Raw genomic sequence first — 72089 nt, 5'->3', positions numbered from 1 at the left:
ATCTGTCTTTATCAAGGAAGAAGATGCTGTGAAGGTCATGGTGAAAGAGGAGGTAGTTCAGACACTTTAAGGATTTAAAATTGATAAGGAGGAGATACTGGATAAGATACCAGGACCAGATGAGATGCATCCAAGGACACTGAGGGAAGTGACTGCCCCTTACCTTAAATCAGAGGCACTGGCCATAATTTTCCAGTCTTCCTTAGATTCAGGGATGGTGTTAGAGGACTGGAGAATTGCAAGTGTTATACCCTTATTCAAAAAAGGCTTAAATATAAGCCTCGCAACTACAGGCCAGTCAGTTTAACATCGGTGGTGGAGAAAATTCTAGAAGCCATAATTTTGGACAAAATTATTAGTCACATGGACAATTGGGAGTTAACTAAGGAAAGCCGGTATGGATTTGTTAAGAGCAAACCATGTTTATCTAACTTGCTTGAGTTTTTCTACTTGAGATAACAGAGAGAGTTGATGAGAGTAATGATGTTGATGTGGTGTACATGGACTTCCAAAAAGGTATTTGATACAGTGCCACACAACAGACTTGTTAGAGCAAAGTTAGAGTTTGTGGAATAAATGGGACAGTAGCAATATGGATATGTAATTGGCTGAGTGACAGGAAAAAGACTGGAGAAAGGTTAGTATTGGAGTGCCCCAAGGGTCAGTGATAGGACCCTTGCTTTCCCTAGTATAGGCCTAGACCTTGCTGTACAGGGCATAATTTCAAAATTTGTGGACGATACAAAACTGGGAAGCATTATGAACTGTGAAGGGGATAGTATGGAACTTCAAAAAGGCATGGACAGGTTGGTGGAATGGGTGGACAATTGAAATAAAATTAAATTTAATGAAATTTAATGCAGAAGAGTGTGGAGTGATTCATTTTGGTAGAAAGAACATGATAGACAACATGAAATAAAGGGTACAATTCTAAAGGGGGTGCAGGAGCAGAGGGGCCTGGGTGTCTATGTGCATAAGTCATTGAAGGTGGCAGGACAGGTTGTGAACACAGTTAATAAAACATACAGCATCCTTGGCTTTATTAACAGCAGCACAGAGTACAAAAGCAAGTAATTATGTTAAATTTGTATAAAACACTGGTTCGGCCTCTATTGGAATATTGAGTCCAGTTTTGGGTGCCACACTTAAGGAAGGATGTGAAGGCATTAGAGAAGGGTGCAGAAAAAAGTGACGAGAATGTTTCCAGGGATGGGGAACTTTAGTTACGTGAATAAATTGGAGAAGTTGGGACTGTTTTCCTTGGAGAAGAGAAGGTTGAGAGGAGATTTGACAGAGGTGTTCAAAATCACGAGGGCTCTGGACAGAGGAGCCTAGGGAGAAACTGTTCCCATTGGAGGAAGGATTGAGAACCAGAGGGCACTGATTTAAGGTAATTGGCAAAAGATGCAATGGAGACGTGAGGAGAAACGTTTTCACGTAGCGAGTGGTTAGGACCTGGAATGCGCTGCCTGAGAGTGTGGTGGAGGCAGATTCAATTGAGGCTTTCAAGGCAGAATTGGATTATTATCTGAAAAGGAAGAATGTGCAGGGTTACAGGGAGAAGGCGGGGGAATGGCACTAGGTGAATTGATCCTTCAGAGAGCCAGCACAGACACTATGGGCTGAATGACCTCCTTACACGCTGTTACAATTCTGTGATTCCTTGAAATCGGGACTGCTTCTTTAGAAGTGGCTGTGGTAATTAGAAAATTCCATCGATGGTACTTTGGAGAGTTGCTATCCTGCGAGGGAGTCGACAGCAGAGGTTACTCGTGTGGCTGTTCCTTTCCTGAAGCATTGGAGAGGTTGACACTGCGACTCTGTGAACAACGTGTCACCGTGTACGTGCTCCGAGGGTTTTATATTTAATTATTCATGACTTGCTGTCATGACCATAATATCAATGGGAATCTCAGTTTCAAATCTCTTGTGGAGCAGAAATGAGACCCATGTACATCTGTTCCTCCCCCCACCTCGACTGGTTGGGACGACAACAACAACTTTTATTTATACAGCACCTTTAATGAAGCAAAATGTCCCATGATGCTTCACGGGCATGTCAATCAGGCAAAATTTGATACTGAGCCACATAAGGAGATATTAGGGCAGGTTTTTTTTTTATTCTTTCACGGGATGTGGGCGTCGCTGGCTAGACCAACATTTATTGCCCATCCCTAATTGCCCTTGAGAAGGTGGTGGTGAGCTGCCTTCTTGAACCGCTGCAGTCCATGTGGTGTAGGTACACCCACAGTGCTGTTAGGGAAGGAGTTCCAGGATTTTGACCCAGTGACAGTGAAGGAACGGCCGATATATTTCCAAGTCAGGATGGTGAGTGACTTGGAGGGGTACTTGCAGGTGGTGGTGTTCCCATGTGTCTGCTGCCCTTGTCCAAAGGGTTTTAAGGAGCATCTTAAAGGAGAAGAGGGAGAGAAGTGGCGAGGTGGAGAGGGTTAGGGAGGGAATTCCAGAGCTCAGGAATTTGACAGTCGAAGGCACAGCCGCAAATGGTGGAACGATTAAAATGGGAGATGCTGAAGAGGTCAGAATTGGATGAGCGCAGAGAACGTTGGGGGAGGGGTTGTGGGGGAGATTACAGAGATAGGGAGAGGTGAAACCATAGAGGGATCTGAAACAAGAATAAGAATTTTAAGATCGTGGCTGTGCCCAGCCTGGTAAATGGTGAAAGGGTAGAGCAAGGAGGGTCGGAGTGGCTAGAATAAAACTGCCCTCTAAAATACCACTTCTCATAAAAAATACTTTCAAAAAGAAAGCTGCAAATTAGAAACAGAAAGTGCTAAACAGACCAAACAGCAACTGAAAAAACAGCAAAGGTGGGAAACGTTTTGGATACGAGAGTCTCCAACTTGAAATGTTAACTTGGTTACTTAGAAACAGGTAGATTTTACAGCACAGAAACAGGCCATTTGGCCCTACTGATCTATGCTAGTGCTTATGTGCCACGTGAGCCTCTTCTTCGATGAATTCTTCTAATTCTGATTCTGTGTGACCCCATACGTCAACACAAATACACAAGTTAATTCCCTCGCCTAATAAAGGAGGTGGTGAGAATGAAAAAGGAGCCCTTGAAAACCAAAAAGGAGCCCCCAAAATTCAAAAAAATAGCCCTCGAGAAAATCTCAAGAGCCCTCGAAAAGAATATGATCTTGACCCCTCTTTCCCATCCTATTTGATTTCACCCTGTCAGCATAACCTGCTGAGGTTTTTATACTTTCATTTATCATGATCCCTTATTACATCAACGTTCTGCAGCTAATTTCGGGGTTCAACCAGATATGTGTAGAAGAAAGTGGGAGTTGCTTTGCAGTTAGACCAGCGACCACTTAATCTCGTCTTTCTCTGGTTCTATTGCTAACGGATCCATTATGTATTTCCAGCTTTTACCGTATATTTTGAAGTTGCTTAATCTTCAGGCAAATTGACTGTAGTGTTACTAAAGGCTGTAATTACATCGTGACAGGTTTACATAGTTTCCATTATAAATCTGGACTCAGGGATTTATAATGGGAATATATAAAAAACATAAGGGCAGAATTTCCGTCTTTAAAATGGAGATTGAATTATCTTTGTGCACCCCCGATTCAATTACCCTCAGGCCTCTAACCCCTTTCCGGCAGAAGATTGTTTTTGGATTTGGCTCCCTCTGTGGACCACCAGAGGGAGAGAGGAACAGGAGGAGGCCATTCAGTCCCTCCAGCCTGTTCCGCCATTCAATTAGATCATGGCTGATCAGTATGATAACCCTATTTAACCATCTCGCCCTAAATCTTAATACCCTTGCCCAACAAAAAACAATCAATTTCAGTTTTGAAAGTGTCCATTGAGCCCCTGCCTCAACGGCTATTTGGCAGAGAAAGTTCCAGATTTCCATTACCCTTTGCTTTAACATTACCACTGAATAGCCTGGCTCTGATTTGAAGATAATTCCCCCTCTTTCCGGATACCCTACAATGGAGGAAATATTCCTCTTGACTTACCTCATCGAGAAGAAAGGTTAAGCAGGTTGGGCCGATACTCACTGGAGTTTAGAAGAACAAGAGGTGATATTATTGAAACATAGAGGATTCTGAGGGGGGGCTTGACAGGGTAGATGCTGAGAGGATGTTTCCCCTCGTGGGGGAATCTAGAACCAGGGGGGGCACAGTTTCAAAATAATGGGTCGCCCACTTAAGACAGAGATCAGGAGGAATTTCTGCTCTCAGAGGGTCGCTGGTATTTGGAATTCAGCGAGCAGCAGAGGCTGGGCCATTGAATACATTCAGGGCCGAGTTAGACAGATTTTTGATTGACAAGGGGGTCAAGGGTTGTAGGGGGCAGGGCAGGAAAGTGGAGTTAAGGCCACAATCCGATCAGACATGATCTTATAGAATGGAGAAGCAGGCTCGATGGGCCAAAAGGCCCTACTCCTGCTCCGATTTCCTACGATCTTATAATCAATGCCTTTAATCACCTCGATTAGATCACCCCTTTAAATCAGAGTGTAAAAGCTCTCCCAACCTTGGCCAGAATCTTCTGCGGCTGGTAAGCTAAAGATTTACTGACAGCTCAATATTAATATCTGATGAAAACTGGCTTGTCGTTTTCCGGCTGTATTAGGCAGGTACCTAGATTCTCTTTAACACAGTCAGGCAGCCTTTAACATCCACCCAAAGGAGGAAAAATCATCGGGGTTATTCCAGGGCCAACTGAGCTCAGTCTCTGAGGAACTGAGGCTGTAAGCAGGGATGTCAGCCAACTCAAGTCCCAATAACGCTGGGGTTTGTAACGCACCCATGATACACAGTGAAGTAAATCATTTAGGATTGTATAACGAGAATTATTTTTTGAATTAAAATGTATTTTGTTCTGCAACATTCTGCCTCTCCCCCGTCCCTCTCCAAAAGGATGCAGCGTTTGTTTCCTACTTTGTACAGATTTTCCCCTTACCAGCTCAAGGAACTCTCTCATTCTTATGCATGCTTCTATAATACTGATGAAGGTACAGTAATCTCCCAGGACATCACAGTTAAGGAAGAAAGAAGATTTGCCTTTATAAAGTCCCCTTGGGATGTCTCAAAGTGCTTTACAGCTAATTATGGTACTTTTTTTTTTGCAGTGTAATTGCTGTTGTAATGTAATAATTGTGCAGCCAATTTGCACACAGCAAGCTCCCACAAACAGCAATACGATAATGAGCAGATAATCTGTTTTAGTGACGTTGATTGAGGGATAAGTGTGAGTCAGGACACTGGGGAGAACTCCCCTCCTTTTCTTCTTCGAAATAATGGCCATGGGACCTTTTACATCGGCCTGACAGAGCCTCAGGTTAACAACGCGTCCAAAAGACGGCACCTCCCACAGGGCAGCACTCCCACTGCACTGGAAGCATCAGCCTGGATTTTGAAGTCACAGGAGTGGGGCGTCAACCCACAATCTTCTGACTAGGATGCAGGAGTGTTGCCCACGGAGCCACAGCTGACAAAGCACGATGGCAGCAGAACCTTGAACGCAAGGTCTCCCTCCGCTCATTGGGACTCAGTGGCTAAGTCGAGGGGGCAGCTGAAGTAGACAGAACGTAAGGGGCTGCCCTGAGGTAACAGAGCACCACCTAGTGGATAAACTGAACATTGACAAAAATCACTGCACTGGAAAATTAATTACTTTGGTGTCCAGATGTACAGACAGCTGGGTGTACATTGGTGCTCATAGTTTTCAGAATGCATTAAGCAGCGTATAAACAGGAAACTTTATCCTCCCACCCACATTTCACCACCAGCCCCCCCACCCCGCTTTCTCTCCTGGAGGCAATGCCTGTGCCAGGAATCCGCTTCCACCGTCCATGGGTACCTCACGCGAGGGGTGCTCTTCGTGCTTGACATTATACACTCAATCTGGGCAGGTCCCTCGATCGTGAGGGGTATCACAGTCCAATGTGATCCCAACTGCTCCCATTGGGAGACAATGGTGTCATGGTAATGTGACTGGACTTGTAGTCCAGAGGCCCAGGCTAATGGGAATTTAAATTCAACTAATCAAATCTAGAATTGAAAGCTAGTCTCAGTGATGGTGACCATGAAACTATCATCGATTGTTGAAAAGACCCATTGGTTCACCAATGCTCTTCAGGGAAGGAAAACTGCCGTCCTTACCCAGTCTGGCCTACATGTAACTCCAGACCTCACAGCAATGTGGTTGACTCTTAACTGCTCTCTGGAATGACTTAGAAAGACACTCAGTTGAACCAAGCTGTTACTTCTTGTGTACCTGGACAGGAACGGTTCAAGAACACAGTTCATCATCACCCTCTTTTTTTATCTCATTTATGGGATGTGGGCATCGCTAATTAGGCCAACATTTATTGTTCATCCCTAATTGCCCTTGAGAAGGTGGTGGTGAGCCGCCTTCTTGAGCCGCTGCAGTCCATGTGGTGTAGGTACACCCACAGTGCTGTTAGAGAGGGAATTCCAGGATTTTGACCCAGTGACAGTGAAGGAACGGCGATATATTTCCAAGTCAGGATGGTGAGTGACTTGGAGGGGAACTTCTAGGTGGTGCTGTTCCCATCTACCTGCTGTCCTTGTCCTTCTAGATGGTAGTGGTCGTGGGTTTGGATTGTGCTGCCAAAGGAGCCTTGTTGAATTCCTGCAGTGCACCTTGTAGATGGTACACACACTGCTGCTACTGTGCGTCGGTGGTGGAGGGAGTGAATGTTTGTGGATGTGGTGCCAATCAAGCGGGGCTGTTTTGCCCTGGACGGTGTCAAGCTTCTTGAGTGTTGTGGGAGCTGCACTCATCCAGGCAAGTGTCGAGTATTCCATCACACTCCTGACTTGTGCCTTGTAAATGCTGGACCAGCTTTGGGGTGTCAGGAGGTGAGTTACTTGTCACAGGATTCTTAGCCCCTGACCTGCTGTTGCAGCCACAGTATTTATATGGCTAGTCCAGTTCAGTTTCTGGTCAATGGTAACCCCCAGGATGTTGATAGTGGGGGATTCAGTGATCGTAATGCCATTGAATGTCAAGGGGTGATGGTTAGATTCTCTCTTGTTGGAGATGGTCATTGCCTGTCACTTGTGTGGCGCAACTGTTATTTGCCACTTATCAGTCCAAGCTTGGATATTGTCCAGGTCTTGCTTCATTTGGACATGGACTGCTTCAGTATCTGAGGAGTCGCGAATGGTGCTGAACATTGTGCAATCATCAGCGAACATCCCCACTTCTGACCTTATGATGGAAGGAAGGTCATTGATGAAGCAGCTGAAGGTGATTGGGCCGAGGACACTACCCTGAGGAACTCCTGCAGTGATGTCCTGGAACTGAGATGATTGACCTCCAACAACCACAACCATCTTCCTTTGTGCTAGGTATGACTCCAACCAGTGGAGAGATTTCACCCCGATTCCCATCGACTCCAGTTTTGCTAGGGCTCCTTGATGCCACATTCGGTCAAATGCTGCCTTGATGTCAAGGGCAGTCACTCACTCTTAAGAGCAGTTAGCGATGGGCAACAAATGCTAGCCTAGCCAGTGATGCTCATATCCCAGGAAAGAATATTTTAAAAAAACAAAATCCCAACTGAGTTTGCAGATGATCAGGACATGCACTTTCCAGCCAGGATTGGGGGACCGATATCTCACCCGACACTTGCACTGGCATCTTCTGATCTTTGTGACCGGGCCGTGGGTTTGCTTACTAAGTCACACAGACATTACAGGCAGTAATCTGTCAGGACAAGTGTTAACAGGTAGTTTATAGGTATATTTTATGTATTATTATTGACAGGTAATCAACATTCTGGCATTCCAGAGAGAACTTGAACAAATAATATCGGAATGTCAGGTTTAGATTACAATTGTGGATCACCAGCGACAACAACTTGCATTTATATAGCACCTTTAACATAGCGAACTGTCCTAAGGCATTTCACAAGAGCATTGTCAGTGAGCCACATAAGGAGGTGTTTGGATAGGTGACCAAAAGCTTAGTCAAAGCGGTAGGTTTTAAGGAAAGAGAGGTGGAGTGATTTAGGGAGGGAATTCCAGAGCTTAGGGCTCAGGCAACCGCCAGTGGGAGAGCAAATAAAATCGGTGATGGGCAAGAGGCTGGAATTAGAGGAGCGCAGATATCTCAGAGTGTTGCAGGGTTGGAGAAGGTTACAGGAGTTGGTGGGGGGGTTGGGGGGGGCAAGGCCGTGGAACATATGCCTTAACAAGAGACCCACAGTGTTGACCATGTGTGTGCAGGAGCAAAGCATTACCCATCTTACCCAAGTGCATGGGTGCATCCTCTTGTGTGGTCGCACTGGGTCATTGGAGACGATCGCCTCAAGGTGGGGTTTCCATGCCCCTTGTTCACATGGCTGCGGAAAGTAGCGTTCAGGCCAGTATCTAAATTGGAACAGAAAACCTGGGATGATTATTGTGTCTCTCCCTCCTTCCATTTTTTTTCTTCCCTCCATCTCCATTTAGCCCCTCTAACCCCCCACATCCTCCCACTGGAGACAATACCAGCTTCAGTCACGACCTTTGCTGGTTCAGCTTTCTAGCTCAAGCTTATAGGGTTTGTGACAGTGGCATCCTAGAGAGGGATCTAGCCGTGCTCTTGTCAGGGGGAGTTGGTGGTGAAGTGGTAATGTCACTGGCCTAGTAATCCAGAGGCCTGGCCAAATGCTTTGGGGACATGGGTTCAAGTCCAATTGCAGCAATTAATAAAATCTAGCCCCAGCGATGGGGACCATAAAGCTATCATTGATTGTTGTAAAATGTGTGCCTCATCAAGTTACTGATGATAATAGAGATGGTTTGGTTTGTGGTGGCTGTTTACTAAGGTACGGCTCCAGATTTATCTAAGTAATTATGTCTCATGTATGAGCATGTGGCAGGCTGATATCTGACTTTAGCAGCCAAGCCTGATCTCACCCTCACCTGATACCTGCCTTCCTTCCTACTCAGGAACCGGGAACTTTGCACTTCCTGGCACAGGGCAGTGTTAGGATCTCACCCAGCACAGGGATGCCTGTAACTCGGACCTTCTCTTGCTCACTTAGCTATTGAAAATGCCTTTCTCTACTTCCCCAAAAGTCAGCTGTTTAAAAATTCATTCGCAGGATGTGGGCATCTCTGACTAGATTGGTATTTATTGCCCATCCCTTGTTGCACTGATCTAGTAGTTTGCTTGGCTACTTTAGAGGGCAGTTAAGTGTGAACCATGTTGATAGGAGCTTGGACTCACATACAGGCCAGATGGGCTAAGAACACTAGGATTCCTTCCCTGAAGGACATTAGTGAACCAGTTAGGCTTTCACATCAATCTGACAGCTTTACTGATACCAACTATTCATTTTTTAATTCGCAAAAAAATGACTGGTGATTTTTAAAAATTAATTCTTTCTTAGGATGTGGGCATCGTCGACAAGCCCAACATTTATTGCCCATCCCTAACTGCCCTTGAGAAGGTGGTGGTGAGCTGCCTTCTTCTTGAACCGCTGCAGTCCATGTGTTGTAGGTACACCCACAGTGCTGTTAGGGAGGGAGTTCCAGGATTTTGACCCAGTGACAGTGAAGGAACGGCCGATATATTTCCAGGTCAGGATGGTGAGTGACTTGGAGGGGAACTTGCAGGTGGTGATGTTCCCGTGTATCCGATGCCCTTGTCCTTCTAGATGGTAGAGGATACAAGTTTGGAAGGTGCTGTCAAAGAAGGCGTGATTAGTTGCTGCAATGCATCGTGTAGATGGTACACACTGTTGCCACTGTGTGCTGGTAGTGGAGGGAGTGAATATTTAAGATTGTGGATGAGGTGCCAATCAACCGGGCTCCTTTGTCCTGGATGGTGTTGAGCTTCTTGAGTGTTGTTGGAGCTGCACTCAGCCAGGCAAGTGGAGAATATTCCATTATATTCCTGACTTGGTGCCTTGTAGATTGTGGACAGGCTTTGGGGAGTCAGGAGGTGAGTTACTCACCGCAGAATTCCCAGTTTCTGACCTGCTCTTGTAGCCACAGTATTTATATGGCTAGTTCAATTAAGTTTCTGGTCATTGTAACCCCCAGGATATTGATGGTGAGGCTGCAGCAATGGTAATGCCATTGAACCATTGATGGTAAAGCCATTTGCACTCACATTCTAACTGGATGACTAATCCAGGTGGTTGAGATTACTACATTAGTTACTGTATCGGCTGTGGCTCAGTGGGTAGCACTATCACTGCAGAGTTAGGAGGTTGTGGGTTCAAGTCCCACTCCAGAGAATGTGAGTGTAAAATCCTGACTGACACTCCCAGTGTAATGTTGAGGGAGTGCTGCACTGTCAGAGATGCTGCCTTTCAGGTGAGACATTAACCAGAGGCCCCACCTACCCTCTCAGGAAGACTCCATAGCACTATTCTGAAGAGCAGGGAAGTTCTCCCCAGTGTCCTGGCCACCATTTATCCCTCATGCAATATCATTTAAAGCAGGTTATCTGCTCACTAACACATTGTTGTTTGTGGCAGGGGGTGGTGGGGGGTTGCTGTGTGCAAATTGGCTGCTGCATTTTCTACATCACAACAGCGACTACACTTGAAAAGTATTTCATTGGCCGTGTAAAGCTTTGGGACATCCTGAGGTCATGAAAGGTGCTATATAAATGCAAGTCCTTCATTTCCTGCTTTGTAAACCACTTGATGGTTTTTTTGAAGGACATTACATGAACATTAACAGGCTGGTGTTAATGTGTAGATAACCCAGTCCATTTGTTAGTATGCGCTGTCATGTTCATCCATTTGAAAGCACTGTTTACCAGACTAATGTGCCGCATTCCTTTCAGATTTTTTTCTGTCATAAATCCAAAAGGATTAGTAAAGATTATTCCTAATGGGACTTGGGACTGGTTCAAGTTAACTTAGTCATCAGGTCAGTCAGTGTGCTTCTCTGCAGCTGAGAGCACAGGCCCAGAATTTTAAATGACATTCGGGATTTTTCACTGGATACCGAAGAGCAGAATGACTGTCCTCAGCCCTGATGGTCTACCATGACGCAGCCATTCCTCATGAGCAAGCTGTGGCTCAGTGGGTTGTACTCTTCAGTTTGAAGGTCATGGGTTCAATCCCCACTCCAGAAACCTGAGCGCAAACTTGAGTAGGTTACAGGAGTGCTGCACTGTCAGAGGTGCTGCCCCTCTGGTGTGATATTAAATAATGGATGCAAAAGTTCCACAGCTCTACAGTATTGATAAAGCAGAAGGGAGTTTGCTGTAATGCCCTGGGGCCCAATATTATGGTAGGACTGCTGTAAGTGACTGGGATTGATTATTGTACAACATAACTATCCTCCATTCAACCCTGCCTTTATCAGGAGACTGTGCTGTAGTTTTTGTCACGAGGGTTTTGTTTGCTGTAGTTACAGCCGTCCCTAGGGTTTGGCGAATCGGGTCGACTGCACTGGGCCCTGCGCTCCAACATCACCGCGACAGAGGTAAAGCGCGGGGTGAGCTCAGCACCAACCATCACCTTTGGAGACGGCAGCACTGACCTTGCTGGGGTGGATTTTATTCCAACCCTCGTTCACCACAGAGGGGCAAGATGCACATTTTGAACCTGTTAACGTCTTTAAAGCAGGGGTACAGCACATAGCGCCTGGCCTGCGGGGTAAGTCACTCACTCGCTGTGTTTATTTTTCATCCCGGGCAATTTAAACCCTCCGCTTTCTTATATTATTCTTCTTCCATATTTATCTTATTTATATATTATAAATATATATTAGATATAAATATATTTTATATATTTATATTGCTTATTTTGGTTTTTATTTCTTCTGCTTCTCGCATTTGCAACTAACATTTGCTTAACGTTGGAAGGTGGACGGTCATTTTTTAAAAAAAGTTGAATTATTTTCTTGCATCGTGTTTGTAATGTTTTTTTAAAAAGCCGAACACAGTGAATGACCCCACTCCGACATTTTTAGGCAGGAATTTTCCAGCCCCCCACCCCCACCCCCCACCATGGCGGGGCCGGCGAGCCATTGAAATCTCCGTTCACATGGGCAGGGACCTGACCATCCCGCCGGTGTAAGGGGCTGGAAAATTGCGGCCTTAAAGTTTTGTCCAGCTGGGGTGTGGGGTGTGTTGGTAAAAATGTAAAAACAGAATCCCCTCGAGATCATGGATTTCTCCTTAACACAAGGAGAGCCAACAATTATGTTCCAGTCCTGGAAGCAAGGTGTAGTTTTACCTGCGACACAGTTATCACAGTCAGTGGTGCAGTACGTGCTTGTCACCCAGCGCTCGGTAGCTGGGACGCTGCTGGTCCTCCTTTTCACACACACACACTCAGGGGCCCCAGCCGTCAGAAGAAACTTATATAAAAATGTTACATGGGGCCCACACGGTGTGATTTGCCCTTGCACCCCCCCCCCACTTAGGGACAGCCCTGGCTGCTGTGCATTGAGACTCTTTTTAATTAGACTCTGTAGACTGTTTGCTGTAGTGTGCTGTTTAAACAGTCTCTACTGGCTGAGTAAATATACTTTGTTTGCTGCGAGGTATACTACTTACTGTGAGTCGTGCTGTAAGTCTTGCCTTGCCCCCAGCAATGGCAGACACAGCAGTGCTGATAGACACTCTGAGGATGGGACAGGGCTTGGCTGTGCTACTCCTCTCCCTCCCTGCCAAAAACCGTCAAGTAGCCTGGCGCTATTTACTGTTTGGCCTCACATGGATGGAATGGGAAGTTAAGTGAGATGTCTTGGGGCTACTGGTGTTAGCAGGAGAGGAGAAAGAATAACTGTGAAGGTGCCCTCAGATCAGTGGCTCTCAAACTTGTGGGCTGCAAGGATCCTCCAGGTGGTCTGTGGGATGGTCTAATGCCACAGCCGAGGCCAAATGAGAGAACATTCCAGAATCCTCATCCCCACCAGTCACGGGACGTCACACAAGCCGACCGGCTCCCACGTGTGCGGCACGAGTTGTTATAAGTGTGGTCAATAACAATGTAGGTTTATAAGCAAGATTTATGTTACTGTTGATTCTTGTTTGATTAATATCAAAGTAAGATAAAGATTAGTTTCTCAGGCGGAGATTATTGTGATAATTTTATTACATATTAGAATGTTTAGAATGTGAAGGCTTTAGAGAGGGTGCAGAAAAGATTCATGAGAACAGTTCCAGGGATGAGGAACTTCAGTTACGTAGATAGATTGGAGAATTTGGGACTGTTCTCCTTGGAGAAGAGAAGGTTGAGAGGAGATTTGACAGAGGTGTTCAAAATCATGAGGGGTCCGGACAGAGTAGAGAGGGAGAGACTGTTCCCATTGATGGAAGGATCGAGAACCAGCGGGCACAGATTTAAAGAGATTGGCAAAAGAAGCAACAGCGGCCACGAGGAAAATCTTTTTTTTATGCAACGAGTGGTAAGGATCTGGAATACTCTACCGGAGAGTGTGGTGGAGGAAAATTCAATCGAGGCTTCCAAGAGGGAATTGGATCATTGCCTGAAGAGAAAAAAAAATTGCAGAGCTATGGGGAAAGGGGTGGGGCAGTGGGAGCTGCTGTTCCATAGAGCAGGTACGGACACAATAGGCCAAATGGTTTCCCTCTGTGCTGTAACCATTCAGCGGTTTCACGTTTCGCCCAAACGTATTTCCCTGTGGTATTAACGTTTATATTATGAAAATGTCTATACTTTTGTTTCTGGCATGAATTGATAATTTACTTAGGATAGTTAATAAAAAATTAACACAAATTTATTTCATCTAGTAGCGGAAAAGCAGCAAAATATTTATTATCTCCATTCATTTGCATTAATTCCGATGAGTTTTTTTTAGCAGTGGCATACAAAAGTGGGAGGCGTGGGACCATGAGATAGTCCAGGGGGTCTTTTGCCCTGCCGAAGTGGTCTGCCGATGAAGAGCGTTGAGAACCCACTGCCACAGACTGCAGTTTTCCAGAAACCGGGAAAATACTGTCCTCTGTGATGCTGCAAGGGTCGTGTATAAATATGAAATTATTTCCAGGCTGCCACTTGGGACAACATTTGGTGTCAGGTACTCGAAGCAGAACAAAGACAGCAGGGGAGAAAGCAGGAGACCTTTCGATGTGCGTAGGACAGCAGTGAGACAAGCTGCATCGCTCCGGAACGCACCTGTCCCAACATTTGGCAAGGCGTTTGTCTTTTAAGCTGTTTATATGTGTGAGAGGGAGAAAGAACGTCCGCCTTTCCACATCTCAGAACCTCCCAAAGCATTTGTCAGCCAGTGACGTGCCCTTGAAGTGTAGTCCCTGTTGTGAATGTGGGAGAGACAAAGCCCTCAAAACATTCATCATCCCTTCCAAATTACACCCCTAAACTGTGTTCACTCAAAGCAACGTCCTGGAAATAATTCCCCAATTTCTGAAGGCTTCAGGATAATCTTGGGAAGGTTGACAACCCCTAGCCCAGAATGAGCTTTGCCAGGGGGTTAAGACCTCACTCTACATTTTAATAAAATATACATACATTTATATTATCCTGGCTAATCTACAAAATTATTATTTTTTAAACTGGACAGAGGCTTTAAACTGGCTGGAGCCATGGCTGGTTATGACTCACACAAAAAGAACTTTTGGGCCTTCAGAACAGCAGCGACCTCGTTATCTCTAAAGAGGCACTAAAGACCCTGTGACCGCAGAGGTCCCAGGAATTGTACAAAGGCCCTTTACGTTTCTAAGGCCAGGCCCCTGGCCAACGGAGATGATCCGTCTCCGTGGACAGACGGACCTGGAAATCTCTGCTGGACTTATTAAGGGTTGAAACATTAACCCTCTCAAGAATCCAGACCAGGAATATACATCCTTTGTCTAGACCAAGGTGGAGCAGTGGGTGTCATCTAACCACAACCCAACCTCCCCCAACCCACAAGCTGCTAGAACCTGTAATATTGCCTTGTGGAAACTGCCATTTTCCATCTAGCAGGCAGCAGCAGCAAAAGGGTCTGAAGAAGGCTCTGAAGGAGGGTCATACGGACTCAAAACGTTAACTCTGTTTCTCTCTCCACAGATGCTGGTAGACCTGCTGAGTTTTTCCAGCATTCTCTGTTTTTGTAGCAGAAAAATGAACCTGCCCAGGTTTTTGAATACCTAGCTCCCGACCTACACTGTTTTCTACTGGATCTTCTGAACTTCTGTACCAGTGCCTACAAGACTAATTCACCTCTATGTGCCTATCCCATCAGGGAAGTCACCTCTACTGGAAAAGTGGATTATCCAGCATCTGTCTTCAGCCTGCTGATCCTGAGAAAGGATACACCATTGGACTTTGATTCTGGACTCACTGGAAACTATAATTGTTATCTTCTCTGTGGTCTTTTTCCTGTAACTCTTTCTTTCCCTTATCCTTCTCTTATTGTGTGAATGTACCGGGGCTACATAGCGATACCTCCCCCACCTCCCCCCACCCCACCCACCTTCTGCGTTTCGAGTGTGTGTAAAAAATAAACTAATCCTTTTTGCTCACGCTATCTCCAGTCTGCTGTGGGGTTATTCATAGAAATTGGATCAGGCCAAAACTGAGAGGTTGGGAAATATGCCACCACTTACAAAGGGGGACATCAAGAACCAAAAATACCTTGCTGGTTGTGGACGGGCGGCGAGAGGAGAAATCAGGGCTGTTTAAATTACAACCGCCCACCCCCACACTCCTGTCCGTAACAGGTTTTTAATAAAAACCTTCACTAGACTGGAAAACGGCAATTTATTTTCAACAAGTGCTTATGATGCTCTGTTCTAGATATAGCTCTGTTTGCCTTTTTGAAATAAATTGCTGGTTTCTCAGTGTTGTATTTGAAAGCCACAGTTTCAAAGGCATCCTGGTGGGGTCTGATTGGTGGCGTGTGGGAAGTGACAGTAGCCTGCATTCACATAGTGCCTTCAGCAGAGCATGATCAAACAACATCTGACACGGAGTCATGTGCGGAGATATTAGGACAGGTGACCAAAATCTCAGTCAAAAAGATAGGTTTTAAGCAGCAAGTTAAAGGAGGAAAGTGGAGTGGAGAGGCCTGGGGTGAGCATTCTAGAGCTTAAGGCACAGCCATCAGCGGTGGAGTGATTAAAACCACAAGAGGCCAGGATCAGAGGAGTGCAGATATCTCGGAGCGTTGTGAGGCTGGAAGAGATTAGAGAGGTAGGGAGGGAGGGAGGCCATGGAGGGATTTGAAAACAAGGACGAGAATTTTACAATCAAGGCATTGCCGGACTGGGCGCCAATGTAGATCAGCGAGCACAGGGGTGATGGGTGGATGGGACTTTGGTGTGAGTTAGGATGCGGAAGGTAAGGATGAATGACAACAAGAAATGCAGCCAAGACTTTTGAAATAATAATATTAATGACTCTCCTGTGGCTCTGCTCGCTGTTAGTTGTGTATCTTGTAAAAGGTTGAGAGAGACAACACTGCCACCTCTGGGGAAATACAACACTACCAACTCGAGGATTTTAAAATATTAAAAGATGACCCCAGTGAAATGTAATCTTCAAAAAATGTGGGATTAGAGGGCGGGGGAGTGGACACGCTGACATTATTTAGTTCTCCTGTTGCATATTTTGCTGGTTGTGTGGGGGTGGGGGGAGGTGAAATTTAACTTGGGTGCCAGTGCACGGTGGATGTTAGGGTATTGTCGGCCTGTTTACGCTTCACACGATTTTAATCGGTAAAGAAAATCGGGTATGGTGTAAACCTGGCTGCCGATTCGCTATCGTCCAGTCACTGCCCCCAAGTCCCATTTCACCCCCAGGGAGTCAAGTCTAAGTGTGGTGCTCAGATGTAGTGGAGTTAGAAAGTGGGGCCGGGGAAATAATGGGACCAGAGCAAACAGACTTAATTCAATACACATGTTAAAGATTCTGTTCTAATGTTTATGCGAATTCCTCTGTCCATATTTATAATGGAAATCACCTATAGAAAATGGTCACTGCATAAACTGGTGTTGCAGCTCCTCCTCTAGCAAAGAAGGCGTAATTACAGCGTGACAGGTTTACATAAGCAATGCCCATTATAAATGTGGACATTTATATTGGGAAAAGTTGAACGGAAATATATACAGAGGGAATTATTTCATACACACACTGACTGACACGTTGGGGACTATAGGTTTACTTGTGTTGTGACTTGTGTTGCTAGTTACCATTTGGGGCATTTCTCCCCTTTACTCTATCCAAGCGCTCACTCTTGCTATGATATGGTCGCAAGGGTCCTCTGTTGCCTCATCCAAACTACCATCCTTCACATATGAGCCTGGCTGTCGGTTGGCTATTCAACTCTGGAAGACACTACAGCTGAGCCCAATTGCACTCCTCGCCACCTGTCATCCAATCGCAAATGTGAATGTTCCAAGGGGTCACAGGGCAGCGATAAGGAGCAGGAACTTTGGCAGTTGCTTTTTCTCTCCTCCCAGTGGCACTGACACCAATACTAATGGCAGCAGCTACACCGTGAGCTGGGCTGAGATCAATTGACCTTGGCTTCTTTTTACCTGTACCTAGGTATCTAGGGAAACTGTAACAATCCCCCCCACCTTTTCCTGCTGAGCTAAATGGATACAGCCCAGGGATAGGAACAGGGATGGGGCCTTTGTGGTCTCTCAAGTTACGTACAATCCGTGCGTTGAGCCCTCAGGGTGACCCACCATTGCTCCATTCTCCTATCTGCTCACAGTAAACAGACACAAAGTGACAGAGGTCAATCTGTGGACAAGACTGTGATTGAAATCAGTCTCTAGTGAACCATGCGTCATTACCGAAGGATATCAGCTAGGATTACATAGAATTTTACAGCACAGAAACAGGCCTTTTGGGCCTACCAGTCTATGTTGGTGCCATGCTCCACATGAAGCCCCTCCCACAATACTATCATCTGGTCCTATCACAGGATCTTTCTATGTTGTTCACCCTTGTGTACTTACCTAGCTTCCCCGTAAATGGATCTATGCAATTTTTGTTATACTTTTTGCGCAGCGAGTGGTCATGACCTGGAATTTGCCGCCTACGAGGGTGGTAGAAGTTGGGACGATCAATGATTTCAAAAGGAAATTGGATGGTCACTTGAAGGAAGTAAACTTGCAGGACTACAGGGGGGAAAATGGTACGAACTGGATTGATCCAGGAAGAGCTGGCATTGATTCGATGGACCAAATGGCCTCCTTCTGTGCCATAAATGACCCTATCGCTACTTCTTGTGGTAGGAGGTTCCACATTCTCATCACTCTTCTGGTAAAGAAGTTTCTCCTGAATTCCCCATTGGATTTATCAGTCGCTGTCTTATATTGATGGCCCCCTAGTTCTGGATTGCCCCATGCAGCGGGTTTGACAGGGTAGATGCCTGAGAGGCTATTTCCCCTGGCTGGAGACCCCAGAGCAAAGGGGCACAGTCTCAGGATAAGGGGCCAGCCATTTAGACTGAGATGAGGGGGCATTTCTTCGCTCAGAGGGCTGTGAATCTTCAGAATTCTTTACCCAGGTAGGCTGAGGATGCTCAGTTGTTAAGTATATTCAAGAATGAAATTGATAGATTTTGCGGTATTAAGGGAATGGAGAGACATGGGGATAGTGTAGGAAGCTGACACTCAGGTAGAAGTTCCGCCATGATCTTATTGAACGGTGCAGCACCCTCGAAGGGATGGATGGTCGACTCCAGCTCCTATTTCTTATTTCTTACCTGGCGCTGTTTTTGTTTACTAAATAAAACTGACCAAAAAATGAGAAAAGGCTGCTGCAGCAAATCACTGCTTGTCTTGACCTTGGGAAATAACCAAAGGATATAAATAAGGTGCCTTCCGTCTAACTGAAGGTGAGGTGAGAGTGACTGCCCCGGATGTCAAGGCCGCTTTTGACCGAGTGTAGCATCAAGGAGCCCTGGCAAAACTGGAGTCAATGGGAATCAGGGGGAAAATCTCTCCGCTGGTTGGAGTCATACCTAGCACAAAGGAAGATGGTTGTGGTTGTTGGAGGTCAGTCATCTCAGCTCCAGGACAACACCGCAGGAGTTCCTCAGGGTAGTGTCCTCGGCCCAACCATCTTCAGCTGCTTCATCAATGACCTTCCTTCCATCATAAAGTCAGAAGCGGGGATGTTCGCTGATGATTGCACAATGTTCAGCACCATTCACGACTCCTCAGATATTGAAGCAGTCCATATCCAAATGCAGCAAGACCTGGACAATATCCAGGCTTGGGCTGACAAGTGGCAAATAACAGTTGCACCACACAAGTGTCAGGCAATCACTATCTCCAACAAGAGGCAATCTAACCATCGCCCCTTGACGTTCAATGGCATTACCATCACTGAATCCCCCACTATCAACATCCTGGGGGTTACCATTGACCAGAAACTGAACTGGACTAGCCATATAAATACTGTGGCTACAAGAGCAGGTCAGAGGCTAGGAATCCTGCGACAAGTAACTCACCTCCTGACACCCCAAAGTCTGTCAATCATCTACAAGGCACAAGTCAGGAGTGTGATGGAATACCTGACACTTGGCTGGATGAGTGCAGCTCCAACAACACTCAAGAAGCTTGACACCATCCAGGACAAAGCAGCCCCGCTTGATTGGCACCACATCCACAAACATTCACTCCCTCCACCACCGACGCACAGTAGCAGCAGTGTGTGCCATCTACAAGATGCACTGTAGGAATTCAACAAGGCTCCTTTGACAGCACCTTCCAAACCCACGACCACTGCCATCTAGAAGGACAAAGGCAGCAGATAGATGGCAACACCACCACCTGGAAGTTCCCCTCCAAGCCTCTCACCATCCTGACTTGGAAATATATCGCCGTTCCTTCACTGTCGCTGGGTCAAAATCCTGGAACTCCCTTCTTAACAGCACTGTGGATGTGCCTACACCACATGGACTGCAGCGGTTCAAGAAAGCAGCTCACCACCACCTTCTCAAGGGCAATTAGGGATGGGCAACAAACACTGGCCCAGCCAGAAAAGTCCACATCCCATAAATGAGATGGAAAAAAGAAAAAAAATCACAAGAGAGGGGATTCGAGTGAAAAAGATTAATAAATATAAAGCGGTTGGGTACCAGGCTACACACTCCATGTCACATGATTTTAAGAGGGAGGTATAAATTGAAAATTTGCAGGGGAATGGGAAAAGAGCAGCGAACTGGGACTAATTGGATTGCTCTTTCAAAATGTCAGTATAGACACTATGGGCTGAAAAGCCCCATCCTGTTGTATAAGACTCTATGATTCAGTAAAATAGAGGGCCATAGGTAAGACCCTACTGTTTCTCGCTGAACTCATCACTGTGTGATAGCTGTGGCTCAGAGATTAGAGCAGTCTGACGCTCCATTGCAGTACTAAAGTAATGCTGCACTGTCAGAGGATCTGTTTCTTGCTTGAGATTTTAATGCAAGGCCTCAGCAACAATTTCAAGTGGATGCTACTTAAAATGCTTCAAAGAACAGCAGGGAAGCCCTCCCCGGCATTCTAGGGCCAATGTTTATCACTAGTCAACACATTAAAAGAACAGATTAATTGATCATTTAGCTTAATGTTGCCTCCAGAGCCTGTTTGAATGTAGGGAAATTCGGCAGCCAATTTACGCACAGCAACGACCCGCAAACTGTGAATTTTACCTCATGTGAGGCAGTGTTTGTGGTAATTAACCACAGTGAGAGTCAGTGTCTGTGGTAACGTATCCCAGTGAGAGTCAGTGTCTGTGGTAACGTATCCCAGTGAGAGTCAGTGTCTGTGATAACGTATCCCAGTGAGAGACAGTGACTGTGATATTGTATGTCAGTGAGAGACAGTGTCTGTGTTAACGTATCCCAGTGAGAGACAGTGTCTGTGATAACATATCCCAGTGAGAGACAGTGTCTGTGTTAACGTATCCCAGTGAGAGACAGTGTCTGTGTTAACGTATCCCAGTGAGAGACAGTGTCTGTGTTAATGTATCCCAGTGAGAGACAGTGTCTGTGATAACGTACCCAGTGAGAGTCAGTGTGTCTGATAACATATCCCAGTGAGAGACAGTGACTGTGATGACGTGCCCCAGTGAGAGTCAGTGTTTGTGATAATGTATCCCAGTGAGAGTCAGTATGTCTGATAACGTAACCCAGTGTGAGACAGTGTCTGTGAGAACGAATCCCAGTGAGTGACAGTGTCTGTGATATCGTATCCCAGTGAAGGTCAATGAGTGTGATAACATATGCCAGTAAGTGTTGGTGTCTGTGATAACGTTCCCCAGTGAGAGGAAGGGACTGTGATAAAGTATCCCTGTGAGAGACAGTGACTGTGATAGCATATCCCAGTGAGAAACAGTGACTAAGTTTGCAGATGATACAAAGATAGGTGGAGGGACAGGTAGTATTGAGGAGGCGGGGAGGCTGCAGAAGGATTTGGACAGGTTAGGAGAATGGGCAAAGAAGTGGCAGATGGAATACAATGTGGGGAAGCATGAGGTCATGCACTTTGGTAGGAAGAATAGAAGCATGACTATTTTCTAAATGGGGAGAGAATTCAGAAATCTGGAGTGCAAAGGGTCTTGGGAGTCCTAGTCCAGGATTCTCTTAAGGTTAACTTGCAGGTTGAGTCGGTGGTTAGGAAGGCAAATGCAATGTTGGCATTTATTTCGAGAGGACTAGAATATAAAAGCAGGGATGTGCTGCTGAGGCTTTATTATGCTCTGGTCAGACCACATTTAGAATATTGTGAGCAATTTTGGGCCCCGTATCTCAGGAAGGATGTGCTGGCCCTGGAGAGGGTCCAGAGGAGGTTCACGAGAATGATCCCAGGAATGAAAGGCTTAACATATGAAGAACGTTTGAGAACTCTGGGTCTATACTCGATGGAGTTTAGAAGGATGAGGGGGGAATCTGATTGAAATTTACAGAAAACTGAAAGGCCTGGATAGAGTGGACGCGGGGAAGATGTTTCCATCAGTAGGAGAGACTAGGACCCGAGGGCACAGCCTCAGAGTAAAGGGAAGACCTTTTAGAACAGAGATGAGGAGAAACTTCTTTAGCCAGAGAGTGGTGAATCTATGGAATTCATTGCCACAGAAGGCTGTGCAGGCCAGGTCATTGAGTGTATTTAAGACCGAGATAGATAGGTTCTTGATTGGTATGGGGATCAAAGGTTACGGGGAGAAGGCGGGAGAATGGGTTGAGAAACTTATCAGCCATGATTGAATGACGGAGCAGACTTGATGGGCCGAATGGCCTAATTTCTGCTCCTATGTCTTATGGTATCCCAGTGAGAGTCAGTGTCTGTGATAACGTATCCCAGTAAGAGTCAGTGTCTGTGATAACGTACCCCATTGAGAGTCAGTGTCAGTGATAAAATATTCCAGTGAGAGTCAGTGTCAGTGATAACGTACCCCAGTGAAAGTCAGTATGTCTGTGATAACGTACCCCAGTGAGAGGAAGGGATTGTGATGAAGTATCCCGGTGAGAGACAGTGAATGAGATAACATATCCCAGTCAGAAACAGTGACTGTGATAGCCTAACCCAGTGAGAGTCAGTGTCTCATAACATTTCCCAGTGAGAGTCAGTGTTTGTGATAACATATCCCAGTGAGAGTCAGTGTCTCATAACATTTCCCAGTGAGAGTCAGTGTTTGTGATAACATATCCCAGTGAGAGTCAGTGTCTCATAACATTTCCCAGTGAGAGTCAGTGTGTCTGATATCATATCCCAGTGAGAGTCAGTGTGTCTGATAACATATCCCAGTGAGAGTCAGTGTGTCTGATAACATATCCCAGTGAGAGTCAGTGTTTGGGATAACGTATCCCAGCGAGAGTCAGTGTCTGTGATAACGTATCCCAGTGAGAGACAGTGTCTGTGATAACTTATCCCAGTGAGAGTCAGTGTCTGTGATAACATATCCCAGTGAGAGTCAGTGTCTGTGATAACATATCCCAGTGAGAGACAGTGTCTGTGATAACGTATCCCAGTGAGAGACAGTGTCTGTGATAACGTATCCCAGTGAGAGACAGTGTCTGTGATAACTTATCCCAGTGAGAGACAGTGTCTGTGATAACATATCCCAGTGAGAAACAGTGTCTGTGATAACTTATCCCAGTGAGAGACAGTGCCTGTGATAACATATCCCAGTGAGAGACAGTGTCTGTGATAACTTATCCCAGTGAGAGTCAGTGTCTGTGATAACGTATCCCAGTGAGAGTCAGTGTCTGTGATAACATATCCCAGTGAGAGACAGTGTCTGTGATAACTTATACCAGTGAGAGATAGTGTCTGTGATAACTTATCCCAGTGAGAGTCAGTGTCTGTGATAACGTATCCCAGTGAGAGTCAGTGTCTGTGATAACATATCCCAGTGAGAGACAGTGTCTGTGATAACTTATCCCAGTGAGAGTCAGTGTTTGTGATAACGTATCCCAGTGAGAGTCAATGTTTCTGATAACGTAACCCAGTGAGAGTCAGTGTTTGTGATAATGTATCCCAGTGAGAGTCAGTGTGTCTGATAACATATCCCAGTGAGAGTCAATGTTTCTGATAACGTATCCCAGTGAGAGTCAGTGTTTGTGATAACATATCCCAGTGAGAGTCAGTGTGTCTGATAACATATCCCAGTGAGAGTCAGTGTGTCTGATAACGTATCTCAGTGAGAGTCAGTGTGTCTGATAACATATCCCAGTGAGAGTCAGTGTGTCTGATAACATATCCCAGTGAGAGTCAGTGTCTGTGATAACGTATCCCAGTGAGAGACAGTGTCTGTGATAACGTATCCCAGTGAGAGACAGTGTCTGTGATAACGTATCCCAGTGAGAGACAGTGTCTGTGATAACGTATCCCATTGAGAGACAGTGTCTGTGATAACATATCCCAGTGAGAGAGAGTGTCTGTGATAATGTATCCCAGTGAGAGTCAGTGTCTGTGATAACATATCCCAGTGAGAGACAGTGTCTGTGATAACTTATCCCAGTGAGAGACGGTGTCTGTGATAACGTATCCCAGTGAGAGTCAGTGTCTGTGATAACGTACCCCAGTGAGAGTCAGTGTCTGTGATAACGTACCCCAGTGAGAGTCAGTGTCTGTGATAACGTACCCCAGTGAGAGTCAGTGTCTGTGATAACGTATCCCAGTGAGAGTCAGTGTCTGTGATAACTTACACCAGTGAGAGACAGTGTCTGTGATAACGTATCCCAGTGAGAGACAGTGTCTGTGATAACTTACACCAGTGAGAGTCAATCTCTGTGTTAACCTATCCCAGTGAGTGTAAGGGATTGTGATGAAGTATCCCGGCGAGAGACAGTGAATGAGATAACATATCCCAATGAGAAACAGTGACTGTGATAGTCTATCCCAGTTAGAGTCAGTGTCTGTGAAACATATCCCAGTGAGAGTCAGTGTCTATGTTAACGTATCCCAGTGAGAGTCAGTGTCTATGTTAACGTATCCCAGTGAGAGTCAGTGTCGGTGATAAAGTATCCCAGTGAGAGACAGTGTCTATGTTAACGTATCCCAGTGAGAGTCAGTGTCTATGTTAACGTATCCCAGTGAGAGTCAGTGTCGGTGATAAAGTATCCCAGTGAGAGTCTGTGTCTATGTTAACGTATTCCAGTGAGAGTCAGTGTCTGTGATAACTAACACCAGTGAGAGACAGTGTCGGTGATAAAGTATCCCAGTGAGAGCCAGTGTCTGTGGTAACGGATCCCAGTGAGAGTCAGTGTCTGTGGTAACGGATCCCAGTGAGAGTCAGTGTCTATTTTAACGTATCCCAGTGAGAGACAGTGTCTATGTTAACATATCCCAGTGAGAGACAGTGTCTGTGATAACCTATCCCAGTGAGAGTCAGTGTGTCTGATAACGTACCCCAGTGATGGTCAGTGACTGTGACAACCTACCCCAGTGAAAGACAATGACTGTGATAACGTGCCCCAGTGAGAGTCAGTGTGTCTGATAACGTATCCCAGTGAGATAGTGACTGTGATAACGTACCCCAGTGACAATCAGTGTCTGTGATAACGTATCCCAGTGAGAGTCAGTGTGTCTGATAACGTATCCCAGTGAGTCAGTGACTGTGACAACCTACCCCTGTGAGAGTCAGCGTCTGTGATAACATATCCCAGTGAGAGTCAGTTTCTTTGATAACCTGCCCCAGTGAGAGTCAGTGTGTCTGATAACGTATCCCAGTGAGAGTCAGTGACTGTGATGACATATCCCAGTGAGAGTCAGTGTCTGTGATAACGTATCCCAGTGAGAGACAGTGTCTGTGATAACGTATCCCAGTGAGAGACAGTGTCTGTGATAACCTACCCCAGTGAGAGTCAGTGTCTGTGATGACATATCCCAGTGAGAGTCAGTGTCTGTGATAACATATCCCAGTGAGAGACAGTGTCTGTGATAACGTATCCCAGTGAGAGACAGTGTCTGTGATAACCTACCCCAGTGAGAGTCAGTGTCTGTGATGACATATCCCAGTGAGAGTCAGTGTCTGTGATAACATATCCCAGTGAGAGACAGTGTCTGTGATAACGTATCCCAGTGAGAGACAGTGTCTGTGACAACCTACCCCAGTGAGAGACAGTGTCTGTGATAACGTATCCCAGTGAGAGTCAGTGTCTTTGATAACATATCCCAGTGAGAGACAGTGTCTGTGATAACTTACACCAGTGAGAGTCAATCTCTGTGTTAACGTATCCCAGTGAGAGTAAGGGATTGTGATGAAGTATCCCGGTGAGAGACAGTGTCTGTGATAACATATCCCAGTGAGAAACAGTGACTGTGATAGTCTATCCCAGTTAGAGTCAGTGTCTGTGAAACATATCCCAGTGAGAGTCAGTGTCTATGTTAACGTATCCCAGTGAGAGTCAGTGTCCGTGATAACGTATCCCAGTGAGAGTCAGTGTCTGTGATAACGTACCCCAGTGAGAAAGTGACTGTGATAACCTACCCCTGTGAAAGTCAGTGTCTGTGATAACGTACCCCAGTAAGAGACAGTGCCCGTGATTACGTACCCCATTGAGAGTCAGTGTCTATGATAACGTATCCCAGTGAGAGTCAGTGTCTGTGATAACGTAACCCAGTGACAGTCAGTGTCTGTGATAATGTATCCCAGTGCCCAGTGTTAGTCAGTGTCTGTGATCACGTATCCCAGTTAGAGTCAGTGTGTCTGATAAAGTATCTCGGTGAGAGACAGTGACTGTGATAACGTACCCCAGTGAGAGTCACTGTCTGTGATAACGTACCCCAGTGAGAGTCACTGTCTGTGATAACGTACCCCAGTGAGAGACAGTGTCTGTGATAACGTACCCCAGTGAGAGTCAGTGTGTCTGATAACGTATCCCAGTGAGAGACAGTGTCTGTGATAACATAAAGCAGTGATAGTTAGTGTCTCTGGTAATGTACCCTAGTTTGAATGAGCTGTAGTTGGCTTCACAAGTCTGTGCTGTGACCATTTCCCTCTTAGAGACTCACTGCGTATCGAACTTACAAGTCACCCTCGAAGAACGGAGATCAATTCCGCTGGTTCTTGCCTCCCGCTGTTCTCTGGACATGTCGATGGGCAGCGTGGACTTCTGTGGACTTCACCTGAAAGACCAAGGCCAAGGGTCAGCACATGCAACTTTGGTCCTCACCCAGGACTACAACAGTGAGACCGCTACACTTCTGATGCTACCCCACACCTCCTCCAACATTTTCAGAGCTTGGAAGCACAGTTTAATGTAGATGATGTATAAAGCATTGCAAAGTCTGGGTGTAATACTTGCCTGCTGTGCAGCTAGGAACAGGAGGAGGCCATTCAGTCCCTCAAGCCCATTCCACCATTCTGAGATTCTGGCTGATTTTCATCTTAACTCCATCTACCTGCCCTGATTCCATAACCCTCAATACCATCACCTAGCAGAAAAAAATCTATCAATCTCAGTTCCGAAGTTTTCAATTGACCCTTTCAGCCTCAACAGCATTTTTCAGGAGAGTGAATTCCAGATCTGAAGGTTCAGTTTAAGTTGCTAATGCTCCTATTCTCATGATCAGGGAAAACCCGCAAATCCCGAATTAAATCAGCTTCTTACAGTGGGCACCAACTGTCATTAAAGCAATCTCGCCCTCTGCTTCAAGTCTCCCGTTCATTATTGAATTCTTGCTTTAGGATTTGACCTGCTTGCCTGAAGTCATCACCCTCTATTTCCGCATCGGATCAGCGGGGATTATGTGGAGCATTGCGGGGACATTGGGGCTCATGGCTGAGACCTATCGCCACGTCGCACTCTGAACCAGGCCCCATCGCAGCTTCTGAACTTAACAGTGGGCTGAAAGCGAAACTGCTCGCCAAGAATAGACCGAGATCCAGTTCACCTGCTTTCGAACCCTCCCGATAATCACAATATTACATTCGGGGGCTGCCGACTAACCATTGCACTCAATCTCCATTAATTAGTCTGTAAGAGAACCGGAAACAATGTGAGGAAATCCCCTGGTGATGGCAAGCTTGTGGGGGAAACCCTCAGTCCAGAGTCACCCTTTTCCTATCAAATCATTTAAAATTTTGGATTATAAAATAAAACCTCAAATTCAATTTGTTTACAGGGATGCAGAAACATTAATAAATAAGTAGCAGCCCTTGTGCCTAAAACGATTATTTTTATTACATTTTTTATTCTAATAATTTTAATAAGAAGCATCAAGGTTTAAAGACACCATGTCCTTCTGGCTAGGACAGGACAAGCCAGCATGTCTCAAATACATTCATAAAATCTAGCGCAGACACACACACACATACAACATTCAATGCAAATCCTCATCCCGTTTGCAAATTATTTCTTAGCACCGAACAATTCGCCCCCCTCCCCCCAAACTTCCCCCTAAGGTGACACAGTTTAAATCAGAGCTGTTTTACCGGTGTGGTGTGTGTGGTGAAGGTCACAGGTATTTCTGATAGTTGCGGCTTCACTAATCTGGGAGACAGCTCGGGAGCGTGTCCACGTGGGGGTTTGGTGGATGCCGCGCAGTGGCAGGGAGGGAGGGGGGGGAGGGAGAGTCCTTCACCGAGGCATCCAGAGGGAGCATTTATTTCAGGGGAGCTGACGTCAGGTTGCCCGGCAACCGCACCGGGCTGACTGTGGCTGCTGCAGCTGGTCCAGCATGTCGAGCCCTCGCCCTGATTCTCACCATCGCTGCGGCTCGGCGAGCAACGGCCAACGGGTTCTGTGCAGAAAATGAATCCCCCTAAAACTGTTGCAAATGGAGCTGGTCCTGAGAGATGTCCTGGATCAATGCGGGGAGGAGGGAGAGAGAAACAGAGAAACAGGAGCGAAAGAGAGAGAGAGAGAGAGAGCGAGATTGCTTATTGAGTACAAGGAACATACACTGTGTAATCCTGGTTCATATAGACCATGAGGGGCCCAGGCGTCATCTTTGCTCTGTGCTGAATTAGGAACACAAGGGGGCCATTCAGCCCCTCAAGCCTGTTCTGCCATTCAACAAGATCATGGCGCATCTGCAACTTAACCCTATTTACCTTTGTCCTGGTTCAAAGGGCAACAGGGTCAGAACAAACTCAATTGGGTCAGTTTAGGCTTATAAACAGTGATTTAACCCTTCAGAGCAATTTATTCCTGGGCGTGCCTGGCACTTGGAACTGCTGCACTGCTGTGTTGACAGTCACTGAATCCCGGGTTACATTTGTAACGATTCTAGGGATCTTATTCTGTCCTGGGTGAATGCCGAGGTGCTGGGATCCCTTCACTGCCTCAGAGACTATTCCGCCACAATGGGCATCACAGCCAAGCACAAACCCATGCATCCATGCACTAGTGACATGTGCGTCACACAAGTGCCAGGCAGTTGCCATCTCCAGCAAGAGAGAATCTAACCATCTCCTCTTGACATTCTATGGCAATACCATGGATCACTGAATCCCCAACTATTAGCATCCTGGGGGTTACCATTGACCAGAAACTGAATGGGACTAGCCATATAAATACTGTGGCTACAAGAGCAGGTCAGAGGCTGGGAATCCTGCGGTGAGTAACTCACCTCCTGACTCCCCAAAGCCTATCCACAATCTACAAGGCACAAGTCAGGAATGTGATGGAATATTCTCCACTTGCCTGGATGAGCGTAGCTCCAACAACACTCAAGAAGCTTGACACCATCCAGGACAAAGCTTCATTCGCATCTCATCCACCAACTTAAACCTTCACTCCCTCCACCACCAATGAACAGTAGCAGCAGTGTGCACCATTTACATCTACATGATGCACTGCAACAACTCACCAAGGTTCCTTGGATAGAATCCTCCAAACCCATGACCGCTACCACCTGAAAGGACAAGGGCAGCAGACGCACGGGAACATCGCCACCTGGAGGTTCCCCTCCAAGCCACTCACCATCCTGACTTGGAAGTATATCGGCCGTTCCTTCACTGTCACGGGATCAAAATCCAGGAACTCCCTCCCTAACAGCACTGTGGGTGTACCTACACCACATGGACTGCAGCGGTTCAAGAAGGTAACTCACCACCACCTTCTCAAGGGCAATTCGGGATGGGCAACAAATGCTGGCCTAGCCAGTGACGCTCACAACCTATGAAGGAATAAAGAAAATCACATGCTTCCCATGACACTGGAAGGTTATTAGGAGGTGGGGTACCTCATTAGGTATTTACCCCCTCCCTAGGACAAGGGCACAAGAAATAGGAGCAGGGTAGACAATACGGCTGTGGAGCCTGCTCTGCCATTCACTGCGATCATGGCTGACTCCATTTTCCCACCCGTTCCCCATATCCCTTAATTGCCTGAGACCCCAAACATCTGTCTATCCTAGCCTTAATGTATTCAGCGATGGAGCATCCACAACTCTCTGGGGTAGAGAATTCCGAAGATCCACTACCCTTCTCTTTATCTTAGTCCCAAATGAACGGACCCTTATGTGGAGACTGTGCCCCCATGTTTTAGATTCCCTGACAAGTGGAAACAATCTCTCAGGGCTCACCCTATCAAGCCCCTTCAGAATTTTGTAGAGTTTCAATGAGATCGCCTCTCATTCTTCTAAGCTCCAGAGGGCATAAGCCCAATCTACTCAGCCTCTCATCATAGACAACCCCCTCATCCCAGGAGCCAGTTTAGTGAATCTTCACTGTACCGCCTCCAATGCAATATACTCTTTCTTATATGTGGAGACCAAAACTGCACACAGTACCCCAGATACGGTTTCACCAAAACCATGTACGACTGTAGCAAGGCTTCTTTATTCTTGTACTCCAATCCCCCTACAATAAAGGCCAACATGCCTAGCCTGGGTATCTTAATTCCAGTTCACTGTGTTTATTTAGTGGACCTTAATATCCCAGCCAAACATAAACCTATCAATCTCAGAATTAGATGATCTTGGTTGGTACATTGGGAAGGGCAGACGAGGCCTGGGTTTAACTTCTTATTCGAAAAATGGCATCTCTGACAGTGCAACACTCCCTCTGAGTGCAGATGAGCATTGATGTGGTGTCTGACTCCAGCTGTTTTCAATACCAGTCCAAGAGATGTCTATGAACTGAATTAATGGCATCTTTGGACAGATATTATGTTGAACCTGGGCTATTATAACCTGGTTATCTATTGTTCACTAGTCATTAACTAGCGGTAGCTTTCTAGCTGTTGCTGTTTCACCGTCTCTAACATGCAAATTAACCAAAATTAAATCCACCTTGAATTTCATTTTTTCCATTGCAGTCCAGTGTTGGAGCTTGTTAAACATGTGAAAATTTAAAAAGAGAGCCAGTCACTTAATGCTGAGTCTGTCTGATCAGAAACCTGAAATGTAAAAGCTATTACCAATCTGTATAGATCTCCCACCGAAGAGGATTTGGCCTGAGGCTGTTTCCTGGGAATCGGTTAACTTTGTCGACTTAGAGAGACACACGAGCAACAACAACAACAACAACAACAACAACAACAGCAGCAGCAGCAGCAGCAGCAGCAGCAGCAGCAGCAGCAGCAGCAGCAGCAGCAGCAGCAGCGTGATGCAATGTACATGTCAGGAAGTGTGAGGCTGTGGAATGTACTTGCACTGTTAGTAGTCGAGGCGGAACCTGTATTAACATTCAAGCTTAGATTGTGTAGGCGGTTGAATTAAGAGGGGCCTGAAGGGATTTGGGAATGGGGTGGGTAAATGTGCTTCTGTACTTCACAGGGAGCATCAGACTCAGTTTGTTGGGCTTGACTCACTGGAGTGGGAATTGAACCCACAATCTGCTGATTCAGAGGCGAGTGAGGCTGCGTACTGAGCCAAGGCTGATCACCAGACTCTTGCTCAGTGCGATCACGTGGCTGGGAAAAGCCTTTCTGAATGCACAATGTTAGCTGACACTGCAACTCAGTACTAAGGGAGTGCTGCATTGCCACAGGTGCCTGTTTGCCTGGCCCGGCAATTCAAGTGGATATTAAGAACCCGGCAGCTGTGTGTGCAGGGGAGCAGAGAGTTCCCCCACTATCCTGGGCAACCTCTACACCAAAATCAAATTGAATGGGTCATTGGGCGTGTCGGTGGTGGGATCTTGCTGTGCACAAAAAGGCTGCCATGTTCTCTGTGCAAACAGCAGCAGTGCACTTTGAAATATGTCATTGTCAACAAATAAAGGCTTGCATCTATACAGCATTTTTCACGACCACCAGGCGCCCCCCCCAAGCGCTTTACAACCAATGAAGTGCTTTTAAAATGTAGTCACTGTTGCGATGTAGGAAATGCGGCAGCCAATTTGCACACAGCAAGCTCCCACACACAGCAATGTGAACATGACTAGATCATCTGTTTTTTGTGATATTGATTGCAGGAGCAATATTGGCCCCCGTGACACCGGGGAGAGATGCCCTGCTCTTCGAACGCCGTGGGCTCTTGTACATCCACCTGAGCAGCAGACGGGGCCTCGGTTTGACATCTCATCCGTAGGACAGCACCTCCCGATAACTGGTTCCCACAGCGTGATGGTGGCTCTGTGCAAATTCAGGCCCCTCTGATGTATGGAGGGCTTCACGTTTCTCATCTCACCGACAGCCGAATGGCGAGTCGTAACCCCGGCAACAAGCGGAGATTAAAAAAAAACCCCATCCCACGACCCAGCACCGCCATCCGTCACCTCAAGAAACAGGGGTGAAAGAAGGAATACCGCCGCTGTCCGCAGTTAGCGATTACATTCTTAACAGGCGTTCAGAGCACACAGCGGCTACCGATGAGACTAACTGGATGAAGATGATCAGGTTTCCAGTATCCTTGTTGTTTTTGGGCCCTGCTGATTGCTGTCCAATCAGATGCCTGTTTAGATAATCACAAACTCTTACAGCACCACGCTAATTAACAATAAGAAAGCAGCATATTTTTTTTAAAAGACGTGAAACTTTTAAGTGTTGGCGTTCAGGGGGACTTGTACAAGGAACACAAAAAGTGGAACAAAAAAAGGAACACAGAAACACAAAAGACAGCAAGCAATTAAGAAGGTAAATGGCACGTTGGCCTTTATTGCAAGGGGATTGGAGTATAAGAATAAATACACTTGTACAGGGCTTTGGTAAGACCACAGCTGGGATACTGGAGTACTGAGTGCAGTTTTAGTCTCCATATCTAAGGAGGAATATACAGTCTTCGTATTGGAGGCGGTAAAGGTTCACTAGGCTGTTTCCTGGGATGACAGGGTTGTCCTATGATAAGAGGCTGAGTAAATTGTGGATATGCTCTCTGGAGTTTAGAAGAATGAGAGGTGATCTCATCAAAACACATAAAATTCTGGAGGGGCTTGACAGGGTAGATCCCGAGAGGTTGTTTCCCCTGATTGAAGGGCCTGTAACACGGGAGCACGGTCTCAGGATAAGGGGGCTGATCATTTCGGACTGAGATGAGGAGAAATTTCTTCCCTTAAAGCTTTGCGAGTCTTTGGAATTCTCTGCCCCAGAGGGTTGTGGATGCTCCACTGTTGAATACATTTAAGGCACGGATAGACATATTTTTGTTGTCTCAGGGAATCAAGGGAAATGGCGAGCGGGCAGGAAAGTGGAGTTAAGGTCAATGATAAGCCATGGTCGTATTGAATTGTGGGACACTTTCTTATTGAAAAGGCATTTGGGACACTTGCCTTTATCAATCGAAGCATAGATTACGAAAGTAGGGAGGTCATGTTGGAGTTGTATAGGACCTTGGTGAGGCCACAGCTGGAGTACTGTGTGCAGTTCTGGTCGCCACATTATAGGAAGGATGTGATTGCACTGGAGGGGGTGCAGAGGAGATTCACCAGGATGTTGCCTGGGATGAAACATTTAAGTTATGAAGAGAGGTTGGATAGACTTGGGTTGTTTTAGTTGGAGCAGAGAAGACTGAGGGGTGACCTGATCGAGGTGTACAAGATTATGAGGGGCATGGTCAGGGTGGATAGTTGAAGGGTCAGTCACGAGGGGGCATAAGTTCAAGGTGAGGGGCAGGAGGTTTAGTGGGGGGATGTGAGGAAAAACCTTTTTTACCCAGAGGGTGGTGACGGTCTGGAATGCGCTGTCTGGGAGGGTGGTGGAGGCGGGTTGCCTCACATCCTTTAAAAAGTACCTGGATGAGCACTTGGCACGTCATAACATTCAAGGCTATGGGCCAAGTGCTGGTAAATGGGATTAGGTAGGTAGGTCAGGTGTTTCTCACGTGTCGGTCCAGACTCGATGGCATGACACTAGGAAGTTCTGAGGAACAAAGGGACCTTGGCGTGTGTGTCCATAGATCTCTGAAGGTGGAGGAACATGTTAGTGGGGTGGTGAAAAAGGCATATGGGACACTTGCCTTTATCAATCGAGGCATAGATTACAAAAGTAGGGGGTCATGTTGGAGTTGTATAGAACCTTAGTGAGGCCACAGCTGGAGTACTGTGTGCAGTTCTGGTCGCCACATTATAGGAAGGATGTGATTGCACTGGAGCGGGTGCAGAGGAGATTCACTAGGATGTTGCCTGGGATGAAACATTCAAGTTATGAAGAGAGGTTGGATAGACTTGGGTTGTTTTCGTTGAAGCAGAGAAGACAGAGGGGTAACCTGATCGAGGTGTATAAGATTATGAGGGGCATGGACAGGGTGGATAGGGAGCAGCTTAGTTGAAGGTTCCCCTTAGTTGAAGGGTCAGTCACGAGGGGACACAAGTTCAAGGTGAGGGGGCAGGAGGTTTAGGGGGGATGTGAGGAAAAACTTTTTTACCCAGAGGGTGGTGACGGTCTAGAATGCACTGCCTGGGAGGGTGGTGGAGGCGGGTTGCCTCACATCCTTTAAAAAGTACCTGGATGAGCACTTGGCACGTCATAACATTCAAGGCTATGGGCCAAGTGCTGGTAAATGGGATTAGGTAGGTAGGTCAGGTGTTTCTCACATGTCGGTGCAGACTCGATGGGCCAAAGGGCCTCTTCTGCACTCTGTGATTCTGTGATCCAAACTGGTCTTGTTTACTTTAAAATGGAACGCCAGTAAACACTGGGAAGTAAGTGTATTGGTCCGAACTGCTTTTTCCTTCTGGGCAATCCCATTTTGACACTCAGATTCATCACATTCTACACCTGCCTGAGAGAAAAGGCAGGACCTTAGTTTAAATTCTCATTGGAAAAGTGGCACCTCTGACAGTACAGCACTCTCCCAGTACTGGCACTGGGAGCATCAGCCTAGATTCTGTGCTCAAGTCTCCAGAGCGGGACTCAAACCCACAATCTTCTGACTCAGAGACAAGAGAGCTACGCAACAAGCCAGTGCACAAATTCCCTTCTGGATCCCTCCAGCTTCATGGCAACAGACCAGCGTGCTCTGGTGTGGCAAGGAGATGGCCAAGAGACAATGGATCAGGCCAAGGAAACTAGCTCCAAGTAAAACTCCTCCATGCATTGAAATAAAACTCCCAGTGCCCTAGACAGAGATAACTGCTGTTTACAGATAGAAAACAGACTACAACCCCTCCCAAGGGAGGTTGCACAATGCCATGAAAAGGCTGCATTGTTAAAGGATTTTGTTGGCTTTTGTGGAGGTCACAGGAATATAAACATTTCCAAATCAAGGGAGATAACTATTCCATTAAAACAGCAAGGGAGCCAAAAACTGGATGGGTGCCAGATCACTGCACTGCACTGCGCTGGAATAAAACTTGGTGCCTTGGGCAGAGTATTACCATCGAGAAACCATTCGAGTGTTGCTCAGGTACAATGTGAGGAGCGTGGTGTGGTTTAGTGGAAATGCTGTGAGGGTCCGACACACCTGAGGAGCCCAGGGTTTCAGCTCAGGAGTTAACTCCACTCTAGGATTCCTGATCTCTCACCGTTTCCTAACAAGCTCTTCTGGAAAGTATGTGTGTTTATGACAGAATCCAGTCTGGCTGCGATAGCTGACATGATGAATCAAGCTATTAAGTAGCAAGTAATTAGCCATAGTCCATGAAGGGCCATAAATATCTCGCTCCATTAGAGAGACAATGGGTCATATGTAGTTTGAGGGGCACCACTTCGCAAGCGAGGTGAGGAGACAGCCTCCATGAACTACCACAGCCGTTAAAGGGATTGAACTAGCACGATCTAGCCAACTGAGCCAACCAGCCCCCTTTTGCACCCCTGGACCACCAACAGTCTATTGATACCCACAAGAACCTGCCTGAAACCAATATCACTTAAACAGATTACATAGAATGTACAGCACTGAAACAGACCATTCTGCCCATCTGGTCCACGCTGTCGCTTATGCTCCACACAAGCCTCCTCCCACCCCTCTTCATCTCACCCTATCTGCATATTCTTCTATTCCTTTCTCCCCCGCCCCTGTCGGTTTATCCAGCTTCCCCTTAAATGCATCTGTGCTATTCACCTCAATTACTCCTTGTGGTAGCGAGCTCCACATTCTTATCGTCAATGTCCCCTGTAATTTCCCTTCGCTCTGTGCAACCCATTCGTTGCTCTGCATGATCCCTTTAAGATTCTTGTGCGGCCACTCATCGTAAAGGGGCCACTTGTGGTTTACGGCCAGCTTGCCCTCTGAGAGGCGAGTTCTGGACTACACCTCACGTACTTAAGAGGGGGAAGCACTGCTCCCAATTCTCTGAGTACAGATGCCTTGAATTTCTTATTGATTTATTAGTGACCACCTAATCTGGCCCTTACGTCACCACTGTGTGTGGGATCTTGCTGTGCACAATTTGGCTGCTGGATTTCCTCGCAGCAACCACGCTCGAAGAAAAACGTGTTTTCATTGGTCGTCAAGTGCTTTGGGGCATTCCGAGGCTCTAGGAACACTGATCGTTAAGTTCTAGGGACACTCGCGTTAGCTATCAGCACTTGTGGCGTTGTACTTAGGTGATCGGGGACGGAGGGTAGGCAAGTGGAAAGGCTGAGAACAAAACCCGGGCCACACTTGTCAGCTCACACCTCGCCACAAATCAAAACCGTCACTGGACAAACAGTGGGAGCATAGATGTAGCTTGTGGACGGCGTCTCTGACTGTGCGCCTTGCTGGGTAATTTACTGGAAGTCTGTCTAGCAATCACTGTGCAGTTTAACTCACGCTGTTGTGCAGGTCAGAGAGCCTGACTCTTTTGGGAGACAGGAAGACTAAATGAATCATTGACATCTGCAACAATTGGCAAAAGAATAATCACAGGAGACTTCACAGGGTGTCCTTGGGAGCATCCTATTTACTCTGAACATCATATCACAGTGTGGTATTAATTATTAGACACCAAGAGATCTTGTTAGCATGGTAGGGGCACCCTGCGTTCACATTTCCCTCTCAGATATGTTATTCTCTTTCCTTTAGTGGCTGCTGTGCCTTCTTCCTACACTACAAAAAACAGTGATTAGCAAACGTAACAACTTGCGCCTTTATATAGCACCTTTAACACAGTAACACAGCCCAAGACATTTCACAGGAGCGTTTTCGGACAGGATTTGACGCGGGAGCCACAAGAGGAGATGTTGGGTCAGGGAAGATGTAGGTTTTAAAGGCACGTCTTAAAGGAGAAGGGAGAGCTTTTGTGAGGGAATTCCAGAGCTTAGGGTCTAGACGGCTGAAGGCATGACAGCCAATGGTGGAGTGAAGGAAATCGGAGCTGCTCAACAAGCCAGAATTAGGGGGAGCGCAAAGATCACAGAGATTTGCAGGGCTGGCGAAGGTTAGAGCGTTGGAGAGGTGAGGCCACAGAGGGCTTTACCACAAGGATGAGAATGAACAGATTACTACGTTTCATGGAGAGACAGTTAGTGGTGGGGGAGGGGGAGGGGAAATCGAGCAGGGTCCACTCCTAATAAGTATCCAGTTACTTAAAACTGCAGAAAGCGTGAACATGGCAGGTGAGGAGAGGATGGAATTCGGTTGTGAATCCACCCCAGTGAATCTCCTGCCGATGTTCACCATCGACATATGGGAAACCGGCAGCTTTGAGACATCATTAGGTACCACATAAACGCAAGTTTATTCTTGGGGCACAGCTTCCCAAGTGCTAGTCACCCTCCAGTTCGAAGCCCAGGTTCATTCATCCACGAGCCCCAATGGTGAATGGAAGTGGGCTAATCGACTACAGTGGCATCACAGCAGAGTCTGATCCTGTTACCTGGCCCCCGCTTGCATGCATTTTCTTGAAGCAGCACTGGATAGAATACAAGAGTGAAAACACTGGCTGATCATCCTCACCCTAGGGCCACCAAACCCCCTAATCCTCTCTGATAGAGACACAGACTCATTAAGACACAGAAGGAGGCCATTTGGCCCATTGAGTCCATGAGCAATCCGGTCAGCCCCATTCCCTGCTCCATCCCCCACGGACTTGCCAGCTTATTTCGATCAAGTGCCCGTCCAGTTTCTTTCTGAAATCATTCATCGTCTCTGCTCCCGCCACCCTCATAGGCAGCGAGTTCCAGGTCATTACCAGTTGCTGCTCAACTGACTCAAGCTTACAACGGCGTTCAAACCTGGCACTGTCTGAGTCAGGGTGGTACAGTTTGTCAGTGAAACCCCTGATCTGAAGAACCGGATGCCAAGTAAATATTCTTCTCGCTCACGGTCTAACCACAGCCTCTTCAAGCTGAGCCAGCAGCAGCACTTTTGGTTGACTGAAATTACTGACACATTGATCCATGACTGGTTAAAAGCCTAACAGCTAACCGGCCCTTTAAAAAGCCCAGCATTCAACAACTCAACGATCAGTCTGTTTCAAAGCTGATGCGATTCAAGCCTCCAGGTGATTGAGTACACGCAGGGAGAGTGTCACCAGGGGCAAGAGTTATCAGGACAATAAAGACCAGGGTTTATATATGTGAAGTAATCTTTGAAGGATTGACTGAGAAGCCCTGGTCTCCGGTGATTTCCAGTTCTCCCTTCCTCATTAAAGCAGCACTCCAGTATCATATCCTTCATGCCACTCTAGAAAGGGAGTACCAACAAACTCTTCAACCCTGGGGAGCCCAACATAACGATTAATTCTGAACCAGGGGAGGTCCACTGATGATCTCCCTCTTCTGGTGCTACAGAATTGACGAACTAGAGCTAACAATAAAACCAGAGGCCATTAAAAAATAAGATAGTCACTCACAAACGCAATAAGGAATTGAGGAGAAATTTACGGCACACAAGAGGCTATTCAGACAATTCCAACCGTGATGGCCAAAAGAGCTATCCACCCGAATCTCACTTTCTGGCTCTTGGTCTGCAGCTCTGTAGGTGTTAGCACTTCAGCTGCAGACCCAAGTGCTTTTTAAATGCAATGAGGAGTTCTGCCTCTATCGTCCTTTCAGTCAGTGAATCTCCCAGCCACATCACTTAATACTCTTGCCCAACAAAAACCTAGCAATCTCGGTTTTGAAATTTTCAATTGACACCCACCCCCCACCCCCACCCCCACCCCTCCAGCCTGAACAGCTTTTCGGAGGGCAAAGTTCCAGATTCCCACGACCTCTTTGTGTGATGGGAGTGCTTCCTGGCACCACCCCTAAGCAGCCTGGCTCTAATTTTAAGCTGATGTCCCCTTGTTCCGGATTCCATCTGTAGTCCAGTGACTTCTGCTGGAAGTGTAGCAAGACCAGGAGGGGATCCATCGTTCGTTCTGGTGCCTCTGGGATTGGTGTCCACACTCCAATGGAATTCTGTGGAATCTTATTGTTGACACCTTTGGAGTTGGAGGCAAAATACAAAGTGCACAAGGCAAAAAAGGAAGTCTATACTGTCCTAAATATTACCCTTTCGAGGACCAGTGTCTTACAGAACAGGTCCTTGCACATGAAATACAACGCGGTTTAAACGGATCGGCACCAGAATAGGCATCGCCAAGGCAGCAAGGTTAGACACAGGAGAAAGGGCCCACTGCTTACCCTCAGAAAGGATATTATTGCCATAGAGGGAGCACTACGAAGGTTCACCAGACCTTCCAGGGATGGCGGGACTGTCTAATGAAGAGAGATTGGGAAAACTGGGCCTGAGTTTCGAAGAATGAGAGGTGACCTCATTGAAACCTACAAAAATACTTAAAGGAATAGACAGGGTAGATGCAGGTCAGATGTTTCCCCTGCTTGGGGAGTCTAGAACCAGGGACACAATTTCAAAATAAGGGAGAAGCCACTTAGGACTGAGATGAGGAGAAATTTCTTTACCCAGAGGGTTGTGAATCTTTGGAATTCTCTAGCCCAGAGGGCCATGGAAGCTCAGTCATTGAGAATGTTGAAGGTAGAGATGGATAGATTTCTGATTAACAACAACATAAAGGGTTATGGGGATAGTGTAGGTATAAGGCATTGAAGTGTTCAATCAGCCACGATCGTATTTGAATGATGGAGCAGGCTCGAGGGGCTGAATGGCCTTCTCCGGTTCCTATGTTATACTGACTGGTCTCTCTGCAAGGCAGCAGCACTCATATCAAAGCCTGAATCACTCAATCAATCAATTTATCTCATTAACCTGGTGCACATGGCAACATATGTAAATGATGTCAAGCTGGGAACCTACAGCAGACGAGGTGATGCTAACAGAGTGTGCAGATGTGGTGCTAAATTTTTAAAAAGGATTCAAATAGCTCTGTTCATGCTCTGCTCAGGAGCAAATGAACATGATAACCAAACAGCCAGGCATCTCCAGATGCTGATTACTGCATCTCTAAATGTATTTGTACCGGAAACAGCACCACTCCCCACTGCCCCTGAAGCTCAGGCTCCATGATGGGGCATGATTCTGCAGTGACCCACTACACTTCAGTAATGTGTGTAATCACGAGTGCCCTCATCACTGTGCTTGCTGACCTACACTGGTTCCTAGTCCAGCAGCGATGAGAATTTTAAAACTCTCACCCTCGAATGCAAATCCCTCGGCAGCCTCATTCCTCCCTATTGCTGCAACCTCCTCCAGCCCTACGACTCTCCACGGACTCTGCGTTGCGGAGCAGGCTCAAAGCGCCAACTTAGCCTACTCCTGCTCCTAAGTGCTATTTTTCTATTCTGCTAATTCTGGCCTTCGTTTGTGTTCCTCCTCCTTCAGCGTGCCTTCAGCTGCCTGGGCCCAAAGCTCTGGAATTCCCTTGCTAAACCTCTTTGCTCCTTTAAGATGCTCCTTAGAACATACCTCTTTGCCCAAGCTGTTGGTCACCTTTTCTTTTAATTCATTGAGTGAATGTGGGCATTGCTGGCTAAGTCTTCTTGAACCGCTGCAGTCCATGTGGTGTAGGTACACCCACAGTGCTGTAGGTACACCCACAGTGCTGTTAGAGAGGGAGAGTTCCAGGATTTTGATCCAGCGACAGTGAAGGAACAGCCATATATTTCCAAGCCAGGATGGTAGGTGGTTTGGAGGGGAACTTGATGGTGGTGTTCCCATCTATCAGCTGCCTTTGTCCTTCTAGACGGTAGAGGCCGTGAGTTTGGAAGGTGCCGACTAAGGAGCCTTGGTGAGTTCCTGCCCTATTATCTCCTTATGTGGCCCAGTGCTAAATTACATCTGATAAAGGCTCCTGTGAAGCATTTTTAGATGCTTTATTACAACAACTTGCATCTTAGCTTAGTAAAACACCTGAAAGTGCTTCGCACAGAAACTACCTAATTAGTCCCATCCCCCAGTTCTTTCTCCATAGTGCTGCCAATTTTTCCTTTTCCTGTTCTTAAAGTTACTGTCAAATCTGCTTCCACTGTCCCGTCAGACGGGGTATTCCAGATCACAACTCGCTGTGTTAAAAAATATTCTCACCTCCCTCTCTGGTTCTTCTGGCAATCACTTTAAATCTGTGTTCTCTGGTTACCAACCCTCCTGTCATGCTCCATCCAAACCCTTCTAGGTTTTCAAAACCTCTGTTAAATTGCCCCTCAACTCTCTCGACTATAAGAACAATCCCAGCTACGCTAGACTCTCTTATTCCGATCTCAGCCTGTCTGTAAGACTACCCCAAACGCTTCTCCTATAACTTACATGCTACAGATGAAATATCACGGCAATATAATCTTGGCTGCGTTTTCAAGGTCACTCAAAGGAGCCAAGAGAGGAATGAGAGGTCTTGGATTGAGCGAGGCTCCAATAATAGATGGCAGATGCATGAATTTCCAGTTACAAGCATCGGTTCAACTTAAAGTCACAGCCACATTATGTCAAACACTTCACACCCCGAAGGAGCTTGATGTTGTGCAGGTTGATCTTCACTGAGGGAAGTGCTTTATGTGAGCGCTTAAATATTGGAAGGTTTCTCAAGTTTTGAGATTGCAGTATTTCCTTGCCAACAACTGAATAAAAAGAATCTCACTTTACAGAAGCAAGCTTTTATGAAATATTAATCCTTCCTCTCAAGGCATTTGTGTTCTAATTTCCTCCCTCCCCTGTCTGATGTTCTTATTTCATGAGCAGCTGATCCAACCCAGAGCTTCATCCTGTAGGCACTGTCCAGCTCGCAACATCCCCACCCCAGCGAACATCGTGGCTCTTTTTTTTTTGCCCTAGACCTGAAAAGCCAACTGGTGAAGTGATATGTGTCTTCCAAGATTACAAAGGGTCTGAAATAAATAGAAAGGGGTGGTTTCTACTAATCGGCAAGTTGGTAAGGAGAAAGGGCACGGATTTAAACAGCTCACAGAAAGGGAAGGTAAAAGGGAATTTATACACTTCACCCATCACCTTTTACTAAACGTTAGATACAATCAGGTCAGGCAGCCTTTGTAAAGGAAGGAAAAGAAGTTAGTGTTAATTCATTGCGATTGGACAGCACTTGCTGAATAATCCCGAGTGTGCTCAGAATTATACTAGCAACCAATTTAAGATTATCAGTCTGGCTCACATTGTGACTCACTCAGCTTGCTGGAAGCTACATATATTTATACGTAGGGATCTGTTCTCTGCAGGCAAAAGGTACGTGTCCCGGCACTGCACTTCAAAAAAATTTAACAAAAACATGGAGGACAATAGTTTCCTGGCGTATTCTCCATCTGTCTGGGTGAGTGTATGATGAAAAATTTCAGCATCATGTTTATTTTCTCAAACAATACTCAAGTTAATGTTATATCAAGAAATGTTCATTCTTGAAGTCTTAACATTTTGTAATTAAAAAAAAAATACAGATTTTGCCTGCCCTGCTGAACCTTTCCAACATTATCCGGTTTTGTTTAATCTGTAGGATTTTGTTGTTCTTTTGGCAAGTGTAGTACTTACAGCATCACAAAACAATTTGGCAAAGGGGATGGAGGAAGCCATTTGGCCCTTCGAGCCTGCTCTGCCCGATCATGGCAAACCTTCTACCACGACTCCGCTTTCTCCACTATCCCCATAACCCTCGATTCCCTTAGTACCAAAATATCTAATCGATTTCTGACTTAAATATACTCAACGACCGAGCACCGCAGGTCTCTGCTTGTAGTGAGGGAGTGCTGCACTGTTGGAGGTTCAGCTTCTTCAGGTGAAACATTAATCCGGGGCCCTGTGGGCCCCTTGGGTAGATGTAAAAAAAATCCAGCGGCTTATTCGAAGATGAGCAGTTGTTGCTTCTGGGATCTTGCTGTGCACAAATTGGCAGCCCAGTTTCCTACATTACAACAATTGAGTAAACTTTAAAAAAAAAAGGACCTGATTGTCTATAAAGCACTTTGGAACGTCCTGAGGTCAAGGAGAGGCATTGTATAAATTCAAGTATTTCAGACTACAAATTATCCAAAATATGGGTTTAATAAGTATTCATTATGTATATATTTTTTTTTAAAGAAAATGCTCTTACACTGACACCTGATCTTGCTGCTCAATGATCCAGATTTCAAACTGTTCAACATTCAAATACCCCAGCAACTTCACCCCCAGTGAGCCTAAAAGAGACAGCAAATGGTCCAGCAGCATTCTGTACCTGGAGTGTTCAATCGGACAAGCCGCTTTGTTCAAATTCCATCTGAAACAATGCTCCACCCAGCTATGCAATGTTACACAGAAAGAATGTCTCAGGTCAGTTTTCTCTGAACCTTGGCTGAACCCTGGTTCCACATGATTGTGCCTATTTACACTGTTGCACATTAACCAGCTCCTGTTCCTCTTGGTTAAAGTATCTGGAGTAGACCTGGTCAAACATCTCCTTGCAAGGAATGGAGGCTTGTAGTCGGGAGCAGATGAGGAAGGAGCCAGCCATTTTGCGGTGGAGGGAGTAGGATTCCTCGGGGGGAGGGGTCAGCCGGTGCTTTAGCATCACCGGGATTAGGCTCTGGATCCGCCGTGTGGTGTCTTGAGACCCAAAGTCGAAGGATTGTGGCTGAGCAAATGCCTCCCCAAGAGTCATGACAGCGTCGACGTGAGCATCCTCAAACACCTGAAAGCAGCACAGTAAACCGGTTCCATCAGAGTGTCAGAGGCACAGTAACCTCGTGTCGCTTGCCAGTGCAACCAGTGGCATCATCAACCTTACCCCTTTCCCTCCTCCGCATGCCTTTCACAGCTGCATCCTCAATTGACGTTTCTGTCTTCAGATCCCAGACCCACCCCATCAACAAGACCTTGTACTTCCCCGGCTCAGCTCATCTGCTGCCGTAAGCCTCACCCGCCCCTCCAGACTAGACCGTTCCAACCCACTCCTAATCTTCCATCCTCTAAACTTGAGCTCATCCAAAACTCTGCTGCCTGCATCCTAACTCGCATCGGGTCGCGTTCACCCTTCACTAACATTCCCTCCAAGTTGCACGGGTGCACAATCAGGAACTTGCCGCAAAGGGAACAAATAGGCCATGCACTAGAGGCATTCCCTTTAAGATGCACAGCTGTATGTCAATCTTAAAGGGATCACACAGTGCAACAAGCCGGCCAGGCATGAGAGACAGAAGCTACAGGGCACGTTGCCCATCACCCACTGTGCTCACTGACCGACACTGGCTCCCAATCAAGCGATGCCTTGATTTTAAAATTCTCCTTCTCATTTTCAAATCCTTCCATGGCTTCACCCCTCCCTAGCTCCACAAACTCCTCCAGCCCCCACAACCCTCCGAAATATCCGTGTGCCTCTTAATTCCGACCTCTTGAGCCTCCCTGATTTTACTCACTCCGTCACTGGCGGCTGTCCATTCAGCTGCCTGGACCCTAAGCTCTGGAATTCTCTCCCTAAACCTCTCCGTCTTGCTACCTCGCTTCCCTCCTTTAAGACACTCCTTAAATCCTACCTCTTTGACCAAGCTTTTGGTCACCTGTCCTAATATCTCCTTATGTAGCTAGGAGTTAAATTATGTTTGATTACCCTCCTCTGCTGCACCTTGAGACATCATACTACATTAAAGGCGCTATATAAATACAAGTTGTTAGCATTTGCCTCAGTCTCGCCTCTGATCTCAAGCGGACATCGCCTCCTTTGCCGAAACTCCATTCATAAAATTTGGTTTCTTTCTTTGTGCAAAGATCCCTTTCATTCCCCTCAACAACTCTTAAGGCCACCCTGGCCCCCGGGTGCTGCTGCCGTACCTGGCAGAAGCCTCCCTCGTAATGATACAAGGAAAAGCCCAATGTCGGATAGACACTGCTCCTCTCAGTGAAGCGTCTTGGGATGTTTTAGTACATTAAAGAAGCTAGACGGACGCCATCACAACCTTTCTCGTCTGTGTTCTTATCGATGCTGCGCTGGTCAGTCCTCTGAGACTTCCTGTCTTGTTTCTCCCAAGCTGTAAACATCCTACACGACCGTCCCAAACTTCCTTCCTCAACAGTGCCGAATACAAGAGCCCACAAAGACCTACCGTTCCAACTCTGTTCTTCCAGGCCACCTTCTATAAACCATAGGCTTTTCAAGAATCAGGTCTGGAACCATCTAAGCATTGCTTCCTTATCAATCCCTGGTTAGGCCTCAGCTGGGGGGGGATTGTGTCCAATTCTGGGCGCTGCACACTTTAGGAAGGATGCAAGCCATTGGACAGGGAGCAAAGGAATATCTACTCGAAAGGTACATACAAGAGGTTGGAGAAGCTGGGATTGTTTTGCTAAATGCAGAGAAGGTTAAGGGGAGATTCAAGGGAGGTGTTCCAAATGATGAAGGGTTTTGATAGTTTCTCCCCATCGACTCCATTTCCACCGGCAGGAGAGTCACCAAACAGAGCACACAGATTTAAGATAAATCGGCAAAAGAGCCGGTAGGGAGACAAGATTCTTTTGTAATGCAGCGAGTTGTGATCTGGAGTGTGCTGCCTGAAAAGGGCGGTGGAAGCAGATTCAATAATAACTTTCAAAAGGAAATTAGATAAATCCTTGAAGGGAAAAATATTTGCAGGGCGTTGGGGAAAGAGCAGGGGAGTGGGAACAATGGGATAGCTCTTTCAAAGGTAGGTATGATGGGACGAACGGCCTCTTGCTGTGCTGTGCTTCCTGTTACCATCTTGTATGACCTGGCTCTAATGTGAAGGTTTTGCCCTCAGTGCCCTGCACGCCCCAACTGAATGAGTTTTGGACTTGCCTTTGTCTCGTAGCCAGTGAGGAACTTCAAGTCCCGGGACTTCTGTAGCACTTTCTCCCGGTCACCGTCAGCAGCTGCTCGGACCACCTGCAAGAAAAGACATCGGACACTGCAGATGCAGCTATGAGGAAGGAATTAAAAGTGACAATGATACTTCACTGGGTTCCTGCTTGGAGGCTTGTGACCATTGCAAGGCTCTCCGTGATGAACCTCTGTAGGCACCCTTGGGCTCCAGTGTGCAACTCGTCACTGAACTGGCCCCTAACCCAACAGAAAGCTAGTATTTTCCCAAGTAAACAACATAGCTATTTCCCACAGGTCCTGCATTTGATATGTGTGAGCAATTACTGAGAACAGTGAGTATCATCTAACCTTGCTGTGGCTGGGTGGATAGCACTCTCTTGCCCATGAGTCAGAAGATCGAGGGTTCAAGTCCCCCTCCAGATACCTGAGAACAAAACCGAGGCTGACGTTCCAGTAGAGTACCGAGGGAGTGCTGCACTATCGGAGGTGTCGCCTTTCAGATGAGACGTTAAACCGGGGCCTCAAGTGCACTCTAAGGACATAAAAGGTGTCATTGGGCTATTTGGAAGAGGAGCTTGGGAGTTCTCCCCCTGTGTACTGGCCAATTTTTAATCCCTCAAACAACACCACTGAAGAAAGACAGGTTATCTGGTCATCATCACATTACTGTTTGTGGGAGCCTGCTGTGTGTAAATCGGCTGCCGTGTTTCTTTCCATCACAACAGTGACTACATTTCAATCGTGCCCCAGTCTCTGGAGTGGGACTCGACTATTGGACTCAGAGGCGAGGGTGCTGAGTTACGGTGAAATGTGGTTGGCTGGGAGGACAAGAAATCATTCGTACAAATATCCAACCAACACGAGCTCTGCTAACAGAGACCCTAAAACGTTTTACACGCGATAGGGAAAGATTGGAAACTTTGCACATACCTCAATGTAGTTATCTGTAAATTCTTTAGCAAACTCTCGACTTGCTCCAAAGTCCAACAACGTTACCTGATGGAGCAGAAGTAAAAAGTTAATTCCTCCTAGTCCTAGCAACATTGCAGAAAAGGAGGACATGAATTCCTACAGTGCCTCCCTGACTCCAGGGTACCCCAAAGTGTTGTACAGCTCAGGAAATGCTTCTGAATCATCGTTGTAATGTGGGGGAAGGGTGGCGTCAATTTGTGCACAGCAAGCTCCTGCAAACAGAACATTTGTGTGCTTCTAAGAAGCCAAGGGATGTTTGACAGCCACTTGTCTCATCTGAAAAATGACAGTGCTGCACACCCTCAGTATGGCACTGGCGCATCAACTAGGATTTCGGGCTCAGGTCTCTGGAGTAGGAAATGAACCCAGAATCCTCTAACTCAGTGGCGAGAGTGCTACTGACAAGTAGGTAACTAGCCATAGTCCACGAAAGGTCATAAGCATCCCTCTCCATTAAAGAGAGGCAACTGGTTACATAGCTTGAGGGACACCACTCCACATCCAGCGAGGGGCAAGACAAGGAGACAGGCCTCCATACACTACCACAGCCAGTCCAGGGATTGAACCTGCGCTGTGGACGCAATTCTGCACCTCACTCAAGCCAACTGAGCTAACCCACTCCTTTAAAAAAAGCACTGTAGAGTGCAATTTAGCTTCACCACAGAGTAACAGCCCATTCCCCACATTGTCGTCCGCTCCTGACTGAAGGCAAGGTGCAGGGAACTAAACAGGAGGTGGAAAAAATATGCATCAAAATTTCAGTCACCACAAATAAGAGAACTCGCTGGAGGGGAGAGCGGTGGATGGGGTGTGGGGGATGGATGTTAGACGTGACACACCTTCTGCTTCCTCTCATCAAAGAAGAAATTGGACCAGTTCGGATCAGTCTGCATGAACCTGAACTCAAAAACCTCACGAAGACACAGCTCAAGGACGTTGAAACAGATCTGGAGAAAGAACGTAAAGTTTTTACTGAAACAGGAATTCATAAAACAAGGAAATATAGATTGTGATCTGGTGGATTTCCTGTGGCACTGCTCCCTATGAGCTTCAGAACAATAGGAATGTTATACGGTGTAAAACATGCCGTATTATTTGGTTAAGGTGAGTTTGGGTGGGAAAGGAATTTGTAACTTTTACAGTTTCGGTCAATATTGGCTCCAGATTAGAAACAAGAAATGTTAAACGTAATCGCGTTCCTTCCTCATTTGTGCTGATGTACTATTTTATACAGTCAAGAACAATTTGTCCGACACACGCGGTTACAGAGGACGGACCGAGCGGCAGCAAACGGAGAGTCTATAAACCGTCTGTAGGCAAACCTTATTTCGAGTGTTTTGATCGAGATCCTCACACTTATCCAGAGGTACGCCAGTCACTAGCTCTGCGGTGAGAATCCGCTTTGTGGTGAGTTCATCGATCACTTCTGGAACGTAGAAGAAAGGATCGTCCTTCAGGAGTTCCCTGTCAGGGTCGGAGGACAGACCGCAGGTTAGACTTGAGAGTACAATTCCTCTCGAGACTTCCTGGTCCCGGGCAATCACCTGCCGTGTGAGGCTGTAACCAGCAGAACAGCCATCATCTTACACCACCATCGCACATGTGCTTCAGGTTAGAGGGGCCACTAGTAGAAACTCTGCAATGAGAATGGCCAAACTGCACATCTGAGCTCAAGACCAGTTCTGAGGAAGAGTCATATTCAACTCGAAACGTTAACTCTGTTTCTCTCTCCACAGATGCTGCCAAACCTGCTGAGCTTTTCCAGCATTTTCTGTTTCTATTTCAGATTTCCAGCACCTGCAGTATTTTATTTTTATTTCAGGGATTGGTCTTAATCATCTCCACAGGATTAAATTACGCACAAATTATCTCACCCAGTTGCGTCACTGTTTGGAGGAACTTGGAATTCAGGAATGCTTCTACTCCCACTGCCGAAAGTGTATAACGTTTACAAGATGCGCCAAGGCTCTTTCGATGGCACTTTCCAAACCCGCGACCTTTACCACCTAGAAGGACAAGGGCAGCAGACGCACACGAACACCACCACCTTCAAGTTCCCCTCCAAGTCACTCACCATCCTGACTTGGAAATATATCGGCTGTTCCTTCACTGTCGCTGGGTCAAAATCCTGGAACTCCCTCCCTAACAGCACAGTGGATGTACCTACACCACAGGGACTGCAGCGGTTCAAGAAGGCAGCTCACCACCACCTTCTCAAGGGCAATTAGGGATGGGCAATAAATGCTGGCCCAGCCAGCGACGTTCACATCCCAAGGATGAATAAAGACCATACACTTTATTGGTAAGTAACTGTGTTCAGGCACCAAGAGAAGTTTAGAAAACCTCTGCTTACCACCAATCCTCCAGCCCCTCACCAATCAACGATCAGCAGAGATAAATTCAACAGTGGTATCAACGAGTTCATTTATCTTCTGCTTGTTCAGTTCTCTGCCCAAAGGCAGGTCCAACCCTCAGCACTGCAATTTCCACCACTGGCAGGGCAAGAAGGCAAGTCCCCAATCCTCCCCAGCTGGAACGGGGATGTTGGCACTAATCTGATCCACACTGGCCATCCAACCAACTGGTTCCCCTCCAGGGAGTCTGAGTGACTGTGACGACACGCACTTTTATAAGCACGTTGTAGTCTGGAGCTATGGACAGTGTTGGTAGAGGCCCCAACTTTCTTCCCATCACATGGCTGACCAGGAATCTCTCCTTCTCTCATCGCCTGCTATTGGCGTGTGTTGGAAGGATTCGCAGGTTGATACTCAACCTGTTTGGTTGCGTCATGAATGCACCTTCCTTGGCCATCCAGTCCTGGAGTGGGACTGGAACCCGGAGCTTCTGGCTCAGAGGCAGGGACACTAACCGTCTGCACCAGAAATGCTCCCTAGGTTCCATTTATATAGCACTTTCAATGCAGTAACATTCCAAGGTGCTTCACAGCCGGAGCTTGACAAAGAAGCCACAGAAAGCGATACAGATACCGGGCTTGGTAGATATTAAACAGCGTTTTAAAGGGTAGGGAGATTTTTAAAGGGCAGAGAGGTTTAGGGAGAAAATTCCAGAGCTTAGGGCCCAGGCAGCTGAAGGCACGGCCGCCAACGGTGGATCGATTGAAATTTTAAAACCAAGGACCTACAGGAGGCCAGAACTGGAGGAGCGCAGAGATGAGGACGGAGTGAGGGCATGGAGAGATCTCAAAATGAATGTGAGAATATTAAAATCAAGGCGTTGCCTAACTGGGAGCCAAGGTAGATCAGCAAGCGCAAGGGGCGATGGGTGAACAGGATTTGGGGCAAGTTAGGATACGGGAAGCAGAGTTTTAGATAAAAGAGCAACAGGACGATTGCTCAGCCTGTATTCTACCCACAGGGGCAGTGAGAGCAATCAAAGCCTCAGGAGGAAGCCCAATAAACCGATGACTGAGAAACAATTTGTGGGAAAACAGCACCACTGAGTGGTGGAGCAGTGAGTTACAGTCCCTGCCTTCTGCCTCAAAATCAATGCAGGCTCAAACTCACTGCTGCTGGCCTGTGGCTGTGTGGGGGCTTCTGGTTCTTACTCCACTGGTTTTATCTGTTTCAATTCCACAGATTGAAGACTTATTCGCCTATAGCAGTATAGAGGTCAACCCTTTTGAAACCTCAAGGAATTCAAACAGACAAAACCAGCAAGGCCAGAATATAACCAGCATCATGAGAATGCAAATTTGCAGTTTAAGTTCACACAAGATATGCTGAGAATATGCAGGTTAATGTGCCTCTACTCATGTCCCCCCAATCCACAACCTTACGTAGGGTAAGCACTTCCTGGTCACATTCTGTGACATGATTTTTAGTCATATCAAGATTTATCATTGTAAACAATGTCAATATTTCCCATTCAACTTTGCAATGTCAACGGTCATGGTGTAGTGACAGGCTTTGCCCACTAAGTGGCTCTGTGGAGTCTGTTTCTGTAGTTTCTCAACTCCATTGCCAAGCCTTGTACACAAAAAAAAATATTATATTCGTCAATGGCTTTGGGCAATGCCAATTTACTGATCTGACATTAAGTCTTATTTCATCACACTTCAGTTGTGTCTATGGGGCCCAATCTGTCACTTTTCCCAATTGTTGGGACCTCAGAACTAACCAATCCCTCTTTCGTAACAGAACTCTCCAACAACTCTTGCCATATCCAGTGACTCACTGTGAGTAATGCCAAAGGGTATCCACTAGCTGGAACAGAGGAGCTGTCCGGAATGAGAAATGCCCAAGTCCACCCCTCAGGTCCATCAACCCTCCCATTACAACAGGCAATTTGTAATTTAATTAAACCCAATGATTTTACTTGCACCCTCAAGCAATCCCACCAAAACAGATTAACCACTCGCTAATCTCATTGCTGCTTATGGGACCTGGCTGTGTGCAAAACGGTTGTCATGTTTTGCCCACATAACCAGTGATTATAAATGTTAAATTCATTGCATATAAGGTGCTTTGGACCTGGGGTCATGAAAGGTGCTATATTTTTTTTCTTTCACAGGTTGCCCTGTGTGGGGCGAATCAAATCTGTCGATTAAGTTTCAGAGGATAACTTTAGAGCCCTATGGCCCTCTGAGATAACTGCACTCCTCCCAAGTACTGGCCTCTTGTGCATTTCCGATGTTCTTCACCACACCATTAGGGGAGGCGATGGCAGTGGTATTGTTGCTGGACCAGTGATCCAGAGACCCAGGGTAATGCTCTGGGGACCCGGGTTCGAATCCCACCACGGCAGATGGTGGAATTTGAATTCAATAAAAATCTGGAATTAAAAGTCTAATGATGACCATGAATCCATTGCCGATTGTTGTAAAAACCCATCTGGTTCACTAATGCCCTTTAGGGAAGGAAATCTGCCGTCCTTACCTGGTCTAGCCTACATGTGACTCCAGACCCACAGCAACGTGGCTGACTCTTAAATGCCCTCTGAACAAGAGCAATTAGGGATGGGCAATAAATGGTGGCCTAGCCAGACACCCACATCCCGTAAATGAATAAACAAAATCATTGGTGGCTGTGTCATCATCTACCTAGGCCCCAAGCGCTGGCAAACCTCTTTGCCTCTTTGAAACCTACCTCTTTGACCAAGCTTTTGGTCACCTGTCCTAATATCTCCTTATGTGGCTCAGGGTCAAATCTTTGTTTGATGACACTCCTGATGGTTATCTATGTTAAAGGCGCTATATAAATACAAGTTGTTGTGGTGCAGTGACCTCTTTACAAACAAGGGGTCAATCCGTACCGGAACCTCTTGGCACAGGCTGCTTCCCGTATGTAGTCACATTCCCATTCCAGCTCCCGCTTCAGCACCACGATCCCGCTCTCAGCAAACAGACCTGCGAGGGAGGATGGAGAAAGAAGGCAGTGAGCACTGGGGTAGCTCCTGTTTCTGAACCTTGGAGGCAGCTTGCTCGACACTGAAAAGGGTTTCGTTGACTCTGCTTTACCTTCAGGCAGCGGGATGCTCATCTTCAACAGAGACAGCAGGTTCTCCACGTCACTCTTGATGCTCTGAGCTATTCCTGGATACTAGAAGAACGAAGCAGATAAATCGTGGGAAACAGTCAAACTTAGAAACGTACCCCAAATAACACTGCATCTTAAACCTGAACCTTTCTCTTTACGAGACGCAGAGGGATCCACAGCCTTAAGGCCACATGTGGAACTTCCATTCCCTCTTCCCATTAATTCCCAGATATCCCCAGCTATTGATACCAACAAATCTGACTTCTGACTTAGGGTTGATCCATCAACCATGGAGAAAGGCAGCACTGAAGAGGGGCAAAAAGGAGTTTCTTTATTCTTGGGGTGTGGACTCTGCTGGCAAGGCCTGCTGTCTATTGCCCATCTCTAACTGCCCTTGAACTGAGTGGCTTACTAGGCCATTTCAGGGGGCAGTTAAGAGTCAACCACAACATTGCCGTGGGTCTAGAGTCACATGCAAGCCAGAACAAGGAAGGATGGCAGATTTCCTTCCCTAAAGGGCATTAGCGAACCTGATGGGTTTTTACGACAGTCGATGATTTACCGAGATTAGCCTTCCCTTCCAGGTTTATTAATTGAATTTAAATTCCATCAGCTGCCGTGGTGGGATTTGAACCCATGTCCCCCTGAGTATTAACCAGTAACATTACTATTAAGCCACTGTCTCCCCAGGCAGGTAGTGACGAGTTTACAGACAATCAGGCTTGCGAAAAGGAGTGGGAAAAAGGCAGTGATCAGCATAGGGGGTGGGGGAGGAGGAAGAGGTGGGGAACAGGCAGGGATTGGAACAGAAAGAGGGGTTTGAGAAGGGGGTTGCAATGGCCAATAGCGACCCATGGTATATGTAATTTTTTTTAAAATTTAGGGCCAGCTGAAAGGTCGCATGTTAACTGAGTTGTCCTGAACGTACTCTCGGCTGAAATATCTCAGGCAAACTAATTTGGTAATAGGAGGCCTCAAGCAGGTGTGAGGCTCTCTCTTATTTGCATATAAAAAAGTGTTGAGGGCTCCAGACCCCTCGCTTGATGCATCTACCAATATGGCAAGCACCACATTCCCAGTTCAAAACACGTGCAGGTCAAGTATCCTTTATCTGAAACCCCTAGGGGCCGATGTGTTTTGGTATTCGGATATTTTCGGTTTTCGGATGTGATTTGCTTACCGTATTGAATATGGTTAGGGTGAATAAGTAGCGACTTGTGGAAACCTAGCTGGTAACGAGGAGTTAGAGAAAAGATTTTGCGTCCTGAAACAGTTTGTGAAGCAAGGGAAAGCAGCCTCTGGCAGACCGGACTTGGCAGTCGGACCTGTACTTCCAAAGGCTTGGTGATTCCATTTGGAACAGGTATCATTATTTGCCTTACGGGCAGCATTTTCTCTCAGCAGTTAGGCACAAAGTAAGGCAAACAGCCAGACTCCCCACGCTAAAGGTCGAGTCCGGTCGGCGAGGTCCGTGTCAGCTCAGGTCACAGGCTTCCTGAGCAACGGGTGTGTTTGGTTTTCAGGTGCACGGATAAAGAGTACTCAACCTATACAGGCCGCTATGTGCCACTTTGGAACCCGCTTTACACCCAGTTAATGAGCACAGCACCTATTTTCTAAGCCCTTGCTGGGAAATGACCCAGATTTGATCCCAGGTCTCTATCGAGTCAGGCCAGCCACAACTGAGGCAACGTGCCCAGTTAGTATAGTGGCTATGTTACTGTGCCGGTGATCCAGGGAATGGCTGTGCAAATCCCACCCTGGCAGCCTGACAATTCGACTTCATTGAGAAAAAAGGGGCCTACCTGGATTTTAATGGCCACCTCCCTCCCGTCCTTCAGCTCTCCGTGATGCACCTGTCCAATCGAAGCAGCAGCAAACGGCCTTTCCTCAAACTTTGCTAGCTTATCCCGCCAGCGAGGGCCCAGCTCCTCATCCAGAACTTTCTGAGAAAAGAACGTTTAAACAATTTGATGCTGTTGTGGCACAGCCGATGGTAAACGCTGAGCTGCTCAAATCCCAGAGGGAAACTTGAAACAACTGCCACAACTGTTTTGCAATTTGTATATATTTCGGGATGTGTGTCTTGAATTCAGTAGCAATAAGACCACCGAGTCTTATAGGTTTCTTACAAAACTAAATTAAACCTTTATTAATAGAAGAAATGATTTTAAGTACATACATAGGTCTACAAATTACTATGATAACTTCTAAATCCCCTAGTTAATCTAACTCCCAGTTACACTTACATTAAGCCAACAGTAAGACATTGGTTTTCAAAAACCCAGGCAAAGTAACACACTACACCCTGAACAGTCTAATTCAGAGTAAGTTTTTCTCAGCTCCAGTTCTTTGTAGACAGCTTGAGGCTTAGGTGCTGGAAGCTTTTCACACTTGTGTTAGATCTTAGAATGCCTGCCCTTACAAACAGCCTTCTCTCCTTTATACATATTTTCCCATTTGAATGCAAATTCCCAGTGTTTCACTATGTCTTTGGACTTTACCTCGCCAATAATAAAAAGCTCTCTTAGTACCAATTTTACCAGTAATCTTTGGGAAAAATAAACACACTGTTTCTTACCTTTTCCTGGCTAGGTGAAACATTTCCCCCCCTCCCTTGAATTCAGGCTAGTCTGGTTTATTTACAAATGCAAATGTTCCCTTTACATCTTACATTCTAAAACTTACCCCATGTTTACCTACTTAACATTTCAAACCTAGCTTATCTTCTGATACATCAAAGCCTTCAGCTGCCTTTAATTCAATTAAATCACACGCATAGACATAGACACAGATCCCACTACTACTCTACTTAACAATAAATTCCAATAACATTATGAAAATTATTATATCTTCCTGACAATTCGATTCACCGAGAGACAGATCTACCTAGGACCACGTGCCCCAGTGCTGATCCTGTAGACTCCCTCCTCTCCAGCCAGGCTTCTTACCATCTGCGGAGCATCTATTGACACCACCGTGTCAGGCAGATTTAGACACAAAATTTACGGAAGGATGCACAGCAAATAGTGTATTTACTCAGCAGAGTCTGGGTGAACAGAGCACTGCAGCAAACAGTCTACAGAGTCTATTTAAAGAGAGTGTCTGTGAACCACGGCAAACGGAACTCATAACCAAATCTACAGCAACTTCTCCCGATAAATGCAGGATCATTTCTCCAGCAAAATGCAGTTAGTGGAAGATAGTTACATTATCCAGATCTTGGATGCAAAATCAATGCCAGTCATGAATGACGAGGGAAACTGACGAAGTATTTTGAAAAGAATTGTTAGAATATAGAGAGAGAAACTTCTTCCGCTGATGGGAGTGTCTAAGACATGAGGATATAACCTTAAAATCATAGACAGACCTTTGAGAGAAGTTAGCAAGCACTTCCTCACACAAAGGGTGCTCAAAATGCGGAACTCTCTCCCACAAAAAGCAGATGGTAGCTCAATTAATAATTTTGAAAGAGATCGATAAGATTTTTGCCAGGTGTGGGTAGGTGGGTGCAATTAAGATGTAAATCAGCTAGGATCTTACTAAATGGTGGAACAAGGGCCTGAGTTGCCTACTTCTGTTGCTACCTAACCATCTCCATTCTGGCCAGGAATAGTGGCGTCAGAGTAGACAGCCTACTGTCCGTGTGAAAAGTGAGGAATACATACACGACAGTGATAGTGATTGTTCACTGCCTTCCTTTAAATTAAGCTGGTAAATTTTCACCCCATTTTTACACCGGTTTGGCCTATTTTTAAAATATGTGCTCAGAATACGACATTATTGTGGGCCTTCTTAAAGCGATTAATGGGGCATTAAATCACCCGTATAATATATGGAACTGAAGTCGTAGATGGGCCAGACCAGCTTGGGGTGAAACCTTAAGCCTTGAAATGACCCTATGCTCTTATAAGAATATTTCTTATTCCTATCACTGCTTGCTTGTCCCTACAACCACACCCCACCCAACTTCTCTCCCCCAACCCCCCCATCTTAAACCAGCTTATATTTCACCCCTCTCCTAATATTACTCAGTTCTGTTGAAGGGTCATGAGGACTCGAAACGTCAACTCTTTTCTTCTCCGCCGATGCTGCCAGACCTGCTGAGTTTTTCCAGGTAATTCTGTTTTTGTTTTGGAGCATCTGCAGTTTTTTGTTTTTATCCCTGCGTATGAATGTGTGTCACCTCTAGCAAGCATAAATGGGACACATTATGAACTTGATTATCTTAAATTAGCTGCTAGTGTAGCTATTAGCGCACTCAGGATTGTTCAGTAAGTGTTGTCCAATCATGGAATCACATCTAACAGCAGATGTTTTGTTTTGGGTTTTGCAAGCACGGGCTGGTTGAGTACTCTGCCTATTGCAAACAACTGAAGGAAGGTGTTATTAAGCTTAATGGCAAGGCCTTGGAAAGACCACAAGGAATGATTCCAACAGAATTGTTACACTGGTACAGTAAAACTGGAATCTTAGGACTGGGGAGAGGGGAAAGATACAAGACTGATTGTTAATACGCAATACTATTAGAATCTCATATGAGAAAGCTAATCTCGAATCCCACCTTAGCCCACTTTCTGTCAGCCATGGCTCAGTGAGTAGCACACTTGCCTCTGAGCCACAAGGTTCTGGGTTCAAATCCGACTCTAGGACTTAAGCACAAAATCTAGGCTGACACTCCAGTGCAGTACTACAGGAGTGCTACACTACTGGAGGTGATGTTTTTCCGGTATGATGTTAAACCAAGGCCCCACCTGTCTGTTTGGGTGGATGTAAAGGATCCCAGGAGACTATTTTGAAGAGGAGCAGTGGAATTTTTATCCCTCAATCAACATCACAAAAATAGATTACCCAGTCATCATCACATCGGTGTTTGTGGGATCTTGCTGTGTGCAAATTGGCTGCCCCATTTCCTATATTACAACAGTGACTACACTTCAAAGGTACTTCATTGGCTTTAAAGCGCTTTGAGACGTCTGGTCATCGTGAAAGATGCTATATAAACGCAAGTCTGTTTTTATTCCACCATTAACGGCCATGCCTTCGGCTGAGTAGGTCTCACTCTGGAATTCCCTCTTCAAACCCTTCTGCGTCACTGCCTCCCTCTGCTTCTTTGATGAGCCTCTTTTAAAATCTACCGCTCTGACCAGATTTTTGCCGCCAACCCCTACAGTCTCACTCCTCCCCGTTAGAATATTTGAACATGTTTTAGAACGGTCAAAAATATCTGAGCATGCTTTGCTTGAGTATTTTTAGCCAGAGTGGGAATGGGGAGAGAAGTGTGGTCAGAAAGCTTTTTATTCCTCAGTGAACGGAAACAATCTGAGCCATGAGAATCAGGCACTAAGATAAGGGAGCAGGCGCTAAGTTGCCACTTATTACAACAAGAGGAAGAACAGAGCAGGTAGAATGATACAAGGCTGTAAGGACACTGGGGCCACATATTAGATAAAGCCTGAGGAACAGAATTGGGTAAACATCTCAATACTGTTGTTCGCAGCTGCAGCCTCAGGTAGCCAAATAGTATATAAAGCTCTTTTTAATTCTTTCATGGGATGCGCGTGTCACTGATAAGGCCCATCCCTAAATGTCCTTCAACTGAATGCCTTCCAGATTTATTATTTCAATTTAAATTCAATTCGAATTCAAATCCCACCAGCTGCTATGGAGGGATTTGAACTCGAGTCCCCAGGGTATTAGCCTGGGCCTCCGGATTATTAGTCCAGTGACATTACCACTAAACCACCATCTCTCCTCTCACTTCAGTGCACTCTAAGGGCAGTCAGAAAACCATCCAAAAACGTTAACAAGTCTGATCAGCTGGAACAGGACTTTGTGAAGGTTGTGTTAACTGCTCAGCATTTAATGTAACAGTGTGATCCAGCTCTCCAAAACCCATTTCGTTATGAGTCAACACATATTGAAGCTTGTTGCTTAAACCCACTTGGGCGCAAATCACATGAAGGGTATTGTTGCTGGACTGAAAACCCTCCGTTTTGATCGTAACCACGGGAAATCCACTAGCGTTCCTCCTTTGGCCGGGCAGTTTGCTCTGTGTGAAGTGTCACTGGGACATTTGTTTTCTGTTACGGGCACTAAAAACCGCCCCGAACTGCTGTTGGTACAACTCACCAATGTTTGCCAAGCGGGCATGAAGTCCGCACTTTGCCGCACGCGCTCGAATATCTTCTGGAGCTGAGGGTTGATGAAACTGCTGTCTGTGCGGAGAGAAAATTGACTGTGTAAAAGCGGCATCTCAGCCTACAGTTTAAAAGACTCGTCAGCGCAAATCTTGGAACGCCAGAACACTGAGGAGGCAATTCAAGTTAGCTCTGCTGCTCAATGCAATCATGGCTGATCCGTAACTTAACTTCATTCACCCGCCTTGGCACCGTGTCCCTTAATTAGCTAACAAAAAAACATTGCTGTACAGAGAGCCGTGTTGACGAAGCTTTTCATCTTGCACTCTTCAGGACAAGTGCAGGAATGCCAGATTTCAAATGATCACCACAATTTATACTACAGGAGGAAAGCATGCCGATTGGTTGGCAGGTCAACTCTGATTGGCCAAAGTGTTGCCATGGCGAAAGCCAAGGGAAAACTAAAGGTTCCGTAAGCCCCCAGGTAATTCAAAAGAAAAAGGCGCAAGGCTTGAGCACATTCCTTTTGTTTACAGAGAATGGGTCGTTGTGTATGAGTGTATGTTGCTCGTAGCAAGTGTAAACGAGCATTGAAGAGCACACACAATCTCAGACTTCACATTATTAATTGAGCTAACATATACTGCTTTTTGCGAGAGTTTCACATTCTACCAGCCTTTAAAAAAGGTGCTTCCCAACATTCTCACATTACAACAGTGACTACATTTCAAAAGTACTTCATTGGCCACGGTGGGGGGGGTTCTGGGATGTCTTGAGGATACTTAAAAGTCGCTACATAAACACAAGTCTTTCTTTTAAGTTTTATCCTTAACGGCCTGGCTCTGTCCTCTTCATCTAGACTCCTCCACCAGCGCCCTATCAATTCTTTACAAAATCCTACAAACCTCCAATAAAGTCACCACTTAACCTTCTATATTCCTGGGAATACAAACCTGGTTTAAATAATCTCCCTTCGCAGTTTAAAGTGGACGGTGTTACACTGGAACAAGTAGATAAGTTTGTCTGCTCAGGATAAATGATAACAGGAGATAGTAGATGCGATGCCAAAGTTGGAAGAAGGATAGAGACGGCCAGAAGGAATTTTGTGAAGATGAAAGAAGTGTTAAAGAAAAAACTCAAGCTTGTAACAAGGGAAAAGCTCCTAAGATGCTACATTCTATCCACTTTCCTGTCTGCCTCAGAAACCTGGTCAATAAATAAAGATCTGTGGAAGAAAGTACAGGCCTTTGAAACGTGGATTGTAAGACACTTGCTAAAAATTCCATATCAGACCATAAGACAAATGAAGAGGTGCTTGAAACTGCAAGAGCAAAATAAAAAACTCTTCAAAAGTGACATCCAGAAAATGTCAGTGTTTCAAATATTTGATCAGAGCTGTCAAGCTACAGAAATCTCTTCTAGAAACAAAGTGGAGGGCAGCACAAAGAGCTGGGCGTAGCTGGATGACGGACGTCACAGAGCGATTGCAGACGAGCTCCAGTGGATGTGTGAGGATGGTACAAGACAGACGCGTGACATCCCATGACAGTGGATCTCCTGGTAGGAGTAGCTACGAGGACAGCACAGGAGGACGCGGTTTAACCCTTGGAGCCCTGGAAACCTTGGTGAAAAATGTGCTGGGCTCTTTCCAATACCAATATGATGTGCTGTGAGATCTTGAGGGGACAGGATAGGGTGGCTACCAGGAGGATGTTTCCTCTTATGGGGGAAACTAGAACTCAGGGACATGTCTTAGGAATAAGAGGCCTCCCTTTTAAGGTGGAGGAGGATTTTTTTTCTCTCTCTGTGGGTTGTTAAAGTGTGGAATTCTCTTCCCCAGAAGGCAGTGGAGGCTGGGTCCTTAAATTTATTCAAGGCTGAGTTACATTTTTGTTAGTCAAGGGAGTCAAGGGTTATGGGGGGCAGACAGGAAGGTGAAGCTGAGGCCACAACCAGGTCAACCATGATCTTACTGAGTGGCAGAGCAGGCTCGAAGGGCCGAATGGCCTACTCCTGCTCCTAAGTTCTATGTTCCTATGTCCACAGAGCTGTACACACTATCCCAGCTATGGTCTAATCAAAGCTTTGTACAGCTGTAGCAGAACTTCCCTTCTCTCATATCTTCTAGACGTAAAGGCAGAGATAGCCAGTTTGCAAGGTCAGTGCGGAGCTGTTAGTATCGAGCTTTCAAAGCTTGGTGAATATTTGTCATTTGAAAAGCTTTAAATGTTAAATAGTGACACTGAAGATTCCAGGTACATGAATGGTAATAAAAACAGAAAAAGCTGAAAATTCTCAGGTCAGGCAGCATCTGCAGAGAGAGGAAGAAAAAGAGTCAAACTTTCAGACCTTTCATCAGAATTGGGAAAAGTTAGAAGTGTATTGGTTTTGAGCAAGTGAAAGGGGATGGGGCGGTGGGGGCGGGGGTGGGGGAGAAGAACAATAGGGAAGGTCTGTGATAGGACGGAGGGCACCTTCATTGTCGCTGGGTCAATGTTCTGGAACTCCCCACCCTGGGAGCGCCTCCACCACATGAACCTTGGGAAGAAAGCCAACCGCCACCTTCTCAAAAAGGGCAACTAGGGACAGGCAATAAATGCCAACCCTGCCCACATCCACAGAATGAGGAAAGGACCCCCCTCCCCCTGCCCTATCGAACCGTTGGGAGGGAGATGGGCTGGTAGGAGAGGAGAGACTCGCACTTGGTATCTGGAGAGAGCGAGTGTGACTGCGAGGATGAGGAGTCAGTGCAACTCCAAAACGCACCTTGAATGCTAAGCATCTGCCCAATCTTCAGCGCCGCCCCTCGCACCTTGCACAGCGTGTCGACAATGCGTTCTGCATTGGCCTCCGACAGGAAGGGGCTGGAGTCCAGCAGTCCTTTATTTTCTGTGGTTAAAAACCAGCACATCAGAGGATCACTTACAGTCCAGGACAACTGAAATGCCAGCCAACTAAATCTGTCACCCCTCTGATTGCCCAGATGAAGTAATGAACATTTTTAAACATCATGACTTTTAGCCATTTTATTTAACAGCCAAGTCGTAAAGGTTAGACCCAGAGCTTTGAATCGTGCAGCACAGGAGACTGGCCATTCAGCCTACTGTGTTTGTGCTAGCTCTTTGAAGGAGCTATCTGATTAGCCCTCTTTTCAGTCTCTCCCTTTCCTTCAAGTGACCCTTGACCTGTGCCAGCAGGGCTGGGAAAGACCTGACTCCCATGCTTACCACCTGGAAAGTTGCAAGCTCCAGATAAATCCTCCCATGGGGGGAGGCAGGAAAAGAACGAGGGGTGACTGAGTGAGCAGGAGAGGGGGGGGGCGCCGTAAAGACGCCCTCCACAGTTCAATATCGGTTGACGCTCACCATCTAGACACCTACTGGCAAAAACGGCCACCTGTCGAGATACAGGAGGGAGATCGACACCCAGACAACAGGAGGGAGGGAGGGAGAAAGGAGAAATCTTAACCAGTATCATCTGCCTTACTCGAGAACCATCAGGACAAAGAGGTCAAATGCTGAAATCTCACCTCCTGACGTCTGCTTTCCACTCACTGACTTTTTGGCAACTTCTGCCAAAGCACCGAGTCCCAAGCTCACCGCCAAACCTGCCGATGGAAGCGCAATGGATGTAACGCAACGTTCCACACTCTGCAATAGGTTGGGGAGGGGCTGCTCCTGTCAAAACCCAACAGGATGGGGGCCGAGTGCAAAGTGTGCTACCTACCTCCAAAGTTTGCCAAGCGGCTGATCCGCGAAGAGGGCACTTTCCTTTCACGAGCTTGTTCGCTTAGCTACACAAAAAAAAAGAGAAAATAATTGGTCAAAAGTCTATGACGCTGAATATTGGGCTTTTATCAGACTGTCTACCACACGCCCCCCTCCCCCAGAAGGTGCTGACTCAGTCAATGGTTTTAATTTCTTTTTGGGATGTGCCGTCGTTGGTAAGTATTGAAATACAGGTCAGCCCTGGTCTGTTTGAATGGCGAAGTAGACTCAAGGAGTTAAAGGGCCTCCTCCTGTTCCTACACGCGACAGTGTCAAATGATTCCTCACCATTTGTCTTGGGACCTTCGACTGGCTCCATTTATCTCTGCTCTGCTTCGTGATCCTGGCCTTGGCCATTTCCTCAGGTGTCAGGCCCCTCACCGAAGCCTCGTCGTGGAGTAGCCTCGCCTGTCCCATTCCAGGGCCCGCCAGCGAGGAGAAGTTCCTGCGGCCATCCCCGAACCCGCTCCCGGCTGGACGGCCCGAGTTAGGGTTCCCCTCCCTCTCGCCGTGCGACGAGCTCTCACCCCACCGGGTATCGGGTGCCTCCTGGCTCCCTGCTCCCACGTCGCCGCCAGAATATTCCGGAGCCATTTCTGAGGCAAGGTTCCATCGCGAGGCCTCATCTTCTCCGTCGAATGGAAGGTGATCCTCTTTAAATTCTTGCACTCCTTGCTGAAAAGGGAAGAGCAAAAGGACAGATCGTAAAGAGGCCGTTTCCCATTTCTCCACCTCCAAAATCATTTCTTTGGTCCACAATTGAGATGCAGGGATGCTGAAGCATGAAACGGAGTGATGGGTGGGCAATGGGTGGGTCAGCCATGCATCTCTCCATTGCCAGGGGCTGAAGCAACCATGGCGAGTGCATTTGGAGCCTTAAAGGGCAGCAGTGGGGGGCAGATTGAAGGCAATGAAGGCTCCTTTTAAGGAGCTTCGATAGCTGAAGACAAATCCTTGTCCAAATACAGTAATAACGGTGACCTGATTGTGTGTGTGTGTATATATAGAGAAATACTTAGGTTTGTAAACGTCAGGTAATGGCTATCTCCGACAAGGACACAGATTTAAATTGGCAAAAGATGGAAAAGAAATTCTCACAGTGAGTGGTTAAGGTCCGGAATACACTGCCTGAGAGTGTGGTGGAAGCAGGTCCAACTGCAACATTCAAAAGGGGATTAGACTGTGATCTGAAAAGGAAGAATGTGCAGGATTATGGGGAGAAGATGGGAGAATGGTGAATTACTCTTCTAGCCAGTACAGACACAATGGACCAAATGGCTTCCCTCTGTGCTGTAACACTCTGTGAATCTGCAAAAAGACTTGCATTTCCAAAGCGCCTTTCACAACCTCAGGATGTCCCAAGGCACTTTACAGCCAATGAATTACAGCCGCTGTGGTAATGTAGAAAACGTGGCAGCCAATTTGAAAGCTCCCACAAACAGAAACGCGAGTTTTGTTTATTCATTCACAGTACGTGATGTCACCAGCATTTATTGCCCCTTCCTAATTATGGTCCAGGAGATGGTGGTGACAACTGAGTGGCTTGTTAGGCCTTTGCGAAGGCAGTTAAAAATTGACAATGGGTTTGGTGTCACATGAAGGCCAGACCGGGTAAGGATGGCAGATTTCCTTCCCCAAAGTACATTTTTGAACCAGATAGGGTGTGACGACAATCCGGTAGTTTACTGTCACCATTACAGATACAAGCTTTTAACTTAGTTTATTTAGTTAACTGAATTTAAATTTCCCAGTGCCACAGTGGGATTTGAACCCATGTCTGAGTATTGTGTGCAGTTTTGGTCGCCTTACCTAAGAAAGGATATATTTGCCATAGAGGGAGTGCAAGCGAAGGTTCACCAGACTGATTCCTGGGATGGCAGGATTGTCGTATGAGGAGAGATTGGGTCGACTAGGCCTGCATTCACTGGAGTTTAGAAGAATGAGAGGGGGTCGCATTGAAACGTATAGAATTCGGACAGGGCTGGACAGACTGGACGCGGGGATGATATTTCCTCTGGCTGTGGGAGAGGGGTCTAGAACAAGGAGTCACTGTCTCAGGATACGGGGTGGGCCATTTACAACTGAAAGGAGGAGAAGTTTCTTCACTCAGAGGGTGGTGAACCTGTAGAATTCTCCACCACAGAAGGCTGTTGAGGCAAAGTCACTGAATATACTTAAGAACGAAATAGATAGATTTCCAAACACTAAAGGCATCAAGCGGTATGGGGAGAGAACGCGTTGAGAGAGAGGATCAGCTATGATCATATTGAATGGCAGAGCAGGCTCAAAGGGCTGAATTGACCTACTCCACAGCACCATAGAAAAGTTACGGTGCAGAAAGTGGCCATTCAGCCCATCATGTCTGCCTCGGCCAGAAAGAGAAAAAAGAAACTAGCCACTCATTTTAACCCCACTTCCCAGCCCCTGGTCCGTAGCCTTGCAGGTTACAGAGCTTCAGATGCAGGTCCAGGTACCTTTTAAATGAATTGATCATTTCAGCCTCAACCACCAACTAAGGCAGTGAATTCCAGACACCCACCACCCTCTGCGTGAAAAAGTTTTTCCTCATGTCCCCCCTAATCCTTCTACCAATCACCTTAAATCTATCCCCCTGGTAAATTGACCCCTCAGCTTGGGGAAACAAGTCTCTCCTGTCTCCCCTATCTAGGCCCCTGAATTAGGTCACCCCTTAGCCTCCTCTGTTCTAAGGAAAACAAGCCTAGCCTATCTCATCTCTCCTTGTGGCTGCAATTTTCAAGCCCTGGCAACATTCTTGTAAATCTCCTTTGCACTCTCTCCAGAGAAATTATGTCCTTCCTGTAATGTGGTGACCGGAACTGTACACGCAATTCCAGCTGTAGCCTAACCAGCCTTTTATACAGTTCCATTATTACATCCATGCTTTTGCCTTCAATACCTCACCCAATAAAGGAAAGCATTCCTGCTCCTATTTTCAATGTCTCTATGTTTACAAGTCCATAACTAGTAACTAGTAGTATAAACACTATGCCCAACCCTATAACACTGGACCCATGACCGGATAATCTGTTTTTGTGATGTTGATTGAGGAATAAATATTGGCCAGGACACCAGGGAGAACACGCCTGATCTCGTGGAATCTTTTATAGCTACACGAGAGGACAGTTGGGGCCTCGGTTTAATGTCTCATCTGAAAGTCAGCACCTCCAACAGGGCAGTACTCCCTCAGTACTACATTAGGTGTGTCTGGCTGGATTTTGCATTCGAGTCTTGAGAGTGGAACATGAACCCACAATTATCTGATTTAGAGAGAGAGAGCTACCCACTGAGCCCCAGTGGACCATTCCTAGGGGCAGTCAGATTGCATATCGAAGAGATTCCTTTCCGCCTTTGGCTGACCATGAGATGGACCACCACGATATGGCTAGTCTAGTTCAGTTTCTGGTCAATGGTAACCCCCCCATCAACCTCCTGGGGGTTACCATTGACCAGAAACTGAACTGGACTAGGCATATAAATACTGTGGCTACAACAGCAGGTCAGGGACTAGAATTGTGCAGCGGGTAACTCACCTCTTGACTCCCCAAAGCCTGTCCACCATCCACAAGGCACAAGTCAGGAGTGTGATGGAATACTCTCCACTTGTCTGGGTGAGTGCAGCTCCAACAACATTCAAGAAGCTCAACACCATCCAGGACAAAGCAGCCTGCTTGATTGGCACCCCATCCACAAACATTCACTCCCTCCATTACCGACGCACAGTAGCAGCAGCGTGTACCATCTACAAGATGCACTGCAGGAATTCACCAAGGCTCCTTCGACAGCACCTTCCAAACCCACAACCACTGCCATCTAGAAGGACAAGGGCAGCTGAGACATGGAAACACCACCACCTACAAGTTCCCCTCCAAGTCACTCACCACCCTGACTTGGGAATATATCGGCCGTTCCTTCACTATCGCTGGGTCAAAATCCTGGAACTCCCTCCCTAACAGCGCTGTGGGTGTACCTACACCACAGGGACTGCAGCGGCACAAGAAGGCAGCCCACCACCACCTTCTCAAGGGGCAATTAGGGATGGGCAATAAATGCTGGCCCAGACAGTGACACCCACATCCGTAAATGAGTAAAAAAGAAAGATCGAACCGTTACCTGTCGTCTGATGAGGAGAGAACTGACACATTGCTCCGCGGAGACCTGGGCCTTCCTCAGACCAGCACCCAGCACAGAACTGCAGGCAGCCAGCTTCAGCTCTTCCCCCTGTTTCTCTGTGAAAGCCTTCCCCACCCGCGCTGCGCCCCACAGCACCTTGGCCACCTCGGTCCACATCTGTAACAAAATAAACGTCACTCATTAAAACAGGAAGAAAAAGAACAAAAAGAAGAAACCTCCCTGTCGCTTGCCATTTTAACACTCCACCCTGCTCTCTTGCCCACATGTCCGTCCTTGGCTTGCTGCATTGTTCCAGTGAAGCCCAACGCAAACTGGAGGAACAGCACCTCATCTTCCGACTAGGCACTTTACAGCCTTCCGGACTGAATATTGAATTCAACAACTTTAGATCTTGAACTCTCTCCCCCCATCCCCACCCCCTTTCCGTTTCTTCCCCCTCCCTTTTGTTTTTTCCAATAATTTATATAGATTTTTCTTTTCCCACCTATTTCCATTATTTTTAAATCTATAACTGTAATGCCCTGTCAGTCTTTCCACCCCATCCCCACTAGAGCTGTACCTTGAGTGTCCTGCCATCCATTCTTAATTAGCACATTCTCTTAGATAATATCACCACCTTCAACACCTCTTTGTTCCTTTGTCGGTGACATCTTTTGATTATCTGCTCCTATCACTGCTTGCTTGTCCCTACAACCATCCTCCCCCCCAACTTCTCTCCCCCCGCCCCCCACCTTAAACCAGCTTCTATTTCACCCCTCTCCTAACTATACTCAGTTCTGCTGAAGGGTCATGAGGACTCGAAACGTCAACTCTTTTCTTCTCCGCCGATGCTGCCAGACCTGCTGAGTTTTTCCAGGTAATTCTGCTTTTGTTTTAGAAAAAGAACAATCATTGGCAAACCCTCACAGAGAAGAGGTGCCAAGGCAATAGGAACAGGAGGACGTTCAGCCCCTCAAACATGTTCTGTCGCCGTTCAATTAGATCATGGCTGATGGCCATCTTAACTCCATTCGCCTGCCTTAGCTCCGTAATGCTTAAAACTACCGATCTGAGTCTCAAAAGCTCCAAATGACCACCAGCACCTAGACTAACCGACTCTTACTGCAGCCGGCTGTGTTCACACCTCACACCCCTCCCTTCAGTCACATGAGGACAGAGAGCCCTGTGCTGCAGGGAGGGAGGTGGGGAGAGGAGCAGTCCATGGATGCTGGGTGGGGGGAAGCTCAGTGACAGGTTTGGGCTTTGGAGCTGGGTGCAGTGGCGAGGAGATGTTGGGTGCTGGGAGGCAGGGGGTTGGGTGCCAGGTGGGGTTGGGTGCTGGGGAGGTTTGAGTGCGGGCTGGGAGGGGTTAGGTGCTGAGGGTGCTAGGAGGAGGGTTGAGTACTGGGGCGTAATGGGTTCTGGGAGGAATTGGGTGTCGGGGTTCGGGGGGGGATTGGGTGCCAGGGATCTGGGGTATGAGGGGATTGGGTGCTGGGTATCGGGGGGAATTGAGTGCTGGGGGTAGGGGGGATGGGGAAGATTTGGTGCTGGGGGTAGAGGGGATTGGGTGCTGGGGGGGGGGGGATTGGGTGCTGGGGGGGAATTGGGTGCTGGGGGAGGGATTGGGTGATGGGGGAGGGATTGGGTGCTGGGGGAGGGATTGGGTGCTGGGCGGGGGATTGGGTGCTGGAGGGTGGGGGAGGGATTGGGTGCTGGGGGAGGGATTGGTTGCTGGGGGAGGGATTGGGTGCTGGGCGGGGGATTGGGTGCTGGGCGGGGGATTGGGTGCTGGGCGGGGGATTGGGTGCTGGAGGGTGGGCGGGGGACTGGGTGCTGGGCGGGGGATTGGGTGCTGGGCGGGGGATTGGGTGCTGGGTGGGGGATTGAGTGCTGGGGGGTGGGCAGGGGATTGGGTGCTGGGCGGGGGATTGGGTGCTGGGGTTGGGCGGGGGATTGGGTGCTGGGGGATTGGGTGCGGGGGGGGATTGGGTGCTGGGGGTGGGCGGGGGATTGGGTGCTGGGTGCTGGGGATTGGGTGCGGGGGGGGTTGGGTGCTGGGGTGGGATTGGGTGCTGGGGTGGGATTGGGTGCTGGGGGCGGGATTGGGTGCTGGGGGGGAGATTGGGTGCTGGGGGGGGATTGGGTGCTGGGGGGGGATTGGGTGCTGGGGGGGAGATTGGGTGCTGGGGGGTGGGGATTGGGTGCTGGGGGGTGGGGATTGGGTGCTGGGGGGTTGGGATTGGGTGCTGGGGGGGGATTGGGTGCTGGGGGGGGATTGGGTGCTGGGGATTGGGTGCTGGGGGGGGATTGGGTGCTGGGGGGTGGGGTGGAGATTGGGTGCTGGGGGGGATTGGGTGCTGGGGGGTGGGGATTGGGTGCTGGGGGGGTGGGGATTGGGTGCTGGGGGGGTGGGGATTGGGTGCTGGGGGGGTGGGGATTGGGTGCTGGGGGGTGGGGATTGGGTGCTGGGGATTGGGTGCTGGGGGGTGGGGATTGGGTGCTGGGGGGTGGGGATTGGGTGCTGGGGGGGGGGATTGGGTGCTGGGGGGTGGATTGGGTGCTGGGGGGGGATTGGGTGCTAGGGGGGGATTGGGTGCTGGGGGGTGGGGTAGAGATTGGGTGCTGGGGGGGGATTGGGTGCTGGGGGGTGGGGATTGGGTGCTGGGGGAGGATTGGGTGCTGGGGATTGGGTGCTGGGGGGTGGGGATTGGGTGCTGGGGGGGGATTGGGTGCTGGGGGGTGGGGATTGGGGGGTGGGGATTGGGTGCTGGGGGGTGGGGATTGGGGGGTGGGGATTGGGTGCTGGGGGGTGGGGATTGGGGGGTGGGGATTGGGTGCTGGGGGGGATTGGGTGCTGGGGGGTGGGGATTGGGGGGTGGGGATTGGGTGCTGGGGGGTGGGGATTGGGGGGTGGGGATTGGGTGCTGGGGGGTGGGGATTGGGTGCTGGGGGGGATTGGGTGCTGGGGGGTGGGGATTGGGTGCTGGGGGGTGGGGATTGGGTGCTGGGGGGGGATTGGGTGCTGGGGATTGGGGGGTGGGGATTGGGTGCTGGGGGGTGGGGATTGGGTGCTGGGGGGGATTGGGTGCTGGGGGGGATTGGGTGCTGGGGGGTGGGGATTGGGTGCTGGGGGGGATTGGGTGCTGGGGGGTGGGGATTGGGGGGTGGGGATTGGGTGCTGGGGGGGATTGGGTGCTGGGGGGTGGGGATTGGGTGCTGGGGGGGGGATTGGGTGCTGGGGGGTGGGGTGGAGATTGGGTGCTGGGGGGGGATTGGGTGCTGGGGGGTGGGGATTGGGGGGTGGGGATTGGGTGCTGGGGGGGGGATTGGGTGCTGGGGGGGGGATTGGGTGCTGGGGGGTGGGGATTGGGTGCTGGGGGGGATTGGGTGCTGGGGGGTGGGGATTGGGTGCTGGGGGGTGGGGATTGGGGGGTGGGGATTGGGTGCTGGGGGGTGGGGATTGGGGGGTGGGGATTGGGTGCTGGGGGGTGGGGATTGGGGGGTGGGGATTGGGTGCTGGGGGGTGGGGATTGGGGGGTGGGGATTGGGTGCTGGGGGGTGGGGATTGGGTGCTGGGGGGTGGGGATTGGGGGGTGGGGATTGGGTGCTGGGGGGTGGGGATTGGGGGGTGGGGATTGGGTGCTGGGGGGTGGGGATTGGGGGGTGGGGATTGGGTGCTGGGGGGTCGGAAGCTGCGGTGTTGCTGGGGGGGGGAGAAGCTCAGACCCTGGCGCTGGGAGACCCTCACCCGCCCCCTTCCCTCAGGCTCCCTCTTGAGGCCCAGCAACAAACAACCTCAGGCGAACAACCAACACCCGAATTCCACATTCAAAGCCCCGCTGCGGCTGACCAGGCCTCTCATCCCCGGCCTCCGGTACCTCAGCTCCTGCTTCCCAGGATCCAGGAGCTGCTCCGCCTGAACCCGCGCCCAGTCCCGCCCACTCCCCGCTAACAGGCAGCTCGGTCCACCAATCACCATCGTGTTCACAACGCCCCCGCCCATTTGCGCTGACTGGCATCGCTCTTCACCAATCATCTTTCAGTCTCCTTCACCGGACACCAATCACAGTGAAGGGGGCGGGCACTACCTGTGCTGGCAGGGCACCAGTGATTGACATTGCACTCACCCAATGGGAGTCTAAGGTTCTGGCCAATGAGCGCATGGTGGGGGCAGGACCTAGACCTGCAGCAGACAAGTTACATTCCAGAGGAATTTGTAGAAAACTTTAGAAGTTGTTTCCTATTTTAGTTCGTGTATTAAAATGCATTTATTTTTATATTAACTTAACTAGTAGATGCTCTGCCGCAATTCTCCAAGACTTTTTCAATACCACCTTCCAATCCCATGACCTTCACCACCTAAAAGGTCAAGGGCAGCAGACACATGGGAACACCACCACCCTTAGGTGGTGATGGTAAAGGTTCAGGGGTAATGTCACTGGGCTAGTAATCTAGCAGCCCAGGCTAAATGTGGATAGGTCGCTGTCGAAGACCTTTCTGCCATAGTGCACTGAGGGGCTGGGAATTGTATAGACCCCTTGGGCTGCGCGGCTCACAATAAATGTCTGCATTGAATATTAATTGTATTATAATTGCATTGAAGCACCTCAGAGCGCAACATGATGCACGTTGATAACTCCACGACTGTCCGATTGTCTGTAATGACCATATTGAAATGATTGTAATATTCATTGATTGTACTGAAGCACCTTGTGATCCATGCGTAAAAGTTGAACCTGATTGCACTTTTTGTGATGGCGATTTAGAAATGTTTTGCAATGTTCTTCCAGATAATTTATGAATAAAGTATTTTTTCAACAAAAAAAAATCTGGCAGCCCAGGCTAATGCTCTGGGGATGGAGTTCAAACCCCAGCATAGCCTTATGTTTAAATTCAATTAATAATCTGGAATTTAAAAAAATGGCAGCCATGAAACCATTGTTGATTTTTGTAAAAGCCCATCTAGTTCGCTAATGCCCCTTTAGGGAAGGAAATCAATTAGGAATGGGCAACGAATGCCAGGCTTGTCAGCGAAGCCTCCATCCCATGAAAGAATAAATCAAAATAAAGTTCCCCTCCAAGTCACTCACTATCCTGACTTGGAAATATATCGGCCGTTCCTTCACTGTCGCTGGGTCAAAATCCTGGAACTCCCTCCCTAACAGCACCGTGGGTGTTCTGTTGAAGAGTCATACGGACTCGGAACGTTAACTGTGTTCCTCTCCACAGATGCTGTCAGACCTGCTGAGTTTTTCCAGGTATTTTTGTTTTGGATTTCCAGCATCCGCAGTTTTTTGCGTTTAATTTTTTGAACCTTTTATAATCTCAGGTTAAAGTGCCCTGAAGCACTTTACAGCCAATGAAGTACGTTTTTTTGAAGTACAGTCACTGTTGTAAATGGAGGAAATGTGGAAGCCAAATTGTGCACAGCAAGCTCCCACAAACAGCAATATAATGGTCAGATATTGTGTTTTTGCAATGTTGTTTGAGGGATAAAATATTGGTCAGGACCACCAGGGGTGACTCGTCCTGCTCTACTCCCCTGCTCTCCTTCGAAATAGTGCCATGAGATTCACCTGAGAGCGCGGATGGGCATCTCGGGGTTAATGCTTCATCTGAAGACTGACACTTCTGACAGGGCAGTCACTCCCTCTGGACTGTGCTGGAGGAGCAGAGAAAGGCATAAACGCCCTGCCTGAATCGCATTGTGCTGCTGCAGCTGAAGAAATTT

The 72089-nt window shown here is 47.4% G+C and overlaps 1 protein-coding gene across 4 annotated transcripts; it reads right to left on the bottom strand.

Moving 5' to 3' along the window:
- Positions 1–43064: 43064 nt before the first annotated feature.
- coq8b (coenzyme Q8B) lies at positions 43065–70316 on the bottom strand. 4 transcript variants are annotated; one of them, XM_078533437.1, is made up of 15 exons: positions 70237–70316; positions 66356–66532; positions 62513–62899; positions 62184–62250; positions 61987–62064; positions 61224–61346; positions 58450–58535; positions 54123–54263; positions 52299–52380; positions 52094–52187; positions 48145–48286; positions 47662–47769; positions 46781–46846; positions 45827–45913; positions 43065–43708 (listed from the first exon to the last, which is right to left on the bottom strand). In XM_078533437.1, exons 2-15 carry the CDS (start codon positions 66530–66532, stop codon positions 43400–43402), a joined length of 1947 nt encoding a protein of 648 aa, XP_078389563.1. In that variant the 5' UTR covers positions 70237–70316; the 3' UTR covers positions 43065–43399. The 4 variants fall into 4 exon arrangements, with proteins under 4 accessions (XP_078389563.1, XP_078389561.1, XP_078389562.1 ...); XM_078533435.1 differs by having other exon boundaries at positions 70154–70283; XM_078533436.1 differs by having other exon boundaries at positions 70107–70266.
- Between the last annotated feature and the right edge of the window lie 1773 nt (positions 70317–72089).

This window comes from Cetorhinus maximus, chromosome 32, assembly GCF_964194155.1.
Source record: "Cetorhinus maximus chromosome 32, sCetMax3.hap1.1, whole genome shotgun sequence".
Taxonomy (NCBI): Eukaryota; Metazoa; Chordata; class Chondrichthyes; order Lamniformes; family Cetorhinidae; genus Cetorhinus; species Cetorhinus maximus.
This window is presented reverse-complemented; position numbering and strand designations above follow the sequence as displayed.

Bases quoted from the DNA above. Each gene is read 5' to 3' on its own strand.
- coq8b (XM_078533435.1), bottom strand. From the start codon at position 70,186: ATGTGGAATTCGGGTGTTGGTTGTTCGCCTGAG. The intron at 62,065-62,183 runs GTAGGTAGCACA...TTCCATCGGCAG, and splicing joins CCGCTTGGCAAACTTTGGAG to GTTTGGCGGTGAGCTTGGGA. The intron at 58,536-61,223 runs GTGCGTTTTGGA...CTCTCCGCACAG, and splicing joins GCAGATGCTTAGCATTCAAG to ACAGCAGTTTCATCAACCCT.